The 60,948-nt window shown below is 42.1% G+C and overlaps 1 long non-coding RNA gene across 1 annotated transcript; it reads left to right on the top strand.

The window, feature by feature from the left end:
* Positions 1–15,577: 15,577 nt before the first annotated feature.
* On the top strand, positions 15,578–33,417 carry LOC123329798. The gene is made up of 3 exons (XR_006545366.1): positions 15,578–16,421; positions 18,385–18,470; positions 33,355–33,417. It is a non-coding gene; the product is annotated as an uncharacterized LOC123329798 (long non-coding RNA).
* Positions 33,418–60,948: the final 27,531 nt, after the last annotated feature.

Genomic DNA, 60,948 nt, shown 5'->3' with positions numbered 1-60,948 from the left:
CAATGCAATCCCTATCAAATTACCAATGGCATTTTTCACAGAACTAGAACAAAAATTTTAACAATTCACATGGAAACACAAAAGATCCCAAATAGCCAAAGCAGTCTTCAGAAGAATGGAGCAGGAGGAATCAACTTTCCTGACTTCAGATTATACTACAAAGCTACAGTCATCAAGACAGTATGGTATTGGCACGAAAACAGAAACATAGACCAATGGAACAAGATAGGCAGCCCAGAAATCAACCCATGCACCTATGGGTACCATATTTTTGACAAAGGAGGCAAGAATATACAATGGGGCAAAGACAGCCTCTTCAATAAATGGTGCTGGGAAGAGTTGACAGCTACATATAAAAGAATGAAATTAGCACACTTCCTAACAGCATACCCAAAGATAAACTCAAAATGGATGAAAGACCTAAATGTAAGACCAGAAACTATAAAACTCTTAGAGGAAAACATAGAACAATTGATAAGATAAATCAAAGCAAGAACCTCTATGACCCACCTCCTAGAGTAACAGAAATGAAAACAAAAGTAAACAAGTGAGACCCTGATTAAACTTACAAGCTTTTGCACAGCAAAGGAAACTATAAGCAAGGTGAAAAGACAACCCTAAGAATGGGAGAAAATAATAGCTAGGGAAACAACTGACAAAGGATTAATTTCCAAAATATACAAGCAGCTCATACAACCCAATGCCAGAAAAACAAACAACCCAACCCGAAAGTGGGAAAAAGACCTAAACAGATATTTCTCCAAAGAAGGTATGCTGCTGCTGCTAAGTCACTTCAGTCTTGTCCGACTCTGTGTGACCTCATAGACGGCAGCCCACCAGGCTCCCCCGTCCCTGGGATTCTCCAGGCAAGAACACTGGAGTGGATTGCCATTTCCTTCTCCAATGCATGAAAGTGAAAAGTGAAAGTGAAGTCGCTCAGTCGTGTCCAACTCTACAGGCTAACAAATACATGAAAATATGCTCAACATCGCTCATTATTAGAGAAATGCAAATCAAAACCACAATGAGATATCACCTCACACCAGTCAGAATGGCTATCATCAAAAAGTCTACAAACAATAAATGCTGGAGATGTTGTGGAGAAAAGAGAACACTCTTGCACTGTTGGTGGGAACATAAACTGATACAGTCACTATGGAAGACAGTATGGAGATTCCTTAAAATCTAGAAATAAAACCACCATATGACCCAGCAATCCCACTCCTAGGCCTATACCCTGTGCAAACCAAAATTGAAAAAGACACTTGTATCCCATTGTTCATTGCAGCACTATCTGCAATAGCTAGAACATGGAAGCAACCTAGATCTCCATTGACAGATGAATGGATAAAGAAGTTGTGGTACATATACACAATGGAATATTACTCAAGCATAAAAGGAACACATTTGAGTCAGTTCTGATGAGGTGGATGAACCTAGAACCTGTTATACAGAGTGAAGGGAGTCAGAAAGAGAAAGCTAAATATCATATTCTAATGCACATATACAGAATCTAGAAAAATGGTACTGAAGAATTTATTCACAGGGCAGCAATGGAGAAATGGGATCTTTCCAACCCAGGGATTGAACCCAGGTCTCCCACAATGCAGGCAGATGTTTTAACCTCTGAGCCACCAGGGAAGCCCTAATGGAGAAACAGACATAGAGAATAGACTTATGGACATAGGGAGAGGAGAGGAGAGGGTGAGATGGATGGAAAGAGTAACATGGAAACTTAGGATCACCATATGTAAAATAGATAGCCAATGGGAATTTGCTGTATGGCTCAGGAAACTCAAATAGGGGCTCTGTATCAACCTAGAGGGGTGCAATGGGGCAGAAGATGGAAGGAAGATTCAAAAGGGAGGGGATATATGTATACCTATGGCTGATTCATGTTGACATTTGACAGAAAACAACAAAATTCTGTAAAGCAATTATCCTTCAATAAAAAGATAAAAAGAAAAAAAAACTCACATGTGCATATAACATGTCAAATGGTGGTGGGTGTATGTTGGAGAAAATAGTCCAGTAAGGAATAAAAGAATGATGGTCTGATGTGTATTATTTGTATAAAGCAATCAGGGGGAACCTCTTTGACAAGTTGGCCTTTGGGGAGAGAAACCAGGGAGGGGGCAGGCCATACAGCTCTCTATGACCATGCAGGAAGTGAGAGCTGCAAATAGAATGGGTTTGAGGTTGGCATCGGCATGGTGTATTTGCAGAACAGCAAGGAGGGCATACATGTGGCCAGGAGATTGTAGTATAGGCAATGACCTTGAGATCAGAAACGTGTAGCAGGAACTTCTCTGGAGGTTATGTGGAAGCTAGTAGGTCATGGAAAGGACCTTGAATTTTGAGCTGAGGGGAAGCCATTGGAAGGTATGAACAGAAGAGTGTTATGATCTGACTTACATTGATGGCATCTTTCTGTCTGCTGTGGGGAAGATAAACTTTAGTGGGAGAAGCCGGGAATCTTGTTGGAAGTTATTATGCTAATGTGCAGATAGGAACACAGGATGGTGGCTTAGATTAGGGTGATAGTGACAGAACTGTTAAGAATTACCTTCTGAGTAATTTTTGAAAGTAGAACTGATGATTTGGGTTTTAGGTATAAGAGATGGAGAGATGTCAAGGTTATCTGTAAGATTTTTGGCTTGACAAACTGAAATGGAGATATTTCAGGGAAAAGCAGGCGTGTGTGTGTGTTGGAAGTTGTGTCTAAAGTGGATATATTAAATTTGAGACTAGTAAGAAAAAATATAAAGTAGGCAGTTGTGTGTGTGAATTTGTGAAGTTTTGAGATGCATTCTAACCTGCAAATGCAATTTTTGGAGTTTTTGGTATCTAGATAGCTTTTAAATCCACAAGGCTGGATGAGATTACCAGGAGAGTGAGAAGAGAAAAAGAACCATGTGTTCTAAGATTGGGAGGTTGAGAAGGTGATGAAGAACCAGCAAAGAAACCTGAGCAAGAATAGACAATGAACGGGAGAGATTTGAGGGAGATCCATGGTAGAGGCCAGATGAAAAAAGCGTTTCAAGAAAGAGCAATTAATTATGTCAAATGCCAGTCTTAAGTAATGTGAGGACTAGAAGTTGCCACTAGATTTGACCATTTGGAGGTCCTTGGTGACAAGAACAATTCTCTTGGATGATGGTAACCAAAAAGCCTAGTAGAAGTTGATTCTAGGAAAAAAAAATGAGAGAAGAGTAGAGACAACACAGATGCCAATTATTTTGAGAATGTCCATTAGGAAAGAGAGCAGAGGAATGGGCGTGATGTGGGGTCAAGGGAGTTTTTAATAGGAAGGGGATTTGTTGATAAGTTTATAGGTTAAGGGGATGACAACAGTCCATTTGAGAAGGAAATATTAAGGAGAGAGGACAGGATTGATGAAGGATGGGAACTGAAAGGGCTGTCCTGGGAGACAGGAGCAGGGATAATTCACTATGGTAAGAAGGATACCGTAGTCCCCTCCACCTCACCACCATCTGAAGGTTTGCTTTTCGTGGTTTCAGTTATCCATGGTCAACTATGGTCTAGAAATCTCAAATAGAAAAATTCCAGACATAAACAGTTCAGAAGTTTTAAGTTGCACACCATTCTGAGTAGGATGATGACATCTTAGGCCATCCCACTCTATCCTACCTGGGATCCCTGACATTGACACAGTCTGTTCTTGACATCTGACCTCAATATTGTCATGACTGATGATCCAGGTTCACCTAGAGCAGATGGTCCTCCTCCTGATGTAGCCTCAGGTCAAGAGCAGCCTGACGCTGCTTCACAACACCTACCTCATTCGTCTCACTTCATCTCATCATATAGATGTGTTTCTGTGTCATCACAGAAAAGGCGAGGACAGTCCAGGAAGATATTTTGAGAGAGAGAGAGACCACATCCACGTAACTTTTATTATAGTCTATTGTTGTATATTTTCTGTATTATTGTTATTCATCTCTTACTGTACCTAACTTGTAAATTACATTTTATCATAGGTATGTATGTATAGGAAAAACATAGCATGTACAGGGTTTGGTAGAATTCATGGTTTCAGGCATCCACTGTGGTCTTGGAATGTGTACCCCACAGATAATGGGGATGCTGCTGTTCCAGGCAATGATGTGATTGCGGGTACAACTGCTGCTGCTGCTGCTAAGTCGCTTCAGTTGTGTCCAACTCTGTGCGACCCCATGGACTGCAACCTACCAGGCTTCTCCTTCCATGGGATTCTCCAGGCAAGAACACTGGAGTGGGTTGCCATTTCCTTCTCCAATGCATGAAAGTGAAAAGTGAAAGTGAAGCCGCTCAGTCATGTCCGACTCTTAGCAACCCCATGGACTGCAGCCTACCAGGCTCCTCCGTCCATGGGATTTTCCAGGCAACAGTACTGGAGTGGGGTGCCATTGCCTTCTCCTGCGGGTACAACTAGGTTAGTAGATTTGGTGGTGGGACTTGTAGAAGTTCTCTTTTGATTGCTGCTACCTCAGTGAAATAAGGAGCAAGGTCATCAGTGGATAGTGAAGAGAGGAGGATATTTGGAGAGTTTGGAAGGAAGATGGTCAATATGTTTCTGCCCAAGTTGAATTTAATATGAGCTGATTGATCTCCCAGATGAAAACACCTAGCAGACAGTTCAAGCAATGTGGCTACAACTTCGGTGACTACAGTCAAGGAAAGAGTTGGGTGCCATGTGCAAAGATGTAGAGATTGAAGCCCAGCTATTAGATGACTTCTCTAATGGACAAACACAAGGTGGTAAGCCTCCACATTGTCCACAGATGGCTGGTAGCATAGGAATCAAGAATCAGTAAAGGACATAAAGTCAGGGAGATGAGTGTGATGGTCCGGCCCCTCTCCCTTGAGCCTTCCCTCTCCCCCTCTCTCTCAGCAAGTGGGAAGGCCATTCAAAATAATCACAAGGCTGCCATATGCCCGCCACTTTACCGTTGACCCTTTGCTGGCATTCTCACAGAAGTCCTATTTTATTCTTGTCCCGGTTTTACAAGTGAGAAACAGAAGCTCAGCAGACACAAATGAAATGGGTGAACCAGGCTGTGAGCCCCAGTCTGTATCTCCTTTCCATGACATCAAATGAGGAAAATGTTTCATCAGACCCTGAATGATGGCATCCTGAGAGGCGGCCATTTCTGACCGAGTACTCCCTGTATCATATAGGACAGTGAATTTTCACAACAGTAAAAAGACCTCCTGTCTGGGTAGACTCGCAGGCTCAGGCTCAATGGACAGATAGCATCTCCACTATCAAGATGGAGTAGTTTGAAGAATGGTGACCCTCTTTTCTGGCCCACACTGCCTTAAACCATGATACGTGGCCTGGTGATAAGAGTACCAGCTAGATTGGAGCCCTACCTTACCTCTGCAGACATAGGTACCAACTCCAACCATTATTATCATCCCCATTTTAATAATAGGGAAATGAAGCTCAGAAAGGTTTGCCACCTGCCCAAAGTCACACAGGCACCAAGCAGCTGAATCAGAACCTTGGCTCAAGCTCCCATCTAGCTTCAAAACACATATACTTTGGACCAACATGGCTACTCTTAACCTCCTTTGAACCACAGAGCCTCCCTGGATTTGCATTAGAAAGAAGCTGCTGGAATTCCCTAATGGTATAGTGGATAAGAATCCTCCTGCCAATGCAGGGGACATGGTTTTGATCCCACATGCCATAGAGCAACTAAGCCCATGCACCACAACTACTGAGACTGCTCTCTAGAGCTGGCAAGCTGCAAGACCACAAGCCCTAGAGCCTATGCTGTATGCAATGAGAAGCCCGTGTACCACAACTGGAAAATAGCCCTTGCTCTCTACACATAGAGAAAGCTCTCATGCAGCAACGAAGACCCAGCACAGCCAAACATAACAAAATTAGTAAAAAAAAATTTTTAAAGCTGCTGACTTTACTCTGTCCACCACCTGTCAAAGTAGACCTTTGTTAAACCTGTCTGTTGTGCCAGGAATTATTGATAGGGTGCTGTGGGAGACAGAGAGCTGGGTAAGCAATCAGAGCTTCAGAAGTCAGGAGGCTGTTGTGCACATCAGAGCAGGTCTTGGGTAAGTTGCCAGTTTACTTAGCGTGAGAGAAGAGAGACACATGGTGCTGGTGGTTTCTCGCCGTCTGAAAGCACTTGTTTGAAGAGCCTGTTGAAGCAGTACCGCCAGCTCCCAGATGCCTGCTGGAGTCGCAGGGGATGGACATGCAGCTGGTTGTATATCCATATATGAGCATCCAGAAGGCCTGCACCTGAGGCGCAGAGACTGTAACAATTCTTGCATACTGAGAGTTAATGCATTGCTACATTTTGTGTTGGTAGAAAATGTCCTTGGGCTTCCCTGGTAGTTCAGCTGGTAAAGAATCTGCCTGCAAAGCAGAAACCCTGATTCGATTCCTGGGTTGGGCAGATTCCCTGGAGAAGCGATAGACCACCCACTCCAGTATTCTTGCCTGGAGGATCCCACGGACAGAGAAGCCTGGTGGACTACAGTCCATGGGGTCATAAAGAGTCGGACATGACTGAGCAACTAAGCACAGCACAGAAAACGTCCTAGAAGTCCACCTGGATTCCTTTGTTGAGCAATATTACTGCTTGGGGAGGCCTCCTAGGGATTTGCAAGTGAGAGTGATGGGGACAAGGTAGTATTAAGATAGCCTCTGGCCAAGGAAAGATGAGACATTGGTGCTGAAACTACTGAAACCCTCTCTGCCCTTCACTAGCAAACGGAGTAACTGGGCTTGGTGTCCTGCTCTGTCATAGGGACAATTTCACTTGCTCTGTCTCATCACAGAGATGTAGGGGTTTACATAGTATGTGTGAAAATGCTTTCTTTGCAAAGTGTAATATATGAAAAAAATTACATGTGATCCGAAACATGAGGCAATTAAAATCACTGGGAGAATATTTTAATTTGTAATCCAAGGGAATGTTAGCTCAGGCTAACACTAAAAGAAAAACGTGGCATCTAACATGTATTCTCCTGATGCCCAGGCTTTCAAAGCTCTGTGTCAGCTACCACACTGTATGAAATGAGAGTCACATTTGCAACTTAAGATTTTCTAGCAGCCACATTAAAAGCATGAAAAGAAATAAATGAAATGTTTTTATTACCATATATTATTTTACCCTAGTGTATATAAAACATTCTTATTTTAACATTTAATCAATCTTAAAAATTATTCATGAATTATTTTACCTTCCTTTCTCACATGCAGTGTTTCAAATTCAGCATGTGTTTCATACTTACAGCACATCTCAATTTGGAAGCCGCATTTTCAAAGGTTAAAGTGAAATGTGGTCATACCAGAGAGTAAAGCAGAAAAATATTTCACCCTGTTTCAATTCCTTAGTCACACCAGCTGTCTCCAGTTATGAGTAGGCATGTTGGCTTGCGACTGCTATAATGAAGGCATAATTCTATCATCTGGACCCTCTTTCTTCTAGGGTATGCTCCATTATGTCACCAGGCACACCTGCCGCCTATAATCAGGCAGGTTTCTGTATTATCCCATGAACATAGCACAATGATGGAGGCTCAGTTTGCTTGTCTGGCCAATGGGGTTACTGAGAAAGACTTCCTCCCATGCTGTCTGTATGGAATCCACCAGATTACTTAGTGAAGTACCTACAACGGTGCCCTTTGGATTGTAGGTGTCAGCAAATATTAGTTTTCTTCCCTATTTCATTGTTTTTGCTCCTAGGACTCTCCCCTCTCCTTTCTATCTCATAGATAGATATGATCTATTTTTCAAGGTTTCGCTTAGTCCCAATTTTCCATAACATTGGCATGGGTCACCTTGGGTATTCATTTATCTCTAGAGTTTGTTCCCTGCAGCCTGGCTCTTTAGTCGTAGCCACAGTTTGGTCACTTGTACAATATTTTGTCACATATTAGTCTTATTTTCCTAACATTTTTGTGACAGGGCAGGACCAGAGCCCTTCATATTTCCCAAGTGTTTTCCACAATGCTGAGTTTACAGTTCCCAATATAAATATTACATACATTTACATTTTTTGATGAGTGCATTGATTAAGGCAACCACAGAGGGGTTCTTAGTGACCAGGGGGAGTCCCACTTGGATTTAAAAAATTGAGTATAGACAAAATATTCTGTGATTCACTGACACAGGATAATTAAGAATTGACTGCAATTTGCCCTCATGTGGAGTTCATCAATTTCAAGTTACTTTATGTTAAGTTTTACACTAAATTAAAATTTTTCTTTAGTATAATCAAATTTCAAAACTGTTGGAAAATAAAGGAGAAAAAAATCCATCTATAATCCTATCACAGCCCTTCTTATTTTTATATATGTATTTAAATTTTTGTTGAAGTATAGTTGATATACAGTGTTGTGTGTAATTTTTGCTGTACAGCAAAGATTGTGAGTTAGGATTAGTAGATGCAAATTATTCTCCATAGGATGGATAAACAAGATCCTATTGTATAGAACAGGGAGTTATGTTCAATAACCTGTGATAAACCATAATGGAAAGAATATGAAAAAGAATATATATATATGTCTAACACAGTCCTTATTATTCTGCTGTTTTTCCCTCCCAATTCAAGTTTTTCCAGTGTTGGATTATTGATACAGTTTGTTAGGCAGAAAATAAGCTGCTTTCTCCATTTTACAAATAGTGAAATGGAGGCTCAGAGATTCAAGAAAACCACTCAGTTTTATATCAGCAATCAGGGTGAAGACACAAGAGAAATGTGGGTGTCCTGACAGCCTCTCCCAGCCTGGTCTTGGCAGGTTATGTTAGCAGGTCCCTTCAGGAATCACTGTTTTGACCTCCCCTAACTGAAGTGAACTAGAGCATGAGGTATTGCTAAGAAATTACGTTGACTCTATTTTCATTGCATGTGTAGTTGCCTTCTAGGATATTGTCAAGGTTTCTTAGCATCAACAGAAAAGGGGGAGTTTGCAAAAACCAAATGATGATGATGGTGTACAGTTGCATCTTTGAGAGGAACCTGGATTCAGTTAGATCATTGAGGCTTTGTTTGACCCTAAACAGCTTTGACAGTTTAAATTTGAGATTTTAACCCCTCCATAAGGCTGTTAAACCAGCCAGAAAATCTGGAGCGTTTGAGAAATTCCACAGATCGAGGGGACACAAATGGACTGGAAGGAGCCCAGCACTGGCGCTCAAGACCCAGGTGCAAGTAGAAGCTGGGGGAGGGGGTGGGGGCGCAGCCGTACCTGAATCAGCGAAGGCTCCAGAGCTCTCTAAATGATGTGAGTGTGTGTGTGTGTGTGTGTTAGTCACTCAGTTGCGTCTGACTCTTTGTGACCCATGGACTGTCGCCCTCCAGGCTCCTCTGTCCATGGGATTCTCCAGGCAAGAATACTGGAGTGGGCTGCCATGGCCTTCTCCAGGGGATCTTCCTGACCCAGGGATTGAACCTAGGTATCCTGATTGCAGGCTGATTCTTTACCATCTGAGCCACCAGGGAAGCTAAATGATGGGGCTCCTTCTTTTCCACTCTGTGCTGCTCCAGCATGCGCCTGCCTCCCTGGTTCTTCCCATAGGATGGATCTCAGCACCTTGGCATTTTGAGCAAGCATCAGGACAAAGTGATCACTGAGTCCCCTTGCTGTCCTGCATGGAATGTGCTGATTTGTCCCTTTCGTGTCGGTTTAAGAGCCTGTGGCACAGACAGAATATACAGAGGACTCAGATTCAGAGGGCACTGGAGGCAGAGGGCATCTTAACTTGTGTTGTAGACACATACTGGGGTTCAGAGAGGTGCTGGGACTGCTCCAAACTGAGCAGGTTCATGCTATTTGAATAATCCCAAGTGCTCTGTTTCAAGACTGATGGGACTCCACTTTTGTCTGAGTTTGCAGTTTGTTGTTTGTAATCATCCAGCAGGTGCACAGGCTTCCTATCTACCCTGAAGACAGAGGTGGAGTAAACTGCAGCCCCAGAGACTATTTCTTATCCATTTGGCTTGCTGATGCCTCCCAAATCTATTTTCTCAGAAGATCCCAAGTTTTAGATTTTATATTAAAATTTTCATTTGCCAGTGGTTTCTCCCATGTCCCTCTGGTCTCCTTGCCAGGAATCAAGTCCCAAGAGTTCCAGTGTGACCACTGCAGGCCTTTTTATCCAAAGGTAGCTTGCATAGTATGGCAACAAATGATTTTTGCTACCAGAGAACTCACTGCCCTGAACAGATGTGGTCCCAGATGACCAGACATTATTTTATTTATCTTTTAAATCTTTATTTATTTGGCTGTGCTGGGTCTTAGTTGTGGCGTGTGGGATCCAGTTCCCTGACCGAGGACTGAACCTGTGCCTCCTGCATCGCGAGTGCGAATCTTAGCCATTGGACCACCAGGAAAGTTCCATGATCAGGCATTATGATGGGCACTTCCTAATAACTGAGAGGTCAGAGGGGGAACCAACCAGTTCAGGGACACCCATCAAGTTGAGATCAAAAGCACACACCAGTACTTGCTCTCAGACAGATGACCTAGACCTCCAGGGCTTGTGGCTTGGGCTGTCCGAGCTCTCACAGACTCTCTGTGTGCCTTCCCTCTCTTACCTTCCAGAAAGCTGAGCAGAAGCATCCAAAAAGCTCGAATTTCATGGTGGGGTTGGGGGAGGATGGGGTGAGAGCAGGCAGGGCCGGCTGCAGTAGTAATTTGTCTGGTTTACTAGGTCAGTTTCCTGTCAGGGCTCACTGTGGTTTAAAATTATTGTGGAGCTGGTTTCTCATTGATGGGGGTTTATAAGCCCCCCCCCCCCCGCCCCGTATGTCTGCTCCTGCTTCCCTCCTGGAGGGAGCACTTCTCCCTAACCTTTCCAGACCTTGCTTCTATTGTTGTTCAGTCGCTAAGTTGTTCCTGACTCTTTTGCGACCCCGCCAGGCTCCCCAGTCCATGGAATTTTCCAGGCAAAAATACTGGAGTGGGTTGCCATTTCCTCCTCGAGGAGATCTTCCTGAGCCAGGGATCAGGAAGTCACAAACCCACATCCTGTGTCTTCTGCGTTGGCAGGCAGGTTCTTTACAACTGAGCCACCAGGGAAGTCCTTGCCTCTATTACTTACGGCCAGATACTGTTTTTCTGGGTTTCCCGTGATGCTGGATTCCACATTTTGGGCTGATGCTGGCTTTCCTCAGCACCTTTTCTGGTGAAACACTTCCACAACCCAATTTCCCTTTTAAATGAATTCCACTGGATTTGCACTAGCACCTGTCCTCTTAGCTTTCTCCCTTTGGCTACATCTCTGAGCTGTCCTATATGGGAGTCATCAGCCACATGTGGTTATTACATACTTGAAATGGGGCTAGTCCAAATTCAGCCGTCTTCTAGTGATAAAACACACAATAGATTTCCAAGACTTAGTACAAAAGAGGCCAAAGTAGCGTGTTAAAATTTTTATATTGATTTCATGATGCAGTGATAATTTTAAAATGTTGGGTTACATCAAAAACATTAAAATTAATTTCACCTGTTTCTCTTTGTTATGTGGCTACTGGAAAATTTGTAACTTACATATGTGACTCATGTTCTATGTCTGGGCAGGGCTGATATATACCAATTTATTTATTTATACTTACTTACCTATACCTAGATTCAGATTCTTCGCCTCCTGCCAATAATACTGCCTGTGTTTCCTGTCTCTTACGAGATTTTATTGTGCAGATGGAAACACTTTGAAATGTGTGGCACTGCCGTAAGGAATTGTAATGATTATTAGGTGGTAGTGGCTGCCACCTGTACCAGTGAATCTAGAGTTATTTCTCATCCTCCACTCCGTGCAAGCAGAAAACGGTGAGAGCCTTTGTCTTCCTAAGGGTTAAGAAGAGGCAGTTTGAGAGAATCAGCTTCTTTTGGTTAAACAGTTCCCGAAATAGATCTGGGAGGTAAAAAAACAAGAAGGCCATCGAATCGAGTGAGGAGACTGAAAGCTGCTGGCACTTCACTTCTTTTGTTCTGGTTCTTGGCTGTCAGAACAGAAACTGATGGGCAGTTGGTGGCGTGGACAGCCTCTGCAAAGTGGCCTGATCAGATTCCTGAGCTTGTAGGTCACTGGGCAAGATGGCGACTGGCCAGAGCCAATGCCACGCCCTCCTGAACTTGAAAGGAGCCACAAGTGGACCTGAATTTGTTGCTCTGTGAGCCTCTGCTGTTATCTGTGATGTTCTGGGCATGGATCTTATCTTTATGAGAGTTTGGTGAGTTGGCAAAGGAGTAAGTAGAGGAAATAAGAAAAAATATATGTTTGACTTTGGTGAACAACAACCACAAAGAAACTAGAAACAGTAAAGAATGTCAAATACTCCTCCTTTCCTGTCCTTTCCATCCCATTTATCCTCAGATTGTAGCATCATCCTTGGCCCTTATGATTCTCTCTGAATGAATGAATGAGTTGTTTATATCAAAATAGACATATTCATTTGTGAAATAGAACCGTGCTGGGTATTGTGATTTATCATTTCAATCCCCAAATATGCTGCCAGAAGATGTCAGGCATTGTTGAGAACAAAGCAGGATTCTAAAGATACTCAATATATTGACAGTAAACCAGAAAAGCTGAACTCAGCCTAATTTACCTGATATCACAGGGTTTTCTGAGGGGCAGAGGAAATTATTTCTCTTCTAACCCTACAAACATAATTTTACATAAACACAAAATGAAATTATAATACACTTTGCTCTCCTGAGCATGTGTTTCTGTTTTTCTTGGCTCCTTCCTCCCCTTCACCAGTCCATTACCATCACCTTCTCCCATGTAACCCCCAAGAATACCCTAATATCTTCCTTTCTTTGCTTTTCTCCATGCTCATGTAATCACATACACATAATACACATACAACATTCCTTTGTCAAGGTGTATTTTAATTAAGTGAAATAAAATTGTATCACTTTCCCCATTCAGTGATTCTTCCAGGCAATCCCAGCAGGGCAGCTCTTAGAACTCTAAATCATCCTTTTTAATGACTATACAGTATTCCACATAAGTGTGGATAGATCGTTGCCTCCCAGCTTTCCTCTTGGCAATAGGTGTTCACTCTGTTTCTAGGTTTGTTTGTTCATTTTTGACCTTTTGAACAATACTTGCCAATCTTTCTTTTCTTTTGAGGGGTGTTTATATTAGTTAAGTTATCAGGAGTGACATTATAGCATGTATACGCATTTTGAAATTTTAAGAAATATTGGCACATTACTTTCTAAAAAGTCTGTTACAATTCTCAATTTTTTCCAACTACATAAGAAAGCATCCCCCTGCCACATCTTCCCCTGAAAACGATGTTTTTTTTTTTTTTAGAAAGAATATTTTGCCAGTAGGATAGATATAAATTGATAATTCATTAACTCTAGATTAGGAGTTGTTAACCATTTGAGGGGAGATAGACTCCTCAGAACACTGATTTTTGAAGGGCAAAATAAATTATGTAGGATTACAGAGAAAACAAATTGTGTTGAAATGTAGTTTTCAAATATAAAAAATATCCATAGATACTATATGTATCTCTACTCACATTTTAAATAACAAAGTTCAGTTGCAAATCCAAAAACTATCATAAATTCAAAGAAGTGAGGAATATAGCTGCTATCTCAACATTACTTGTTACAACTATAACATGCTAGGAAAATATCTGTGATTGCTCTTGGACACAGAATCATAGGTACCGCTAATATGACTGTAGCTGGTTGAATACACTTATCATTGAAACAAACACCATGTGTCAGTTGGAAATAAATAAAACTAAAAATTTTGTGCCTTTTCATCTATATTCGCTAATGGTTCAGCATCACCCGTAGATTCCTTAGTGCTCCTGTACCTGGGTTAAGTAGCCTTGTTTTAGACTTTCCGAGAAGAAGCCCTAAAGACCATCTTATTCTACTCTTTCATCTTAAAGATGAGGAAGACATTATTCTAGAGTTTGTGCTCTGAACAAGACACAAGTTCCGATGTTTCAGCTCCATGCCTGGTACTCTTTTCCCACAAATTTTATCCTCTCCAGGGAGGCCCACCCCAGTTGCAGAAATTTCTTTAGTGGCCTCTGTTTGACTCCAACTCTTGGTTAGACCAGGGGTTGAAAGACTATGGCTTGTGGGCCAAATCCAGCCTATTGCCTCTTCTTCTAATAGTGTTATTGAAACACAGTTGAAGAATCTGGAAAAATGGTACCTATTTCCAGGGCGTGAATAGAGACACAGATGCAGAGAACGGACAAGCGGACATCATGGGGACGGGGGCAGGGTGGGGATGGTGGGACAAATTGGGAAATTAGGAGTGACATAAATACACTAGCATGTGTAAAATAGATAGCTAGTGGGAAGCTCAGGGAGCACAGGGAGCTCAGTTCAGTGCTCTGTGATGACCTAGGTGAGTGGGATGGGGCAGAGAGGTGGGGACAACGGGAGAGAGGTCCAAGAGGGTGAGGACATATGTATACTTACAGCTGATTTGGGCTTCCCTGGTGGCTCAGATGGTAAAGAATCTGCCTGCAGTGCAGGAGACCTGGGTTTGATCCCTGTCTCGGGAAGATCCTCTGGAGAAGGGAATGGCTATCCACTCCAGTATTCTTGCCTGGATAATTCCATGGACATGGAGCCTGGTGGGCTACAGTCCATGGGATTGCAAAAGAGTCGGACATGACTGAGTGACTTTCGCTTTCACAAAGTTGATTCACTTCATCATGCATCAGAAACTCCCAATATTGTAAAGTAATTATATTCCAATAAAAAAATGTTTAAAGAAAGGAACCCAGTTGCATCCATTTGTTTCCACATTGCCTGTGGCAAGTTCCTGTTGCAGTGGCAGAGTTGAGTAGTTTTAATCGACCACGTGGGCCACAAGCCTACAATATTTACTATCTGGCCGACTTTAGCCAACTTCTGGCTTAGACCCACAGGGGAACCTGCAGTCTCATCTTACCTATACTTTGACGTTCCACGTTGCAGCGGTGGATCTGGGAGCTGAGCGGTCCTCTGTAGGGACTTTGCATAAGCAATCCCTTTGTCAGGAATGCTGAAGCCCCACCCTCACTCCTGTGCTTTTACTCCCTTCAAGAACCTTCCATTGCTCCATCCCTTTCTCCAAGTTTGGTGTTTTTTTTTAAAAAAAAATTTATTTATTTATTTGTCTTCACTGGGTCTTAGTTGCAGCACATGAGATCTTGAGTAGTGGCATGTGGGATCTGGTTCCTGGACCAAGAATTGCACCCTGGCCCCCTGCATTGGAAGTGTGGAGTCTTAGCCACTGGGCCACCAGGGAAGGCCCTCTAAGTCTGCTTTGTGTGCCCTTTTAGTGCCCTGTGTCTACCCTGACTAGTACTAGTCAAATATTACTGTGATTGTCTTACCCGTTACCAACGTGTCTCCCAAACTAGATATAAGCTCCTTCAGGACAGGGGCCGTGTCTGTCTTATTTAATGATTGACCCTCAGTATCTGGCTCTGAAGTGCTTAAAATCTATTTGTGGAATGGATGGATGAATGAATGAAATTTATTCTCAGTGGCTCTTGTTCCACTGCATTTCATCCTTTGTGCCCTTACGTTCAGGGACAGCCCATCTCAATCCTGCCTCCCTTCAGGTGGTCTCAGTTTCCTTCTATTGAAATGTGCTCTCAGGAAATGATTAAGCTCATTCTTAAAGGACTGATAGAGATTAATTTAAGTGCCACGAGAGCAGAAAACTTGTCTGTTATTTTCCCCATTTATCTAATGCCAGTAAAGGGCATGGCAACAAAGAAGGTATTCAGTAGATATTTGCTGAATAAATTAATGTTTATGGTAGCTTAATGTTGGGTTAAACCAAAGGAATACATTTCAGATTGTGGAATTTCTGGCGTCAGAAGAGCCAAGTTGGGAATATTTTTGGAAATGGAATGTCTTCATTTGTGCTTCTGAAATGTAACTAATTCAGACTTCCTCTTCCCCTTAACTATAACTAAGAGGTTAGTCCATGGGGACAGTTTTGGCATCTTGGGTGTCAGTGTAGGTGATAGGAAATGTTGGTATACCATGAATTAGCAGAGGTATGAAAAGCCAAGGCTTCCCTGGTAGCTCAGATGGTAAAGACTTACATACTTAAGAAAAGCCAGGGGAGGTGGGTTATTTTGCGAGTCTGCTATCTTTGTAGCTCCCATATCGCAAAGTTCTTTAACCCCTTAATCACAGGAATTGTTGTTTTTTTTTTACCCCAGGGTTTGAGTGGCCTTGACAGCCAAGCTTCTGAACTCCTGTTCTAGCTCTGCTCTTCCTGCCAGCAGTGGTTATGAAGCTGCTCTCAGTTCCAGGTGCTGGAAGAAGCTTCCCTCTCCAGGCCAGTGCCCTGTATCCTGTCAGCTCTCACTTTCTTTCACCAGTGCCTCTCGAGACTCTCTGTGCCAGGGATTTGGGCTGCTTCTGGCCACGGATGCTCCTGGGAGGTACCACCTATTACCGGCCAGTATCTTATTTTTCCCAGGCTAGGCTCCTGTCTTTCTCTAGGGCCCTGAGTCTGAACTGGTTTAAAAAAAAAAAAAAAAAAAAGTTGGAAATCTCTCAGCAAATCCTCAACATCTTTTGCATCCTTCTAGACTGCTGGAGAGTTGATGAAGTTCCCCCTTGGAGACTTTTTCCCAGTTAGCAGCTTAGATAGGGCCCAGAGGAGAGGGGAGGGACAGGTAGGGAGAGTGAGAGAAAGGACAGAAATCTTCTTCCATATCTTTGCTGTTTTCCTGGGGCTGAGGCTGGCAAAGACAGGCTAGATTAGCTAATAGTGACCTTCTCCCCACTATCACTGATCCTCAGGTCTCTTTTCGTGGGTGGAGGGGATACAAGAGATTCAATTTAGATCTAAAGCTTTGGGCTCCCTGGGTCCCTAGTCAGAGGACACGCCTTCCAGGTCCCCTCCTTCTCAGCCTGCTTGAGAAAATACTCTATTCTTTCTTTTTTAAGATTTTTTTTGATGCAGACCATTTTTTTAAAAGTCTTTATTGAATTTGTTACAATACTGCAGACCATTTTTTAAAAAGTATTGAATTTGTTACAATATTGCTTCTGTTTTTTTTTTTTTCTCTTCTTTTAAATTATGGAAGTATGATGTACAGGAGACTTGGAAAATACAGAATAAAGTTACATATATAGTTCCACTTATAGTTCTCGGTTTTTTTTTTGTTTTTTTTTTTTTAATGTTTTGGTTTTTTGGCCACACGGCATGTGGGATCTTAGCCCCCGACCAGCGATGGAATCTGCATCCCCTGCATTGGGAGGTAAAGTGTCGACCCCTGGACCACCAGGGAAGCCCCCTAGCTACTCTGTTCTTGACTCCCCACAGTTCTAGTTGTGCCCTTGCCTAAGGATATGCACAAATTCTCTGAGGGCATTTGGTCTTGACCTTCCGATGCCTTCTTTGTCTGGGCGGCCGGCTCACCTGGGTGGGTGTCCATGAGGTCTTCCTAGAATCTCCAGGCTCTCTAGCTGGCTGGGTAGCCCGTGTGCAGAAAGACAGTGCCTTGGTCCACGTGATGCCTGTAGCAAGTGAGAGCAGGAAAACCATGTGAGAGAGACCAACTTCTTGGTCCATCGGGCGGCTACAGATCCCTTCTTTTCTGGAATGTACCACCAGCCCAGGGATGAACTGTGACAAATATTTGGCCTCAGGCAACCCTGGCACCCAGGGAATTCTCTCGATGCATGTGTGTTTTCTCACAGAATCATAAAGCCCAGCGGCTCTCGGTGCCAGAGGCTGCGGAGACTTTCTGTGTTTTTCGACCATTCATTCGTGATTACATACCCCCCTGAACACCTGCAAGACCAATTTATAAAGCGAGCATTCATGGACTTTGGCAAGGCCTTCATGGGAACGGCAGAGCATGGGCCACGGTCATTGTATCTCCAGATAAAAACATTCTCTTACCAAGGAGGCATCTGAAAATAGAAGCAGGCTGCAATTTCAGTTCCACACCGCGGGGTATTAAAAAGAAAAGTGTTACTTCACCTCGTCTCTTTATAAAGTCAGCAGGCTGTGGGGCTGTGGCGATCCTGGACAAATCCTCTTTCAGGACCCTTTGGGGAGCAAGAACAGAGGAGGGGTGGGCACAGCGTTGATTGTGACAGAGGACGGGCCGGCCATCGGTGTGGCGCGGCATGCTCCCTTGCAAGTTACACTGATTTACAGCCGGATAACAGGAAACACGGAGCTTGGGTGGCCTTCTGTGTAATTCTGGGTGACAGATTGCTCCTGCCACTTACAAAAGCGGTGCCATAATTAATCCAAAAAGGCCAATGATCATAAATAACCACTAAAAAAATAACATCTTTATATAAAATATGGAGTCGACTTTTAATGTGATTCTCTTTCACCTTGATTTTTTTTTTCTTTTAAATGCTCGCTATTAAATGACAAAGTGGCTGTGGCTGGTACAGGAAGGCTCTGAGAATCCGTGTGGGGTTGCGGTGGCCCAGCCCATCTGAGCTGAGGGACAGAGCCAGAGGTACGTTCAGAAGAACTGAGAGGGCCATTGCAACAGAATAAGCTGGGACTTACCTGGGTACCTGAAAGCCCAGGCACCTGAAAAATAGAAAAATACTTTGTCTGTAGAGGCAAAATGAAGTTGATGTTGATGCATCATCAGATGAAATTGGCTTTCCTGGATGATTTAGCAGGGTTTTGCTTGTGTATGTGTGTGAGGGGGGTGGCTGGGGGCTGGGGAGGGCCCCAGATCTCCACTCCGCTCTGCCTGTGTAGACAGCCTCCAGTACTTAATTAGCCTCCTGAAGTGTCTCATTCTCAGATAACAGCTTATACGCTAGGAGAAGGGATGCTCACAGTATGTTTTATCCTCACACGTATAAACACACATCGTCACAAACTCATTTAGGTTCGAAAGGACTTTTAATGGGACATCTGGCTCTCTTCCATGCCTTCTTGTCAAGGCAAAGTAAGTTCCCTTGTGAATATCCCATTGCAACCCCACGGATGGCTAGAATCTATGGCTACGTAGAAAAATTTTTTTTGTCTCTTGTTACTGATTCAGCTAGCACAAGGAAACAAACAGAAAACGGTTGAACCTAAGAAATTACAGTCAGGATTTCCATATATATCATTGCCCTCAAAGATGGGGGAAGCTTAAGAACTGAGCAAACAAGAGAAACAATGGCTAGGACTCTGAACTGAGAGAGGACAGTGGTCATGGTGATGAGATGACTCGGAACTGTAGTAAAAATCCTGCTCTTCTTCAGTTATGGGAAGAAATAGAATGTGCTGCTGCTGCTGCTGCTGCTAAGTCACTTCAGTCGTGTCCGACTCTGTGCGACCCCATAGACGGCAGCCCACCAGGCTCCCCTGTCCCTGGGATTCTCCAGGCAAGAACACTGGAGTGGGTTGCCATTTCCTTCTCTAATGCATGGAAGTGAAAAGTGAAAGTGAAATCGCTCAGTCGTGTCCGACTTAGTGAGCCCATGGACTGCAGCCTACCAGGCTCCTCCGTCCATGGGATTTTCCAGGCAAGAGTACTGGAGTGGCTTGCCGTTGCCTTCTCCGAAATAGAATGTAGTAACCAGAATTATGGACTCTGGAGCTAGACTCCTTGGATTTGAATGCAGCTCTGTTATATATAGAGAAGGGGGACGTAGGTTTGATTTCCTGCCAGGGGACTAAGATCCTACATGCTGGGCAGCATGGCCAAAAATAAATAAATAAAAAATCCAAGTTGTTAAAAACCCTGTAACTGTTGTTAACCTTGGAGGGTTATTGCAAGTATGAAACAAATTAACATATACAAAACACTTTAAACAGTGCCCAGTGACATCAATGGGAATTGTCACTAAGTTATGCAGATCATTGGTTATTGATAAATAATTGCATTTCTAGAAATGATTGTTCACCTCCATGTTTAACAATAACATTAAGTGCTTACTGTGTACCAGACAATGCCCATGCCTCAATCTTTTTAAATTTTATTTATTATTAAAGTATAGTTGATATACAGTATTTTATTAGTTTCAGGTGTACAACATATAATTCAATATTTTAGTTTTAATATTTTTATTGAAGTATTTACAATGTTGTGTTAATTTCTGCTGTATAGCAAAATGACTCAGTTATGCATATGCATACATTCTTTTTAAAATATTCTTTTCCATTATGGTTTATCATTGGATATTGAATATAGTTCTCTGTGCTATACAGTGGGACCTTGTTTATCCACTCTATGGAAAAGCTTGTATCTGCTAACCCCAACTTCCCACTCTATTCCTCCTGCAACTCCCTTCCTCTTGGCAACCACCAAATCTGTTCTCTATGTCCAAGACGCTGTTTCTGCTTCATAAGTAGGCTCATTTGTGTCATATTTTAAGTTCCACATATAAGTGATACATATGGTATTTGTCATTCTCTTCTGACTTGATATGGTAATCTCTAGTTGCATCCATGTTACTATAACCAGCATTATTTTGCTCTTTTTATAAACCTCATCTCTTTAATACCTACACCAGCCTTCCATTTTATGAAAGAGAGCACTTAAGATTAGAAAGAGTAGGGACTTCCCCGGTGGTCCAGGGGCTAAGACTCTGCACCACCAAGGCAGGGGGCCCGGGTTCAATCCCTGGTCAGTGAGCTCGATTCCACATACCACAACTAAGACCCTGTGCAGCCAAATTAAAATAAATAAATTACTTTAAAAGGTTAGAGTAATTTGTTGAAGATCACATGGCCAATAAGCCGTAGATCTAGAATTAAATCCACATCGACTCTAACAAGGGTGGTTTTAATTAACAAGCTTTCCCACCTATTATTTCCCTTGGAAAAGTTGAAAGCTGTGACAAATTTTGTTTTCCAACCTTTTCATAGTTGTTCTCACTGTCCTGGTGTCGATATTTTTGAAAGTGCGGCACAGCCAGACTGAGAGTAGTAAAGATTCATGTTCCCATAGCAGTCCTCTTTCTGAGGAGACCCAGGACCAAGTACAGAGGGTATCCAGTCTGCAATTAATCCAGGCTGAGTACACCGCCTGCCACCACCCACGCCCCCCCCAAACCACAGTGTCCTCATTAGTAAAATAGGGATAATAAACACCTACCTTGCTGCCAGGAGAAGATAAGTACATGGAATGATAAGGAATGATGAGGAGAACTGCTTGAATGGACCAGAGAATATTTATGGGGTGGGAAGCTGATGTAGAAAAATGGAGAAAATGCTGAGCTAAGGAAAAAGCAACCTGGATTTCAAAGCACCATAACCTCAGTTTCCTCAATGAATCAATTATGATTGTGGTGATGGCTACATAAAATCTACACAGGTTATAGATATGTACACATCAATATGAAATACATATATGATATATATGATTCTTAATGAGACGAAATAGCAGACCACCTTACCTGTCTCCTGAGAAACCTGTATTCAGGTCAAGAAGCAACAGTTAGAACCATTCATGGAACAACAGACTGGTTCAAAATTGGGAAAGGAGTATGTCAGGGCTGTATATTGTCACCCTACTTACTTAACTTACACGCAGAGTACATGTAAATGCTGGGATGGATGAATCACAAGCTGGAATCAAGATTGCCAGGAGAAATAGCAACAACCTCAGTTATGCAGATGATACCATGCTAATGGCAGAGAGTAAAGAGGAACTAAAGAGCCTCTTGATGAGGGTGGAAGAGGAGAGTGAAAAAGCTGGCTTGAAACTCAACATTCAAAAAACGAAGATCTGGCATTTGGTCCCATTACTTCATGGCAAATAGAAGAGGAAAAACTAGAACCAGTGACAGATTTTATTTTCTTGGGCTCCAAAATCACTGCAGATGGTGACTGCAGCCATGAAATTAAAAGACGCTTCCCCCTTAAAGGAAAGCTATGACAAACCTAGATAGTATATTAAAAATAAAGACATCACTTTGCCAATTGTATAGTCAAAGCTGTGGCTTTTCCAGTAGTCATGTATGGATGTGAGAGCTGGACCATAAAGAAGGTTGAGCACCAAAGAACTGATGCTTTTGAACTGTGGTGTTAGAGAAAACTGTTGAGAGTCCCTTGGAGAGCAAGGAGACCAAACCGGTCAATCCTAAAGGAAATCAATCCTTAATATTCATTGGAAGGACTGATGCTGAAGCTCTAATACTTTGGCCACCTGATTTGAAGAGCCGACTCATTGGAAAAGACCCTGATGCTGGGAAAGATTGAAGGCAAAAGGAGAATGGGGTGGCAGAGGATGAGATGGTTAGATAGCATCACCAACTCAATGGACATGAACTTAAGCAAACTCCAGGAGATAGTGAAGGACAGGGAACCCTGGCATGCTGCAGTCCATGGGGTGGAAAAGTTGGACACAACTGAGTGACTGAAAAACATCAATGTATATACTTGTAAATGTATCTATGTGTGCATCTAAGTATGAGTAAATAAATATATATATATACACACCCCAAGACCATTTCACTTTATGTAAATAAGAAACTTTAATTTCAAAAACAAAATGAGCCTACCTTGAAGGGCCTTTTCTATGTTTAAATGAAATAATGAAGCCTGACAACCAGGCATGTGTTTGGTATTCAGTAAATATGTCATTAGTATCAGCAATGGCCACCTCAAAGATCTCAATGCATTGTTCTGGGGAAGAAAGGGTGATGAATAAATTTAGAAAATTCCATCGGTTGCATAACCAGAATGCTACATCGACTTGTATCTCCTAACATAAATACATAGCAAAGTAATATGAAGCAAGCAATTATTTAAGTAATCCGATCTGTGCAAAAAAGTCAATAAAACTAGGTCTCAACCATGTCTGGATTGTCCTCATGGTAGGACTTTTGTTTTGTTTTGTTACAGATACTTCCCTAAGCCTCACATTGTACTTTGTATGGAAGTAGGCAGGATCTATAACACTTGAAAAAGGCAACACGATTTTGTAAGAATGATTTCTTGTTATCCTGTTCTTGTCACCTCTTAACCTGATGCTTGATTTAGCTCCATCCACGGGTGTAGACTCAACATAGCAGGAAGTAGAGGTTGTCAGTTACTTAATAATGATGAAACTCCGGATAATTTAGGCAGGATAAAAAACCTTGCTCTTTTCTGGATGGTCTGGTTAATTATCTGATTAAATTAGGTTAAAACCTTTTTGTCAGGGGTGGTCTCTAATTATCTGGAAAACCAGGTAACTGTGTCCTTTTAAGAGCCTGTAGGCTTGAATTATTCATCGACATAACCCAGAATCCCAGGAAGACACCCAGTTCTTCATCTGCTTTTTTGTGCATGGTTTTGGATTGAGGCTCTTGAGCTGCTCTATTCGCAGCTTCTTATAGATGCAAAATCCTCAAACCATCTCCATTATTTTTTTTTCTTTTTCTTTTACAAACGAGAGCTCCACCTTTGAGCTGTGAGCACACTGGTGCTCAACTTGGAAGATCGGTAGCAAATTTTCCCAAGAGACACAAACAAACACATACATAACTGGAATATCAATGAGGTCTTTTTAGAAGCGACACATTAAAATTCAAGGCAGGAGATAATGAGATAAGCAGCAAGTTACAGGTTTCTTAATTCTAGCATGAAAGGAGAGGGGGAAAAAAAGGGAAGAACAGAAAACTCCTGTAAAATAGCTTAGCACAAGGATCTCCTGGGCTTGCTAGTAAGCTTGCTTGGGGAGGGAGTAAGGGGGTGTTTTCACCAGTTACCTCAGTGACATAAGTGAAAGGGGAAAAACTGTTTTCAAGGTGACAAGAGAGTATTAAAACCATGTGAAACCTTCTTTTTTTTTTTTTTTTCTGAACCTAGTTTATGTCTGTGTCCTGCCCCATGACCACATTCCTGAGTCAAATATACGCCGTCTCTTCTGGTGATGGCTTGACCCTTTCATGACTATTCTGGGGAAAAACTGGTGCCATTTCTTGAGAACAGACTGTGTACCAGGCACAGTAGTGGGGACTCTGATCTCATTTACTGCAGGCAGCTTGAGAGCAAGCCTGCACCGTGAGGCTGTGACTGATGGGGACATTGAGGCTCCAGGGTTCTTGTCCAAGGCTGGGACTCAGACCCAGGTTGCTTGGACTTCAAAGCCAGGCTCCGCCTCAGCTGCCTTGTGAGCCACTTAAGTGATGCCCAGGCAAATTGTCTGCCAGGCTGCAGTCTGCCATAGGAAAGAAGTAGAATGAGTCTACTTAGTGGAGTGCTGTTGGTAGAGCACTTGACTTGGAGCAAGAAAATCTGGGCACGAGGCCAGCCTTTAGCTGTGTGGCATTGGGAGAGTTACTTAACCTCTCTGAGTCAGTTTCCTCTTTGGTAAAAGTGAGATACTGATGCCTGTATTTCAGGGGGTGTGGTGAGGCTTGATATAAGTGAAAGCATGGGAGTACTCAATTCATGTTTAAGAAATATAATTCAAACTAACCAGCCAACCAACCAAACAAAAATCAAGATTCAAAGACCAGGAAGAAATCTGGATAAATAACCAAATAATTCAAAGTTTACTTCCTCTCTAGTCCCACTGTTCTCACCTGAAGTTAGGTCTCATCTTCTCACCCGGACTTTTGTACAATCTCTATTAGATTCACTTGTCTCCAAGGTGTGTCTCTTTCAAGGCATCCTCCAGCCTGCTATCAAAGGCAGCCTTCAAAGACTAAAGGATAGTCATGTGAGAGCCCTGCTTAATATCCTTCATCAACTATGAGATGAAATCCAAATTCCTCACTGCAATGTGGACCTGTAGTTTTTCTTGCTTTCGTTTTTTAGTTAAACTTTTATGATAAAAATTTTCAAGCATTTCAGAAAATCGAAAGAATAGGGAATAATCTATATACCCACCACCCAGATTCAATAATTATTAACATTTAGCCCTATTGGTCTTCTCTGCCTTTTTCTATTGAATCATATGAAGTTCATTTGCAGACATCATGACACAACATGCCCTATGTACATAAGGGGCTTCCCAGGTGGTGCTAGTGGTAAAGAACCCACCTGCCAATGCCGGAGATGTAAGAGATGTGGGTTTGATCCCTGGGTCAAAAAGATCTCCTGGAAGACGGCACAGCAGTCCATGGGAACCCACTCCAGTATTCTTGCTGGGAAATCCCATGGACAGAGTTGCTACAGTCCATGGGGCTTCAAAAGAGTCACACATGACTTAGCGACTACACAACAACAACAAGCCCTTTACACATTTTGATCAATCTAATAGCACTGGGAGAATGGTGGAGGGAATCTACTTAAAGGCTATATTTCACCAACTTCCATATTCAGTTTGCAGATGAGCAAATGAAGCTCCAGCATTTAAACAGACTCTTTCCCAGTAGCAGTTGTGCTAGAAACACACGATCCTGTTCCTAACTTTTCTGTTCTTGTTCATTTTTCATTGTTCTTTGTTAAGCTTGGAACTTTACAACCAAATGCTTCAAGGATCAGAAAGCTGACACTCCAGCAGTTATGGTTATTGTTGTTCAGTTGCTAAGTTGTGTCCAACTCTTTGCGACCCCATGGACTGCAGCACACCAGGCTTTCCTGTCCTTCACAAACTTCCAGGAGTTTGCTTGAACTTGTGTCAATTGAGTCCAGGATGCCATCCAACCATCTCATCCTCTGTTGCCCCCTTCTCCTCTTGCTCTCAATCTTTCCCAGCATCAGGGCCTCTTCCAGTGAGTTGGCTTTTTGCATCAGGTGGCCAAAAAATCGGAGCTTCAGCATCAGTCCTTCCAATGAATATTCAGGATTAATTTCCTTTAGGATTGACTGGTTTGATCTCCTTGCAGTCCAAGAGACTCTCAAGGGTATTCTCCAGCAGCATAGTTCAAAAGCATTAATTCTGTGGCACTCAGCCTTCTTTATAGTCCAGCTCTTACATCTTTAAAAGACTCCTGGAAAAACCATAGCTTGGACTATACAGACTTTTGTCGGCAAAGCGAAGTTATGGAAGTAGGGTAAATTTTTTGCAGTTTTAGCTATGCACCTTGGTTTAGAAGACAAGCCTTGGTCTTTGGACTTGAAGATTCCACACAAGTCAGCTTTATGAAGGAAGTCTTTTGTATCCATACTTACTACATATTGTTTGGGGATGGGGAGAAAAGCTCCTGTGGTTTGGGACAGAATTGATTTTTAAATAGTGGTTTCAATGTTGACTGTATACTGGAATCACTTCAGTGCTTAAAAAAATACCAACGCCTCAGTCCCATACCCTGTTTCCAATTTTTTGGTCTGAGGTGCAGTGTGGAGAGTGGGATTTTTGAAAGATCCTCATATGTTCCCGGTGTACAAACAGGGCTGAGAACAGCTCTTTTGGCTCCCTTAGTTCTAAAATATTCCCAAGAGCTCTTAGCATCACCTTGTCTCCATGGCTGTTGGAGGCCTTGGAGGAAATTAGAATGAGAACAAAGAGAAAGGAAGTTAAGGCACAAGAAAGTATTCAGAATAAAGGTTCATTATTAACCAACCCAGTAATGGAGGGAAAAGATATTTTCATTTCTGCCAAAGGCCATATGTGAGTGCCTGTGGGGGAAAGCGTATCCATAGCTTTGTGACTGAACCAATAATTCATATCTGATTCAGAAGCTGACTTTGTTGGATTATAGCTCTACAGCTGTTCTCATTCTAAGGCCAGCCTCTCCCAATGGGACTTATTGTAGCAACACGTCTCATTTATAGAACTCATATGCAGGGGCCTGGAGACCCCAAACTGTAAATTAAAACCTTGTGTATATTACTTTGGTGAATTCAATTCAAAAGCATTTTGGCTTCTCCAAACAGGCCATTTTCACTACAGAGGGGAGGAGGAAACACAATGGAAAGGAAATAGGTCTTTCATATTCACCCTTCCTATTTCTGGTAGGAGGTCTTGACACAAAGCTAATCATGGAAATAAATTCTAGTAAAATGTTGAGGCTTTGGTCAGACATGGTACTGGCATGTGTGGAAGGGGGAAAGGGGAGAAGCAAGCAAGCAGAAAAAGTGTTAGAGCTGGAAAATTCCTCAGCGAGCAACTTCTTGTAGGAGACCACTGCACAGGGTACTTGGTTTTGAGAACTTTTTTTTCCACGTTGACACTTAGAGAAGGAAGCTGAGGACAAGAGAGGGAAAGTGTGTTGACTAAAGTCACACAGTGAATTAGCAGATGCTGCTACTGCTAAGTCACTTCAGTCGTGTCCAACTCTGTGCGACCCTGTAGACGGCAGCCCACCAGGCTCCCCTGTCTCTGGGATTCTCCAGGCAAGAATACTGGAGTGGGTTGCCATTTCCTTCTCCAATGCATGAAAATGAAAAGTGAAAGTGAACTCACTCAGTAGTCTCCGACTCCTAGCGACCCCATGGACTGCAGCCTACCAGGCTCCTCCGTCCATGGGATTTGCCAGGCAAGAGTACTGGAGTGGGTTGCCATTGCCTTCTCCCAAATTAGCAGATGAGGTGGAACTAAAAGCTGCTTGTCTGGTTGCATAATCGGTGTCCTCTCTCTTATCCTGATGGCTTTGAAGGTACCATGAAGCCCTTAAAGGAGAACTAAGAGTCAAGAAAGCATTCTAGGTGTTTGGTTAGCTGCTAAGTCATAGCCAACTCTTTGCAACCCCATGGACTGTAGCCCGCCAGGCTCCTCTGTCCATGGGATTTCCCAGGCAAGAATACTGGAGTGGGTTTCCATTGTCTTCTCAAGGGAAGAAAGTATTCTAGGTACTGTTTCTAAAGCAAAGGAAGACTATGAATCAGAAAACACTTCCAGGAGTTTCAGTTTACAAGAATTCTCCTGGTTTGTCCCAGGTAAGATATGGCTAGGGCTTGAGAATAATCTAAGATGTGGGAGATGTTTTAGAGGGAGAGCCAATGAGATCTGGGTCTTACTGGACACTGGAGAAGAGAAAAAAGGACAGTGAATGAGGACACACAGATGTGATCTAGAAACGCTTTGTTCGATTGCAAAAAAAAAAAAAAAAAGATTGCTAGTGACCTGGTACTCTCTGTTCATCCCTACTGTTTCACTTTCCTTCATCTTTTGTTCCTTGTTAATACATCACAGTGAAATATGGGGAAGGTAAAGATTACAATTGTTGGGACAAGGCAGAACAGAATGTGGATTTGATAGGGGTGGACAGCCCACCTGGGTTAATCTATTCCACACACAACAGACAGTTTTATGACTACCCTGTGTGTACTGGGCACTCAGGATGTAGAGAGAAATAAAACCCAGCCCCATCCCAGCAAGAACTCAGTTTGATGGGATTGTATAGTGAGCAGACAATGGTGATAGTCATCTCTGAGGAAGCTGAGGAAAGAGTTGGGGGCAGGATGGAGCCATGGTCAGAGAAGTATCCAGGAAGAAGTAACATACATGCACGCATGCATATGTATATTTCACTGTGCTGGGTCTTAGTTGCAGCATGCGGGATTTAGTTCCCTGACCAGGGATTGAACCCAGACCCCCTGCACTGGGAGCACTTGAGTCTTAGCCAGTGGACCACCAGGCAAATCCCAAGAAGTAACTTTTAAGCTGGTCTTTATGGGATGCATGGGAGTTTGTTGGGGGAAGTGGTAAAGCAGAGAAAGCACCATGTACAAAGTCATGGGGATGTAAAAAAACAAAAAACAAAAAAACCCTATGGTTGAAGCTTAGTAACCAGTTGGGTAGGTCTAGAGAATAGGATGTGAGGGACCATTGGGAGAAATAAAACTGGAAGGGTGGTTTGGGGCCAAATTAGGAAGCTGTGCTAAGGCATAAAGCCTGTACCCTTAAGGGATTGGGGTGGGCAAGCATTCATGGCTTAGCAGCACAGGAGTGATGTGTTCAGACAGGAGAGTTATAAAGTCATTGTCAGTCTTGAAATGATGTATTAATCAAAGGGGAGCAGATAGTCGGATAGAGCCCAGGCAAGAGTGTCTGGAACAGTCCAGAGAAGGTAGAATAAGGGCTTGAGGATGATTTAAAGTGGGGATAGGTGTGGGGGACATTTTAGAGGGAGAATCAACAAAACCTGTGACTAACTGGATTTTGGAGAAGAGGAAAAGAAGTGAGAGGAAATGATGATTCTCTCATTTTTATGCCTCAAAGATCTGTATTTCCCTGTCCAGTTTGTTTATTCAGATGTCTTAGGCAATGGCTTCAGCTGCTTAGCTGGTTTTCCTTCTATCTGCTGATAGAGCTGGGTGTTTTTCACCTGCCTAAAATTATTAAGACACCAAGGGCCCAGGTGGCACTAGTAGTAAAGAACCCACTTGTCTTTTTAAAAAATTTAATTAATTAATTTTAATTGAAGGATAATCACTTTACAATACTGTGATGGTTTTTGCCATACATTGACATGAATCAGCTATGGTGCACACGTCATCCCCTATCATGAACCCCGTCCCACCTTCCTCCCTACCCCCATCCCTCTGGGTCTTCCCAGAGCACCTGCTTTGAGTGCCCTGCTTTATGCATCGAATTTGCACTGGCCATCTATTTTACATATGGCAATATACATGTTTCAGCGCTGTTCTCTCAAATCATCCCACCCTCACCTTCTCCCACAGAGTCCGTAAGTCTGTTATTTACATGTGTCTCTCTTCTGCCTTGCATATAGAATCATTGTTACCATCTTTCTAAATTCCATATATATGCGTTAACATACAGAATTAGTATTTCTCTTTCTGACTTACTTCACTCTGTAAAGTAATAATAGGCTCCAGTTTCATCCACCTCATTAGAACTGACTCAAATGCATTCTTTTTTAATAGCTGAGTAATATTCCATTGTGTATATGTACCACAACTTCCTTATACCTTAGTCTGCTGATGGACATCTAGGTGGCTTCCATGTCCTAGCTGTTGTAAACAGCGCTGCAGTGAACACTGGGGTACATGTGTCTCTTTCAATTGTGGTTTCCTCAGTGCGTATGCCTAGTACTGGGATTGCTGGGTCATATGGCAGTTCTATTCCCAGTCTTCGGAGAAGGCAGTGGCACCCCACTCCAGTACTCTTGCCTGGAAAATCCCATGGACAGAGGAGCCTGGTAGGCTGCAGTCCATGGGGTCGCCAAGAGTCGGACACGACTGAGCGACTTCACTTTCACTTTTCACTTTCATGCATCGGAGAAGGAAACGGCAACCCACTCCAGTATTCTTGCCTGGAGAATCCCAGGGACAGGGGAGCCTGGTAGGCTGCCGTCTACGGGGTTGCACAGAGTTGGACACGACTGAAGCGACTCAGCAGCAGCAGTAGCAGCATTCCCAGTCTTATAAGGAATCTCCAAACTGTTCTCCATGGTGGCTTTACCAGTTTGTATTCCCACCAACAGTGTAAGAGGATTCCCTTTTCTCCACACCCTCTCCAGCATATATTGTTTGTAGACTTTTGAATGATGGCAATTCTGACCGGCATGAGATGATACCTCATTGTGGTTTTGATTTGCATTTCTCTAATATTGAGCAATGTTGAGCATCTTTTCATGTGTTTATTAGCCATCTGTATATCTTATTTGGAGAAACGTCTGTTTAGTTCTTTTGCCCACTTTTTGACTGGGGTGTTCGTGTTTCTGGTATTGAGTTTCTTGAGCTGCTTGTATATTTTGCAGATTAATTCTTTGTCAGTTGTTTCATCTGCTACTATTTTCTCCCATTCTGAAGGCTGCCTTTTCACCTTGCTTATAGTTTCCTTCATTGCGCAAAGCTTTTAAGTTTAATAAGGTCCCATTTGTTTATTTTTGTTTTTATTTCCATTACTCTGGGAGGTGTGTCATAGACGATCTTGCTGTGATTTATGTCAGAAGAATCTGCTTGTCAATGCAAGAGACATAAGAGATGCAGGTTTGATCCCTGGGTTGGGAAGATCCCCTGGAGGAGAGTATGGCAACGCACTCCAGTATTCTTTCCTGGAGGGTCCCATTGACAGAGGAGCCTGGGAGGCTATGGTCCATAGAGTCACAAAGAGTCGGACGCAACTGAAGCATCGTATAATGCATGCAAGGGCTAATATGCTGTTACTCTGCCACCTCCTACTGTTACCGCTATCATTACTGATGCTGCTATTGATGTACTGTTTGGGGAGGTAAGGCATTTACAGCCCAAACAGATAAGCCCAAAACAAAGTTTCCTTCTGCTCTCTCTAGCCACCCCCTACTCCTACCATTTGTAATCAGAATTTATTTCTTAAACATTTGAAAAGAGCTTACTCTGTACAAAGCACTGTGCAAACTCAAGAGAGTAATCCCAGGGCCCAAATGAAAGGCAGCATGAGTGTGTAGGGAGTTCAGACAGTGGGACAGCACGAGCCCTGGAACATCAGGACAGCCCTGCGGAGGAGGCAGGCATTAAAATTTAAGTACTGAAGAAAGGAGCAGGTTTGGATCAATGCTGTGCATCAGAGAGATGGAGGGGCAGCAGAGAAGGAGGCAGAGCTCAAGGGAAGACGTGGATTGGACATGTCTTTGACATATCAAGTGACAGTGACTGGACCAGTGGGGAAAAGCAACCAGGAGGGAGGAGGAAGGGATTGACTTGCGCTCTGGTCTCTGACTTGCTTTCCAGGCCTCTAGGCACAGCCATGTGCTGGACGAAGCCATTTGCACCTTGTTCTGAACTATGTCATGACCCACACTTTGCACCAGTGGGATGATCGGATGGGCTTCTACTGACAATGTCCAGCAAACGGTGACATTTAACTGCTTTTTGGTTTGTGAAATGAATGGGCAAGAGACTGAGCCTCTGAACTTGGCTGCATTAGCACCTTGCTCTGAGCAACTCACAGACACACTTCCCAGCCTCCTGACTTGCCTCACAAATAAGCTGACTTCTCTGCCACAGCCGTCGCTAAGTGAATGGTTTTGAACGGAGACATAGCTTTTGTTTGCTCATCTTTGCTTCTGCATTTCTTGGAATTGAGTTGGCTAACCACGGTAGAACATGCTGCAATTGTCTCATATAGGGAATGCAATGCTGTGCTGTGCTGTGCTTAGTTGCTCAGTTGTGTCTGACTCTTTGTGACCCCATGGACTGAAGTCCACCAAGCTCCTCTGTCTAAGGGGATTCTCCAGGCAAGAATGCAATGCTAGGTGACTACATTCACTTCCAGGAAGACACCCTGCAGTTTAATAGGGTGATGTGAATGTACATAAGGGTGCGTGCAGTGAAGAGGAGCTGGTGGGTGGTTTTTGGTCCATAGGGCAGCCAAATAATTCCAAGCTGAACCACAATGGCAATGCCCAGGGGCTTCTTTTAAAGCCCACCCTGGATCTTGATGATGGTGGAGCCTCACTGGGTTGACCTCAGAGAGTTACAGACCACCTGCTGGAGTGGTTTGTGAATTCCATCCCAGTGTGTCTTTACCTGGATCTGGGGACGGAGCTCAGGTTCACTGTAGGTCTGTTATCCTATGCTTCTTGCTCAACCTTGCCACCCTCCAAGGCCAGAGTTGCTTCTCCCACAAAGCCTGTCCACATCACTACTTCTTGCTGTGATTGTTACCTGCTTTACATTTATAAATCTCATTGTCTGTACTTCTCCCTCACAAATAATTACATATTATATTACTAAACCACTTGTCATGTTGTCTTTTCTATTGTTTAATCCATATGCTGTTACTTGTATATGTTATGTTTATGCTTTGTTCCTCTAAATTACTTGTGAGCTTCTTGTGAGCAAGGGTCAGACCGCACGCTTCATTGTATAATCACTTGACTTTGCATCTCCCTGGCACTTTCGAGTGTATAAATCCCTTCCACGTCTATTACCTTATTTGAGCTTCACAGTAACGCCGTCTATTTGGAAGGGCTGGTGTTATTAGCATCATAATTTCTCAGATGAGGAAGCTTGATATAGGAAATACTAAATGGCTTTCCCAAAGTTACATGGAACCATGCTTTTCACAGAGCAGGGACACTGGAGATGTGTAGTAGGTATCATTGATTTGTCTGTTCATTAAATCCTAGCTCAATGCCACAGTCAGCCTGATGCTTTGAGCAATAGGATTTGTATTGAGGGGAGATGTTTGGTTGTAAACACATCCTGAACTCACTGGCTTAATAATACAACCTTCTGCTTCTCTCTCCCTGGTGGAAATGCATTTGGTAAATCAGGTTAATACAGAAGATAAATCTGATTTTTAACATGTACTCTTCCCCGATATTTTCCTCCAAAGTTTCAGAGAATCCCTTTGCTACCTCACCTCTCATTTTCACGCTGCCTGTAAAGGCACAGGTGGGGTAATGAACAGTGGGTTTGAAAATCCTCCTTTCCAGATGTCATCTATTTAGTTCTTGCGATATTAGTTGGCAGCCATATTCGATTTTAGAAGTGTGAGGATTACTTGAAACCATATGACAGAACTGTTTTTCTTATGGAGCCAAATGTTGAAAAAGACTTCAGTAATAAAAGTGGTGCAACAGAAATGGAACTCATAAAAAGGGATTTTATACCTCTTATATTTCCAGGAGTCTGTCAACTTGGGAAGGACAGAAGTACAAGTGCGTTTTAACATCCTCAGTGGGGGTAAGACCTTTTTCTTCCCAAGTCTGTGTAGCGCAAAGCAAACCAAAAGTTGAGTAGAAGTTGCTCCCTCCTGCTGCCTCTTCTCCCTCCCCATTCCTCCCCTCTCTGCGTCCCATTCTGTCGTTAGTGTATTTAGACTAAAGTTTTCAATTTGTCTGAATTACCTGAAAAGTTGTAAGGATAAATGAGGTGTGAAAGCACTTTGAAAATAGAGAATTGCTTTGAAGAATCCAAACCCAGTCTAAACAGAACCCTCTGTACTCTATAATCCAAGAAGAAAGAAGATGATGACAATGATTAACATGAAATTCCGATATGAGGTAAGAGAGAACTGGTCTTCTAGGGTGTGTCTCTGGTTCAAAGGCGGCTGCACTACAGAAAGCAGTGCAGTGGAGTTGGAAGGTCTGAAACCACCCCGTCGCTTAGTCCTGGTGTCATGAGGGATGACCCATCAGATCTCTTTGAGTGTTTCCTTATCGGTAAAGTGGTCTTAGTAATGCTTGTCTCTTTGGGTGGCTGTGAAGAGCAAAGGAGATAAACCATAGGGAAAAGCTTTGTCAATGGAAAGGTGCTCTGCAAAGGGAAGGGGTTACAGTTATTATTTGGAACAGTATCTTACGCCTCTGACTATGTGTGCATTTATGGAAGCGTATTGTGGTTTTTAAATCTTCCCATGGATGGTTGAGGCACCAAAATACCTACAACAATTGAGCAAGGGCTCAGTTGTGTCCATTAGTTACTGATTTAGAAGATGAATCAGATGCCCCTGAGAAACCGTGCCCCTCCATTCCCCAAGACACCCCTGGCTCTTCCGGCAAAGCCCTTTCCTTGAGCCCAGACCTGCCCCCTCATTCCCTTCAGCCTCTGTGCTTTTGTCCATCTTGGTTCTCCAGCCTTGGGAGGGGTGGAGGTGGTTCTTTAATTTCCTGTTGGAATCCTGCCCATCCTGCAGGGCTCCCTTTTGTCCTGTGAAGTCATTTCTTGAACTCTCAGCGAAAGTTACTTCTACAATTATTCTTCAGAAACTCATTCCCCCTTTTTAAACATTTGTACCTCTATTTTGGAGTGAATTTTCATAGACTTCTTCTAGAATTGTAGCCCTGCCAGGCAAGGTACCTAGTGTATTTCACCAGCTTTCCCCATTGGCTAGCACGGAGGCTGCCTGATACATTTGTACTCACTCATGGACTATGAGTGGTTTGGAATCTCTGCAAGGTGCCTGGGCTGAAGTGGGCAAGTACAGCCTACAGAGCCCTGAAGGAAGTGTGTAATAGGTATTTGGAAAATAATTGTTGGCTGAGTACTTGGTTTTCAGCGGAAATATTCAAAAAGGGTTCCTAATTAATCTCTAGTCTGTCACAATGTTAAATCCACTGTAACATTTCATCCCTCTGAGCATTTTGGCTCCTCAAGTTCTCACCATACAAGCTGTTTTTAATTTTAGTTTTTTATTTCTATGGGTATATATTTTTCTTATTTGAAAAACAGCAAGAACCCAGTGTGTAAAATTTGGAAACTGCAAAACAAACTCAAAGGAGAAAATATTAATAATAATAATATAATATTGAGACACTTTGTTCTATTTTTATTGGGCATGTAATTTTGAGATTAAGGTTTAACATATAATTTTATGACATTTTTCATTTAATGGAGCGTCAGAAGTGCTTTTCCATGTCATCAGAAATTCTGACAAAATATATTTTTCATGACTACAAAATATTCCATCATATGGATACATCCTAATTTACTAAATCATTACCTTGTACTTGTCACTTAGATTGGATCCAATTTTCCCTCATTATAAAAGATTCACATAAGAAGTTCTTTAAAAAATATTTGTGTTTCAGATTTTTCCTTAGACTATATTAATAAAAGAGGAATCACTAACGTACAAATATTTTTAAGGGTCTGGGGGCATTTTCCCAAATTTATTTGTGGAATACCAATTATATGTACATTTATTAATGAGTACTATGAGTATTGTGAGTATTAATGAGTATTGGGTGCCCATTTCATTGTATTAACCCTATATTTTAGAACTTAAATTGTTTGGCCAATTGTGCTTTTTTTTCCAAACGAGGCATTTTTAGATCAACTAGATTTTAACACATGATACTTATTTAATATTTGTAACTGATTTCTAGAGGTTTTGGAGTGATGAAATCATAGATGCTATATTCTGAAAGGATGATCTAGTGCCACTATTATAATCCTGATGTGAATGACATTAACTTTAAATGATACAAAGTGGTATACAAGTGTGAGCTGTTGTTGTTACTTCTTCCCAAGGAACAATAGAATTTAGGCATCTGATATATCTAAGGTGTCTACTATAGGAATTTAAGAAGGAAAGAGTCTTCTATAGACTACAGGAATGTAAGGAAGTATATTAAAATTGAATAATAAGCATATATTAAAAATAGAAAAATAAATCTAGGTCCATTGTGTTACTATATTACCAATGCCCCCTCCCCCCACCCCCCAAGTTGAATTAGAAACTTAAAACTAAGTTAAAGGTGTGTGTGTGTGTGTGTGTATTGTTATCTGACTTTCTTCTAAAGCTTTTAAATCATTCTTTTCTTTTTTAAGGTAGTGAGAGGACACATACTTTCAGAATGAGTGTTTTCTTGGAAGAATATATCTTGAAAGGAAAAGTGACTAAATCACAGAACTCATCAAAAGTGATCAGACCAGCAAAGTGGAATCAGTCATTAAGAGTTCAAAGGGACTGGAGTTGTTACAGTTGAATCTTTCTTGTTACAGATGAGGAAACTGAGGTCCCTTGAAATTAAAATAATTCTAAGGAGAGAGAGCAGGGTAGAGCCAGACATTGGTCTCCAATTCACCTCTTGTTTCTGGTGTAGTGCATTTTCTAATAAACCATTCTGTGTCTCAAAAAGTAATTTTGATAGCATGGTATTGCACAGAGATTGTAAACTCTATATCTGTTGGCTCAAGATTTTGTGCTGGGTGTGTGAATTGGATCACCCTTTATTCTGTTACTTACGGAGATATCACAGAGCAGCCAGTTGCAGTTGACAAACAATATACGGGGGGAATACTCCACTGGTCCCCAAGAACTTGACAGTGTACCCCAAGACATTTTTCTACCTATGTGTTTTCATCTGAGACTAATCAGAGCGAAATCATGGTGAACCACTGAGCTTTGTCATATCTAATACAACCAATGTCTTTCCAACTCCAAATACATCCTTTTTGAATGTTATAAGTAAGGACAAAGGTTTTGGATAAAAGGTTATGAATTTATAATAAAATAACACTAGGCATCAGTTGACTTGAATGCCCAGGGGCCTGGGTCTTGGCTTCCTGAAGCAAAATAAAGAAGAGAATGAGAACAAAAGTTCCTATAATTTGGGGATGAGGGTGGAGGGTACTTTAAAAAGCATCCTGGATTCGAGGGTCTTTTTTTTTTTTTTTTTTTTTTTGCTTTAAATAACCAACATTTGTCAATTTCACCACATTATTGCTCAGGTTTGATTTCAAATACCTATATCAGAATTTTCCTTGATAAAGTTAAGTAGACAAAGGCAGACTTGCAATATTTCCCAGTCCCCATTCTTGCTCTCAGATCCATTCCCTGGTTTATCTGGATAAGTAAATCTCTCAAGTCTTCCTAGTGGAGACCTGGCTTTTGTTGATTTTCCATCAAAGGAAGGAAGGGCAAAAGAGGCCATAAAAAGCTAATATTTTCATTTTGTATAACTTGTTGACTTTAGTTCCTGATTGCCACCCTCACTTCCCTCTCCATTTTTAGGCTAACCAATCAGAAGACCACCTCTCCTTTAGCTACCTCCTTATCCAGACTCTGGAAGAAGGACTCTGGATAAGGACTCATATCCTACCTTTCTTTTTATTACACACTTCTTGGGAGTACCAGGCAATAAATCAACTGGGCAAGGACAGATATGGAAAAGCAATATTTAAAATGAGTTATGATGTAAAAGAGATGACTTGCTATTATGTTTTATCAAAGGCAGCCTCTAACAAGCATAATGTAATTCACAATGTTTAAGCAGGGTGACTTTAATTGCAATAGTCATTAAGCTCACAGGATCATTAAATGCATTAAAAGAGGGAACCAATGAGTTATTGTGAATGAAACAAGCTCCCCCCGACTCACCCCACTTCACCTCTTTAACTGAAATTGAACTTAGCCTGGGTCTCTGATCTGTCACAACTCTTGACTTTCTCTCCTCCTTCTATACCAAGTCACTATTTTAGAACAGGTCAAATACAGAAGTAGGTAAGAGGAAAGACAGAGAGAGGTGTTGTCAAACTACAGGTTAAATTTACTAGCAGATTAAATTTTGTTTTCATAACATTTGAAAGTTTGAAGCCTAGCCATTTACCTAATTTTTATAAGTTTGTGATCTTCAGATGCCTACAGAAAAAGAACTACCCACATACAAGAAGTTCCATTTCCCCAGTAATTGCAGAAATGTAAATGGAAACTTATCAAGTTCGTAAAAATAGAAACAAAATGATTTTTCCTATTGATGGAGAGCATATAGGGAAATAGGTACTCTCTTACATTTCTGGTGGGATTTTAAACATTAATACATTTCTGGAAAATGAGTTGGCACTATGTATCAAAAACCTTAAAAAGTATTCATATATGTTGAACCAGAAATTTGGTATCTAAGAAGTTATCACTGAAATCGTTAAGATTTAGCGATGAAGATAAATATAAAAAGAAATTGGAAGTACTCTACATATCCTGCAATAAGAGATTGGTTACATAAGGTTACATGAAAGTGAAAGTTGCTCAGTTGTGTCCAACTCTTTGCGACCCCCTGGACTGTACAATCCATGGAATTCTCCAGGCCAGAATACTGGAGTGGGTAGCCGTTCCCTTCACCAGGAGATCTTCCCTACCCAGGGGTCGAACCCAGGTCTCCTGCATTGCAGTCAGATTCTTTACCATCTGAGCCACAAGGGAAGCCCAAGAATACTGGAGTGGGTAGCCTATCCCTTCACCAGTGGATCTTCCTGACCCAGGAATTGAACCAGTGTCTCCTGCCTGCATTACAGGTGGATTCTTCACCAACTTAGCTATGCTGCTGCTGCTGCTAAGTCATTTCAGTCGTGTCTGACTCTGTGCAACCCCATAGACGGCAGCTCACCTGGCTCCCCTGTCCCTGGGATTCTCCAGGCAAGAACACTGGAGTGGGTTGCCATTTCCTTCTCCAATGCATGCAAGTGAAAAGTGAAAGTGAAGTCACTCAGTCGTGTCCAACTCTTCACGACCTCATGGACTGCAGCCTACCAGGCTCCCCCACCCATGGGATTTTCCAGGCAAGAGTACTGGAGTGGGGTGCCATTGCCTTCTCTGAACTTAGCTATGAGAGAAGCCCAAATAAGGGAACATAGAACTAATAAGTGACTATTATACATTTATTTAAAGTGATATTTTAGAAGTGTATTTATTGAGAAGGAACAGATGTTAACATAAAATGATAAAATGTGGACCACAAAAGCTTGTGAATGGCATGAACCCATTTTTGTACTATATATATATTAAATGCACATTTACCTTTTCATAGAAAATGGTGGGGATTTATGTTCTGGTCTCTTCGACATCATCTTTCAACATTCATACCCTTTCACCCTACTGTTTGGACATATTGGAATTGTTTCAGTTTTTTGGATGCAAATGCTCCTTCTCTCTCTTTTTCTCCTGGGCTTTGCAGAATAGCATTCCCAACTTTTAGAACACTGTGTCTGCTGTTCATCTATTCACACAATCCCCTCAAGTTTGGCTCAGAGCTCACGTTCAGTGGTTTCTACTTCAGGAATCCTCTCTTGACCTCCCAAGTCTGGGTTGGGTTCTCTTTCCACAGCTTACGTCTGTATCCCTGTGATGACCTGTTGATGTGTGTGTGTGTGTGTGTGTGTGTGTGTGACCTATTCTTTCTATGGGAAGAGACTGTCTGTAGGTTCTTACAGCACCAGGTGTGAGAGCCCTTCTCTAAGATGGCCACCATTGAGTCTTCACTTCCCTCTTCTGCTTGCCAAGCCCCATGGAGAGGTGGAGTCTATTCTTTCCCTCACCCTGAATCCAGATTGCTTTTAATGACTCACTCGGACCAATAAAATGTAGCAGAAGTTCTTCAGGGAATTCTAAGACTTTCACTTGGGTTTCTTAGAACACTTCCTGTGGGGAAGTTCGTCATCGGCTAATTTGTATGACTGCTGTGAGATGGCCATGCTGTGAGAAATTCATACTCCACTGGGACTGAGTGGAGTAGCCTAGAGAATGGGAAATTATGGAGAGGGAGAGGGAGAGGGAAGGGGAGAGAGAGACACGATGGCCAAGGAGCACTGAGGTTCTCAGTTCAGTTCAGTTCAGTCGCTTAGTCGTGTCTGACTCTTTGCGACCCCATGAATCGCAGCACGCCAGGCCTCCCTGTCCATCACCAACTCCCGGAGTTCACTCAGACTCACGTCCATAGAGTCAGTGATGCCATCCAGCCATCTCATCCTCTGCCGTCCCCTTCTCCTCCTGCCCCCAATCCCTCCCAGCATCAGAGTCTTTTCCAATGAGTCAACTCTTCACATGAGGTGGCCAAAGTACTGGAGTTTCAGCTTCAGCATCACTCCTTCCAAAGAAATCCCAGGGCTGATCTCCTTCAGAAATAGATGGGGAAACAGTGGAAACAGTGGCTGACTTTGTTTTTTTTGGGCTACAAAATCACTGCAGATGGCAACTGCAGCCATGAAATTAAAAGACGCTTGCTCCTTGGAAGGAAAGTTATGGCCAACCTAGATAGCATATTCAAAAGCAGAGACATTACTTTGCCAACAAAGGTCCGTCTAGTCAAGGCTATGGTTTTTCCTGTGGTCATGTATGGATGTGAGAGTTGGACTGTGAAGAAGGCTGAGCGCTGAAGAATTGATGCTTTTGAACTGTGGTGTTGGAGAAGACTCTTGAGAGTCCCTTGGACTGCAAGGAGATCCAACCAGTCCACTGAGGTTCTAGCCATCTTAAAAGTCGCCTCTTCAGCCTACCAGCCCAGCAAACACCAAGTGTATTCAGCTGAGTCATCCTCCAATTCTTGATCCACAAATTTCTGGATGAGATTAAATGGTTGTTTAAGCAGCTAAGTTTTGACGTATTTTGTTATGGTGATAGATAACTGTAATATCAGCTTGGCATGTAGTGAGCCTTCAGTAAATATCTAATAAAAGAATGGGGATGTTTGCTTTCTTTTTTTCCAGTTTACTTTATTTCTCTGTAATGTAATGTGTATAAACAATAAACTCCCCCACTCCCAATTTTTTTTAAAAAGAAAGAAGTCCCAGGAGAGCTAAAAATGAGAAAGACGTGAAAGATAACAGACTATGGCCAATTCACCACAGAGTATGTCCAACTTAACCCAATTCTGTAGAAATGTCTGATTCATTCTGGAAGGCTGGCTTCTCCATGACAGCCTTTGTTTCACTGGAGACATGAATATTTATCTAAAAGCCTAATGCCCTGACAGAGTGAAATAGGACCATAGCCTTGACTTTTTAATCTGTTTCTAGAACTTCCAGTGATCACAGACAACTTCACCAGGTCAGCTTAGTCTTCTGTGAGCTTGTCATTCCCTGTTATTTAGGGAAGAGAAACATTAGGCTTCCTTCTTCTGCTTACAGAACAGTCTCAGGTTCTTAAGGTTAAGAGCACGGAAGTCTTCATTTTTCTTCTAACAGTGTTTACGCCTATTGGCTCATCATGATGTGGCAGTGGGTGGGGGCATTGTACCGGCTTCCTTCCCGTGAGAATTTCTTTCCAGTCTGGGCTGCACCTAAGTTTTGCTTATGAAGCCTAGGGAGGGCAATTACTGTCAGCGGCACTTCTAAACCAGTTGAGCATCTGTGTCTAGGATGAATTAGGTGTCCTGGATGGATGGAGTGAAATGCTCTTTAGTGACAAGTGGAGGATTAACTAGATGATCTATGCTAACACTCTGAGCCCAGAAATTCTATGGCATCATGGATTTCCGCTTGGAGAGCTGAGTGCATTGAGCTCTTTCCAACTCTAGCATTTTGGATCCCATTATTCCATAGATATGTCTGTACATTCTAGATTTCCTGAGACTAAAGTAAAATAAACGAGTTCATGAATAGATGAATAAGATGCATAGCTTTATTAAACATTTTTTATTGTGGCAAAATATGCATAAGACTTAATAATTCACAATTAAATTTTTTAAAGTGCACAGTTTAGTAGCATTAAGCATATTCATAATGTGTAACCATGACTAGTTCTTATTTCCAGAACTTTTTCATCATCCCTATAACTTGATTTTTAAAATACCTCTACTGCCTATTCAAAGGCTATTTTTTCCTATCTCTAGATTCTAAGTGGTTGATGTGGACAAATAACTGACCTTGAGATAAGTGCCTTATGACCCAAATCCTCCATGGATGAAATCTTCCAGAAACATGTTCACCAGAGTGGTAATACTAAGACAGATTTCTCAATGTAAGGGTTGTGTGAGTGATTTTAAATCCTCTGAGAGGAGTGAACATCTAAAAGCGTTAACAGCTACAATTAGTGAATCACTCAGAACATTTTCAGGTTTGGGGGTGAGCCTTGCTCTGTGGGTTCAGTGTCTATTCTTGTCTCCTCCTGCTAATAGATTTCACTCCCCAGGTTCAGAGATGATTGTGTGATCTAGGATCCCTATTTGGGCATAGGGCCTCTTTCCTGGGCCATAGTAATGGTCCAAGGGATGAGCATAGGATCCAAACCATGTTCAGAATTTTCATTTTGGTTTCTCTCAAATTTCGGTTGAGAGAAGAGGGCCTTCATTTTCATCTCTGATTTTGGAACATTTGGAGTATACATCTGGAATAACTGGCAGCCATGTTAGGTAAGCTAGTTTGGGAGAATAAATCTAATATTTAGAGAGATGCAGAGATAAGAGATGAAGAGACTTCTTAGAACATTTGGTCCTTGGTTTAGTTGTCCCTAAGGCCATATGCATTGCTTTCTGCTGTTGATTTTATTCATCCTCCTCTTTTGCTTGAATCGTTTTCAGGTGTGTTTATGTCCCTGGTAACCAACAGTCTTGACCAATACAGTGTGATTTATAATGGTAGCCAAACTACAGATGTTTATCAGTAATATAGATGCCAGCCAGTGTGGCTACCCTGTGACTCTATGGGGTAAACATATGGAGACAGGAAGATAGTGTTTCCTGTATCCATTCATCCACAAGTCCAACCATCTGTCCATCCATACTCCAGCCCCCTGGATATTACATACACATGAATATAAAGCAACACTTTCAATTGCTAGAATTTTTCCGTCTCGAGAAATCCTACTCATTGTTCAAAATGATTAGCATACAATCGCAGGGATCATAGCACTCTGTCCATTTCAAGAAACATGAGACTTAACGTAAGGAATTAGGTTGGGCTTCTTCCCAGATGCCACTAATGGTAAAGAATCTGCCTGCCCATGAGACTCAGGTTTGATCCCTAGGTCGGGAAGATCCCCTGAAGGAGGAAAATGGCAACCCACTCCAATATTCTTGCCTAAAAATTTTCATGGACAAAAGGAGCCTGGCAGGCTACAGTCCATGGGGTTGCAAAGAGTAGGACACGACTGAGTGACCCGAGCACATTTAGGTAATTACACAATTGTTGCATGTCCTGGAGGAGCAAACTCTAGGTCGGGCCTCTGGGAATGACTCTTAGACCAATACAGCGGAATTGCTCTGCCAAGGGAGCTTCTATTTCTGCCATGATCAGGAGGAAGAGGAATTGGGAGGCCACCCTGGAACTACTGACTTCAAAACAGGAGTCAAGAAGCCACTTCAGATGTTTTTAATTGCCCATAAAGCCAGTGATTAGGAAACTTTCATCTGCTGCAGAAAATCCTCAGATCTCCACAACTGTATTAATACTTACCAGGGGCAGTACTGTTTCAAGGAAATGGACCTCACCTTGCTTCCACCTTCCACACTTGGGTGTATCTAAATGCATACAATGTTAATTGGGTGAAAGAAACAGTGTTCAGGGACTTCCCTGGTAGTCCAGTGGCTCAGACTCCATGTTCCCAAAGCAGGGGGGGCTGGGTTAGGGAACTAGTTCCCTCATGCCACAGCCAACTAAGACCAACTAAATATTTTTTAAAAAGAAACAGTGCTTAGAACAGAGGTGGGGATAAGCTTGTTCTCTGTGCTGCTTAAACCTCATATTTGCATTTAGTTTTGGGTACTCCCCTACCTTAAAAGGGAAAAATGATAAGTAATGTATTTGGAGAATGGTGGGGACATGATGAAGAAGAAACCAAAAACAAAAAACAAAAAACAAACCCATATCACATAAGGAATAACTGAAGAATCTGGGGATATGTAACTGGGAGAGAGAAAACTCAAGAACTTTTTGCCAGGTTCTGCTAGAAATCTGAAAGGCTAGTTCTTTATGATCCTTAGGGGTAGGATGAAAGCAATAGGAGTTAGAGTTGAATGGCTTTAGGAAGAAGCTTCTCCTAATCAAGGCTTTGGAATGATTGGACTACTCGAGTCCTCCATCTCTTGAAGGACCCAACCATTGTTTACACAACCAGGTGATGTTGTGGATGTTGTGGAAAATACTGTATTTTTACTCCCCCACCCAGTTTTGTATTTTTGATGTTATATTTTATATATCCGTGTTTACCCATAACTTTTTATAGTAGCTATAATAGATTTTATACAATTTTTGTCTTTTAATTAAATGGAGTGGCCATCATGGTCAACAAAAGAGTCCAAAATGCAGTACTTAGATGCAATCTCAAAAACGACAGAATAATCTCTGTTCATTTCCAAGGCAAACCATTCAATATCACAGTAATCCAAGTCTATGCCCCAACCAGTAATGCTGAAGAAGCTGAAGTTGAACAGTTCTATGAAGACCTACAAGACCTTTTAGAACTAACACCCAAAAAAGATGTCCTTTTCATTATAGGGGACTGGAATGCAAAAGTAGGAAGTCAAGAAACACCTGGAATAACAGGCAAATTTGGCCTTGGAATACGGAATGAAGCAGGGAAAAGACTAATAGAGTTTTGCCAAGAAAATGCACTGGTCATAACAAACACCCTCTTCCAACAACACAAGAGAAGACTCTATACATGGACATCACCAGATGGTCAACACCGAAATCAGATTGATTATATTCTTTGCAGCCAAAGATGGAGAAGCTCTATACAGTCAGCAAAAACAAGACCAGGAGCTGACTGTGGCTCAGACCATGAACTCCTTATTGCCAAATTCAGACTTAGATTGAAGAAAGTGGAGAAAACCACTAGACCATTCAGGTATGACCTAAATCAAATCCCTTATGATTATACAGTGGAAGTGAGAAATAGATTTAAGGGCCTAGATCTGATAGATAGAGTGCCTGATGAACTATGGAATGAGGTTCGTGACATTGTACAGGAGACAGGGATCAAGACCATTCCCATAGAAAAGAAATGCAAAAAAGCAAAATGGCTGTCTGGGGAGGCCTTACAAATAGCTGTGAAAAGAAGAGAAGCGAAAAGCAAAGGAGCAAAGGAAAGATATAAGCATCTGAATGCAGAGTTCCAAAGAATAGCAAGAAGAGATAAGAAAGTCTTCTTCAGCGATCAATGCAAAGAAATAGAGGAAAACAACAGAATGGGAAAGACTAGGGATCTCTTCAAGAAAATTAGAGATACCAAAGGAACATTTCATGCAAAGATGAGCTCGATAAAGGACAGAAATGGTAAGGACCTAACAGAAGCAGAAGATATTAAGAAGAGATGGCAAGAATATACAGAAGAACTGTACAAAAAAGATCTTCACGACCCAGATAATCACAATGGTGTGATCACTGACCTACAGCCGGACATCCTGGAATGTGAAGTCACGTAGGCCTTAGAAAGCATCACTACGAACAAAGCTAGTAGAGGTGATGGAATTCCAGTGGAGCTATTTCAAATCCTGAAAGATGATGCTGTGAAAGTGCTGCACTCAATATGCCAGCAAATTTGGAAAACTCAGCAGTGCCCACAGGACTGGAAAAGGTCAGTTTTCATTCCAATCCCAAAGAAAGGCAATGCCAAAGAATGCTCAAACTACCGCACAATTGCACTTATCTCACACGCTAGTAAAGTAATGCTCAGAATTCTCCAAGCCAGGCTTCAGCAATATGTGAACTGTGAACTTCCTGATGTTCAAGCTGGTTTTAGAAAAGGCAGAGGAACCAGAGATCAAATTGCCAACATCCGCTGGATCATAGAAAAAGCAAGAGAGTTCCAGAAAAACATCTATTTCTGCTTTATTGACTATGCCAAAGCCTTTGACTGTGTGGATCACAATAAACTGTGGAAAATTCTGAAAGAGATGGGAATACCAGACCACCTGACCTGCCTCTTGAGAAATCTGTATGCAGGTCAGGAAGCAACAGTTAGAACTGGACATGGAACAATAGACTGGTTTCAAATAGGAAAAGGAGTTTGTCAAGGCTGTATATTGTCACCCTGTTTATTTAACTTATATGCAGAGTACATCATGAGAAACGATGGACTGGAAGAAACACAAGCTGGAATCAAGATTGCCAGGAGAAATACCAATAACCTCAGATATGCAAATGACACCACCCTTATGACAGAAAGTGAAGAGGAACTCAAAAGCCTCTTGATGAAAGTGAAAGTGGAGAGTGAAAAAGTTGGCTTAAGCTCAACATTGAGAAAACGAAGATCATGGCATCCGGTCCCACCACTTCATGGGAAATAGATGGGGAAACAGTGGAAACAGTGTCAGACTTTATTTTTCTGGGCTCCAAAATCACTACAGATGGTGGCTGCAGCCATGAAATTAAAAGACGCTTACTCCTTGGAAGGAAAGTTATGACCAACCTAGATAGCATATTCAAAAGCAGAGACATTACTTTGCCAACAAAGGTTCATCTAGTCAAGGCTATGGTTTTTCCTGTGGTCATGTATGGATGTGAGAGTTGGACTGTGAAAAAGGCTGAGCACCGAAGAATTGATGCTTTTGAACTGTGGTGTTGGAGAAGACTCTTGAGAGTCCCTTGGACTGCAAGGAGATCCAACCAGTCCATTCTGAAGGAGATCAGCCCTGGGATTTCTTTGGAAGGAATGATGCTAAAGCTGAAACTCCAGTACTTTGGCCACCTCATGCGAAGAGTTGACTGATTGGAAAAGACTCTGATGCTGGGAGGGATTGGGGGCAGGAGGAGAAGGGGATGACAGAGGATGAGATGGCTGGATGGCATCACTGACTCGATGGACGTGAGTCTGAGTGAACTCCGGGAGTTGGTGATGGACAGGGAGGCCTGGCATGCTGCGATTCATGGGGTCGCAAAGAGTCGGACATGACCGAGCGACTGATCTGATCTGATCTGATCTGTTTGGGACTTCCCAGGTGGTACTAGTTGTAAAGAATCCACCTGCCAATACAGAAAATGCAAGAGATGCAGGTTTGATTCCTGGGTCAGGAAGATCCCCTGGAGAAGGACATGGCAACCAGCTCCAGTATTCTTGCCTGGAGAATCCCGTGGACAGAGGAGCCTGGCGAGCTACAGTCCAAAGGGTCACAAAGAGTCCAACACAACTGAATCGACTTTGCATGCATACACGTACTAGCTTATTTAAGTGATTGATCTACAGCCTTTACTATATATTTGCCTTTACTAATGGGATTTTTCCTTTCCTGTAAATTCCTGCTTCCCATAGTAGCCTTTCCTTTTCCACTTAGAGAAGACCTTTTCACACTTCTTTTAGGGTCAGTTTAGTATTGATGAACTCTTTTAGTTTTTACTTGCCTGAAAAGTTCTTTCTCTCTCCTTAAATTCTGAATGATAAATTTGCTGGGTAGAGTATCCTAGGTTGTAGGTTTTTCCCTTTCAGCACTTTAAATATATCATGCCACTCCCTTCTGACTTGCAAAGTTTCTGTAGAAAAATTAGCTGATAGCATTATGGGGGTTCCCTTGTACATGACTGATTTTCTGTTGCTATCTTTAGAGTTCTCTCTTTAACTTTTGCCATTTTAATTATGGTATGTCTTGGTGTGTTTCTGTTTGGGTTCATTGTCTTTGGGATTCTCTGTGGTTTCTATACCTGGATATCTGTTTGCTTCTTCAGGTTTAAGAAGTTTTCAGACATAATTTCATCAAATATATTTTTGACTCCTTTGTCTCACTCGTCTCCTTCTAGGACCCCTCTAAGTACTATTGATGTTGTTGCAGAGTTTCCTTAAACTCTCCTCATTTTTTAAAATTCGCTCTTCTTTTTGCTATTCTGATTGGGTGATTTCCATTATTCTGTCTTCCAGGTCATGTATGCATTCTTCTGTATCAGCTAGTCTGCTGTTAATTACTTCTAGTGTGTTTCTCAGTTCAGTTATTATATTCTTCAGCTTTCTGTTTCCTTTTTCATATTTTCTAGCTCCTTGTTAAAATTTCCCACGGTCACCAATTCTTTTGCCAAGTTCAGCTAGCATTCTTTTTATTTTTTTATGAGGCATAATTGATAAACAATATTATATAAGTTTCAGGTGTACAACATAGTGATTTAAAAATTTGAAGGTTATATTCCATTTATAGTTGTTATAAAATATTAGCTATATTCTCTGCATTGTACAATACATCCTTGTAGTTTATTTTATATACAGTAGCTTGTACCTTTTAATTCCCTATCTCTATCTCACCCCTCTCACCATCCTCCTTCCTACTGGTGATCTCTGTGTCTGTGAGCCTGTTTCTTTAGCATTCTTATTATTAATGCTTTGAACTCTTTGTCTGGTAAACTGTTTATCTCTCTTTCACTAGTTGTTTCTTCCATGTTCTTTCATTTAAATTCCCGTGTCTTCTCATTTTGTTTAAAAATATTATATTTTTAGATACTAAAGATTTGACTATGTATTCCTTATGAAGCTGTTAATTTTGCCAAAGCTCTTCACTTCTTCATCAATCTTCCTGGATAACTGTGCCCATATTAATGATGGCTTTAGAAAAAATTTATTAGTCTGAATGTTGCGTTACTCTCAGGATCCAAAATCATATCTTATGAAGGGGTGGTGGCTCTGTGGAACTCAGGAGAGGGGCAGATATGGCCAAGATAACCCCTCCAGGGGTTGAATAAAAATAAGAAATAATAGTAGTACCCCTCAAAAAAAGGATTTTAGAAATGTATGTTACAGGAGATTTGGGGTGGAACTGAGATTTGAATGAGGGCTGTAATGGAGTTTGGTAAAAATAATAATAGCTACTGAGCATTGAGCATACCATGTTTGTAACACATATCACGTAATACAACATACTTTTCAGAGCTCCTTGATTTACACATGAGGAAGATGAAGCTCAGAAAGGCTAAATAATTTGTCCAAGGCAACAGTTACTAAGGGCAGGGCCAGGGTTTGAACCCCAGAGTTCATGTGGATGCATACACATCCCACTACATTGCACTTCATGACCAAGCTGGGACACAATAAATACCCAGCTGGTAGTGGAGCCTGACCTGTTAACAACCTGATCTACACCGCAGGCCAGGAAGGTAAGATAAAGCAAATGTCAGAACTATTTGTGTAATGAACCATTTTTCTTTCTATAGTTGGGATAACACAGTCAAATCTATACATAGCTGAGGAATGCTATTTTTGAGACATCTGTAATAACTTATTTCACTACCACTTATTCCAGTCACAGTTTCTTATCCATAAAGTAGAAATAAAAGTAATTGCCTCAAAAGGGTTATGTGAGGATTCATTGAGATAATGTATGTAAAAGTGCTTGCCTAGAGTGTGGTTATCAAGTAAAACGGAGTTGACTCTAAATTCCCAAATCAGGGGTTGTTTTGCCTTTACGGACATGGTTGCAGTCTTAGACCGTCTAGTCAATTAGAAAAACAGAGGAACACAGATGAAGAGAACAGACTTGTGGGTATAGCGGAGGAGGAAGAGGGGAGGAGGAATGGAGACAATGGCATTAACACATATACATTACAGTGTGTAAAACAGACAGCTAGTGGGAAGCTGCTGTATGACACAGGGAGCTCAGCCTGGTGCTCTGTGATGACCTAGAGGGCTGGGAGAGGGGAGGTGGGAAGGAGACTCAGGAAGGTATACTTATCGCTGATTTGCGCTGATGTATGGCAGAAACCAACACAACATTGTAAAGCAATTATCCTCCAATCAAAAATTATTATTTTTTTAAATAAAAAAAGAACAATGGAAAAGAGGTATTTTTGAATTCTGGGGAGATCTTTTTTTTTTTTTTTTAAAGGAATTTCATCTGTGAAAGCTTATTCAGGTCTACCTGTGGTTCTATCCAAATGGGCAGGGAAAGTAGGGAGTTCAGCTTAAATTCAGTGAATCCAATGTATGTTCAGGTACAGCCACTATTTCTGTAAAAGACTAGGCAGCTGTTTATGTGACAGGATCTGAAAGGCCCAGAAAGGCCTCCTGTCCTCAAAACTTTCCTCTTTCAATCAGACATAGAATCTAAAATTCCATTTTGAGAAATCTCCTCTTGGGTAAGCCACTGATTCTCAGACTTTGTATTAGAATTGCCTGAAGAACTTATTAATATTTGAAATAGTGACCCTGGAAGACTTTCCTGGTGGTCCAGTGATTATGAATCCACCTTCCAGTGCAGGGGGTGCAGGTTTGATCCCTGATTGGGGAGCTAAGATCTCACATGCCCCTCCAAAAACATAAAACAAGCAATACTGTAACAAATTCAATAAAGACTTTGGGGAACACGTGTATACCTGTGGCGGATTCATGTTGATGTATGGCAAAACCAATACGATACTGTAAAGTAATTAACTTCCAATTAAAATAAATAAATTTATATTAAAAAAAATGGCCCACACTAAAAAATAAAAAGTCTTAAAAAAATATTGACCCTAGGACTACTGAGTCAGTCTTTGGGATTGGGGCTCTGGCCACTATAATTTTAACTAGACGAGTCTAATGCACAACAAAGCTTGAAAATACCAGATCAAGGCATTATATCTACAAAAGTCCCTGTTAAATTTCAAGTTTTCTCTTGGGAAGTTGCCATGGTTCTCAAATTATGGCTTCTACTTCCTCCTCCTCCTAAAACTGTTGTGGTCCATAGCATCAGTAATCTCTTTGTTGCCAGGTCTAATGGATTATTTTTGGTCTTCATATATTATGGCATCTCCCCATCTCTCCTCAGCATCTGATGCTGTTTCCTTTTTCTCTTCTCTTAATCTCTGAGATATCAATCTCTCCTACTTTTCTGCCTTATGTCCTTGACTATTTCTCAATTTCTTTAGCTGGCTTACCTTTCTCCTTTGAACTCCAAATATGGACGTTTTCATAAGGAAATCAGGCTTGCACCAGGCCCCCAGTTCTTTTCGGTACACACTTTTCCTGGATTTAAATAGCTAGTCGCCAGCCATTTCCAAAATTTTACCTCCTACCCAGTCTTCTCCAAGAGCTCCAGTGTAGTGGTCTCTCTGCTCAGTCCTGTCTGACTCTTTGCAACCCCATGGACTGTAGACCGCCAGGCTCCTCTGTCCATGGGATTTTTCAGGCAAGAATACTAGAGCGGGTTGCTATTTCCTTCTCCAGGGGGTCTTCCCAACCCAGTGATTGAACCTGCATCTCATGTGTCTCCTGCATTGCGCACAGATTCTTTACTGCTGAGCCACTGGGGAAGCCCCAGTTTTGTGCTACCAACTATTAATACTTACTTGGATATCTTATGATTATCTTGAACTCAGTGGGTTGAATAGGATACTTAGACTCTCCCCTCCCCCACATCCTCTCTAATTTACCCTTCTCAGGAAATGATAGCACAGACCACCCAGTTCCTCAAACTAGAACTTAGACATCATGTGGAATCCTACTTCTCTCTCATCACCCTCATCCACTCCATCAGCAAATGATGTCAGTGCCCTTCCCAAATGAATCTTGAATCTTTCCATCTCTCTGTCAGATTCCTTCTTAGTATCCCATTACCTTTTTTATATCATTCTCAAGGAACCCAGGTCATTCTTTTAAATAACTCAAAACATAAAAACATAAATTAGATCATTAGTTTCTTCCCTTAAACATTCAGTGGCTTCACACTGCATTTAGAGTAAAACTGATATCTTACTGTTTCTGTAAGGCAGTTCCCAACCTCTTTCTCATCTTGGTCTACAAGGCTCTTTATTTTCTGATTCACTGCATTCCTCACCATATTCCAGTGACAGTGGCCTCCTTCAGGTTTCTCAAATACTCCAAATTATTCTCCTCCTCAGGGCCTTTGTATATATTGTTCCTTCTGCCCGGAATGTTATCTCTATGACTGGTTATTTCTCATCTCTTAAAGCTTTTAGTTTATATCTCACCATCTGTAATCATTATCCCAAAGTAGTACTCTCCATTATTTTCCATTAATTCTTCAGAGTACTTTGAATTGTAGTTACTTATTCACTCATTTGTTGGTTTGTTTATTGTCTATCTCCCACAATGGAAAATAAGCTCCATGAATTCAGGAGCTATGTCTACACATCCAGCTTCTAAAATAGTGTCTGGTATGTGATACCTGCTCAGCAAATATCTACATCATCATCATCATAAATAAGAAAATGTAGCAGAATATTTAGATTTGGGATGTTTTAAAAAGTTTTTCTAAGCTTGATAAGAAACCAAGAAATCATAAAAACTGACAGATTTAGCTACATTAAGCATTTAACATTTTTGTATTACAGAGGTAAAAAGGTAGAAAACTGAGAAACATCTTTTATAAATTATTCAAAGGAATTTCTTCAAATCAGTATGAAAAGATAAGTAAACCAATGGAAAATGGGTAAAAGATACAGCTTATAGAAGAAAAATAACAAGTAGTCAGTAAAAATAAAATATCATAATATGCTCAACCTCACTCTTAAAAACATCAGATTTTCATTCTGTTGAATTAGCAAGAATTCAAAGACTTTTAAATACCCAGGTCAGGTGTGTGTGGAAACAGTTAACTTTTATACATTAACCATCATACACTAACAGTTAACTTTCTTACATGTGTTGTAGATTAGTGTAACATTTTTTTTGAACAATTTAGCCATGCCTATTGAAATTTAAAATGTGCTTTACCTTTGACCCAACTCTGCTTTGGATTAGCAATTTTAGGAATTTATCCTAAAATAATACTTTCACAATGTGCAGTGTATATTCATATAAGGATATATAGTATATTCATTTATGAATATATGAGATATATTCATGTATATGTTTAGTGTGGCATTGTTTTAATAAACAAAACTGGAAACGATCTGCTCATGCAATTAAATAATGGTACACTCACACAAAGAAATAGTATGCAGCTATTAAAAAGGACAGTGGGGTAGATTTGTATATTCTGTTTCAGAAAGATATCCTCTGATACATTGCTAAATTGAACACATTTAACTGAGTGGTATATGTAGTAAGATGACTTACCGACTGAACAACAAAATGTAGTAAGATTTCCCCCTTAAAAAAATTAAAATGTAAGTATTTATAACTTGTATAAATATGTTCAGGTAGACATGAAAAAAGAAAAGGACTGAAATTCTTAACCATGGCTATATTTGGGAACCTGGATTTTGGAAAACATTTCCTTTCTGCATCCTCATATTTCATTCATTTCTTGTCTTATTTGGCTTAAAAAAAAAAAAAAACAGCCAAAAAACCACAAGTGTGTATTGTTCTTGTAAGTTTAAAAAATGGGATAGAGAGCTGGGGAGAGAGGGAGGGGAAGAAAGGGAAGGAGGAAGGGTTAGGGGGAATGAGAGGGAAAGAGAAAAGAGAGAGACTAGCTGTTTGTTTCACGCATTTTGCCGTCAGCTGTGTTTGGAGTTGCCCTACTGGGCCTCGTGGAAGGTCAGACCCTTCGGTCAAGGGTTCAGGGGCATCAGCCTTTCCCCTCTCCCTCTTTATTCTCCAGAAGGAGAGGCACTTTGGCATCATATGTTTTTGTAAGGATTAAATGAGATAAAAGTTGAGAGAAAGCTTTATCAGCTAGAAAGCTCTTTCAAATACAAGAGATTATTATCATCATCAGAGTCCACTTCGACCTCTCGCAGTCCCTTTTTTCCCATAAGAGCCTTTCGCCCCTCCACCCCCATGTCTTTCCCTGGGAGTGAGTCGGGCCTGCCTCCTGCCTCACCAGTTCACCCCGGCCTCGGCCCAGCCGCTTCCCAGCAGAGCTTGGCTGTTCCTTGAACTTTCAGTGTTGGTTCGATTTCCTCCAGTGGTACCACATGCTGCTGTGCAAACAGAGCACGTGGTCCGGCCAAACAAAGGAACATGTGTGTGTGTTGCAAACCACCCCCCTATCACGGGAGCGCGAGCTCCGCCAGGAGAGGGCCCGGCCTGCGCGCGCGCTATAATTTTTCACTGCAGTTGAAACACCCCGTAAGCTCTCAGGAAGCAGCGGGGGTGGGGGGGAGCGGCCGAGAGTAGGGGCTTGTGTCTCTGGCTCTTTCCATCACCGCCCTGGAAATAGCAGCGGTCGTGCACGGCCCGACCGGAGCTTCCCCCAAGCTGCTAAGATTTCATTTCACCTCCAGCAGGCTGCTTGGGGACTCGCTGGGAAAAGATCACTCTCCCGGGATGCTGTCAGGGGGAGGGGGCCCGGGACTGTATACAGCTGTCAAAATGTCTCAGACGGGAGGCTCCGGCACATCTGCTCGAGCCTGTCTCCGGCTGTGGGGCACGCGGGGAGCGCCTCAAACCTATCTCTGTACTGGCGAGCGGTAATTGCATTAGGATTAGTTATCTCCTGCGCTCTGCTCATTAGCCCTGAGGATGGCTCGCATCCAGCGAGAGGGTGGCGCAGGGCAAGGGAGAAGACGTGTGCCTAACAGGTCGTGATAATGAAAGACTTGCTCTCCTAGAGCTTGCTTCCCTCCTCCTCTCCCCCCCGCCCCCCACTGTCCTCCAACGTCTTCCTCTAAACCTCATTTCCTGACTTTTTTTCCTAAAGGTCTTATGAAATGCGCAATTTAGGAAGATTAAAAAGAAAAAAATATCTAGACTGGAATGGAGGTGGGGGAGGGATGCTGCGGAGAGCACGGTGGGGGTGGGGGGTGGGGGTGCTGGGCTGATGGCCTGAGTCAGAGGATGCGAAGAAAGCGGTTGGTTGGCATGTTCTGACGCCAAGGCCAATGGCCCGATAGCACCTAGGTGCTTTTTCTGGCGGGGCTGGCTCCTGATAAGTTTCAGTTTCCTTCCCTGAGTGATGCCCAAGACGAGGAAGAAAGGGAGAGGTGGCGATTTCCAGGGGATTCGGGTCCCGAGGAGCCCCACCTTGGATTGTGTGAACTCTGGAGCCCGCACCCACCAGGCTGAGCTGGGTGGGTCCTTACTCTCCGCCCCCAGCGCTCTGGCCGGCTTGATCCCAGAAACAGGATGGAGCGGTTGTTTGTTTGCTCCAGGAGTGGGGACCGAGTCAGTTCATTTTTCACTGCGCTTAGCACACTGTCTTGGTATACAGAGGTGCTCAAAAGTGTGTGATGGGTAACAATTAGAAAAAAAAATCAGGGGATTTACCCTTGAGGGTACCATGATCCCAACCTCGATTTTCAGGATAGTCGGACTTACTAAGTCAGGTGACTTCAACAGGTAATCTAACTTTTCCAAATGTGTTTTCTTATTGGCAAAACAGGGTTAATAATTTACCCATAGACTTATTCACATGAGTAAGTCACGCCCAATAGAGTGCAACACGTAGTAGGTGCTCAATAGATATTATTAGTTCCTCTCCATATCTTGCTTTATTCATTCCTAAGATGGGAGTTTTTTAAAAAAAACCTCTTTGATGTCTCAGGAGGAGGTAATTAACGTTCTCTTAACCCATCTGAAAGGGCCAATAGAGTACAAAGTTGTTTTATAATTAAGAAATGTATCAAACCCTGTGCAGGACTAATTGCTGTGCAAATTTGATTGAGGCCTGTAAGGACAAGATTGCCTTTAATGGGTTGCAAGGAAGGGGACTACTTAATATTCTTCAGGGAAGTTCCAATACTCAAGTCTCACCGTTGGAGACTGCATCACCAACCATTAGGAGCCCTGCTCAATGGTTTAGAGTGAATACACCAGGGCTTTGCTTAAATAATTATTTTGAAACTGGAAGGTTTATTGAGAGTTCAGGGTTCAGATTTAGAAATGTCAGAAATAGAGTTTTGTTTCCATTGCACATAATGAATTTCCCTGTAAATAATGAAGCCATGAAAATGCCATTGTACCACATACTCCAGTGGATTGCCAAATGTTGCATTAGGTCCCTGTGAGACTAAGTCTTCAAAGCTACATCCATCAGAGAATGGGGCATTTACAGTTTTCACAGGAATCATTGATCCAAAGGGTGCTCAGTGGAGGCATACCCCTCAGCAAGTCTACAGTCTCCACTTTTCAACATCTACTGGGGGTTTAAGAGACTATTTGGCAATCCTTTTTATAGGCATCTGGAGCAATACTTTGGAGAGGAGACGGTGGAGGAAAGTTGCTAGAACAGCCTGTGTGGGTTCCGTGTAATAGTACGGCGACAAAGATGTTCTGCCTTAGACAGGAAGACAATGTGTATGTATTCAAGTTGGGGTCCACTGGGAATGAGGAGTGTGGTTGGCTTGTTTCTGTCTGGCCTGAAGCCACCCATTGTGCTTATCACAAGTGAATCCAAAGGACTGGCATGGTTTGCCCCTGGGGTCAAATCTTCCTCTACCATCCACAGAGCCCCAGGGTACCAAAGTCTTTTTTCTTCTTCTTACACCTCCTTCTCTCTTTGTGTCTCTTCTCTGTCTTCCCCAAGTAAGCGATTTCCCTTTTCACCGCTGAGGCTAATTCACGCATGTCTCTCTTATTTATTTATTTAGTAACAGGTTTTAAAACATTTACTTGGCGGTACCACGTCTTAATTGCAGCATGTAGGATCTTTAGTTGTGGCATGTGAGATCTTAGTTCCTTGACCAGGGATCAAACCCAGGCCGTTTGAATAGGGAGTGTGGAGTCTTAGCCATTGGACCACCAGAGAAATCCCCATCCATGTCTCTTCTTAACTGCACTATTCTCTGCTTCTATCTGGAGTTTTGTCCCTTAATTATCATTTGTTCTTAAGTATATTATATATAAGTATATACACTTATATAATATTAAGTGTATTCCCACTGGAAATTTTCTTGGTTTACTTACACTCTCACCCATAGTCCGCTCTTCCTGATATTGTCAATACATCTTCACTTGAGTTGCTCTTTTTCTAGTATCTTTCCTTCTGCTGCTGCTGCTGCTGCTAAGTCGCTTCAGTTGTGTCCGACTCTGTGTGACCCCATAGACGGCAGCCCACCAGGCCCCGCCGTCCCTGGGATTCTCCAGGCAAGAACACTGGAGTGGGTTGCCATTTCCTCCTCCAATGCATGAAAGTGAAAAGTGAAAGTGAAGTCGCTCAGTCGTGTCCGACTCTTAGCGACCCCATGGACTGCAGCCTACCAGGCTCCTCCATCCATGGGATCCTCCAGGCAAGAGTACTGGAGTGGGTTGCCATTGCCTTCTCCGATCTTTCCTTCTAATGCCCTTATTCTTCTACAACTGCTGTCTCCATTGTGACATTTTTCAATGACCCTTGAATCCCCTGAAGCCTGACTTTTGCCTCCTTTAGTCTCCTGATTGCCAGTGTCAATGGTCCATTATGACTCCACCCTCCCTTGTTTATCAATCTCTCAAGACCCCCTGGGCATATGTCACAGGGCACTGTTTTCCAAATTTTTCTGAGTTTTCCAGGCTTCCTTTCCTCTTCTCTCTCCCCAAATAAATGCATGCCTCCAGAACTACAGCTGACATTTGTGGAGCACTTATTATACATTTTTAATCCTCCCATCAACCCCATGAAACAGGTACATTAATTGTTTCATTTTTATGGGAAGAACTGAGGCTAAGAGAGCTGGTAGATGTCAAATCCTGGTCTGCTCTGTCTGACTCGAGTCTAAGCACTTGATCAGGTGGCTCCGATGCCTATAGTTTGGTTTTCTGATTCCAGTCCCCCCTTGGTCTACCATTGACACACAGATCTCACCTTGTCTGCCTGCCCCATCAGATCTCAAACCCTAAATATAATGTCTTGATGAGCTGACCACTCCCCTCTCCTTCCAGCTCTCTTTCCTGACTTCTGTAACAGAAATGACTTTCCCAGGACCAAACCTTGACCCTGAGAACCCTCTTCTCTTTTCCAAGCTCATTTTGCTCAGCTCTTCATCCTATTAGACACCACTCTGAGCATATTTCTTTTTTGATGTCTCTTGAATACTTTTTTATTCTTTTGTTACTGTTGCTTAATATAGATCTTGAAATGGTCCCTTGTTTGAACTAGCACAGTATTCTAATATCGTCTTACCTGTTTTTCCTGCTATTGGTCCTGCCTAGCTTGCCCCATTTATTAGGACCAGAATCATCTTATTAAAACATTTCTTGCACATTCACATGATTTTTCTCCAAGAACTTAAATAATTTCTCTGTATTACAGTAAAATGGATACTTCTAAACTTGTTACTCAAGGTTTTCTATGTTCCAGACCCCCAACTTTTCATTCTATAGCACCTCAGTATGTCCAAATAACCACTTAGCTCTTTTTTTTATATAATTTATTTTTATTGAAATATAATTGCTTTACAATGTTGTATTATTTTCTGCTGTACAACATTGTGAATCGATCATGGGTATACACGTAATCCTCTCCCCCTTGAGGTTCCCTCCCACCTCCAACCCCATCCCATCCCTCTTGTCATTACAGAGCATGGAGCTGAGCTCTCTGTCCTCTTAGCTCTGTTTTAATTAAATAGTTAATTAATTGATAGCCTTCCTTTTGCTAAAAAGGCATGAAGACCTCTGTTGCAGTCTCAGCTCCATTGACCTTGGCAATGGGGTTAGGTGTAGTTTGCTCATACATGAGTTATGAACTTGAACTTGGATTCAAAGTCTAGCTCTGCATTTGTGAGCTAGGAGAGCTTGAGGAAGTTCCCTGGTTTCCCTCTGTCTTCCTCTTCTTATCTGTATAATGGGAAGCTGTCCCAAAGTTTACAGAAGGAGATAAGTGCTTACATCTATTGGTGACAAAGCAAAAACATTCAACAGATAATAGTTATCATTCATCCTTTTTATTTCCCCGACATGCTTGATGCTTTTCTGATTCTGAGCCTTTGGTTGTGATCCCCTTTAGGAAATTGCCTTCCTTTGTGTCTTCGCTGATTACAATTCTCCCATTTCTACACACATCTCATTGCCTCAATGAAACTGTCCCCTAGTTCTTCTTGGAGAGATTTTTTTTCCCTTCTCATTTTGACACTTAAAACCAGCACCATGTAAATCAATCCTCAGTTACATACTGTTTTGTGTACCATCCTCCACTTGCCCCAGGGCTTTCTCCCCACTAAGCCAACCACCCCAGGGCCACCCAGGAGAGCATCAGGCGCCTGGGATGGAACAAGAGGTGAATGGCTCAAGATACCGAATGGCTACAACAATGGAGTTGAGGGGGACGGAAATAAGTTTATTAAACAGGAAAAGTCAGAGAGGGTGTCAGACATCTCTTTTCTTCCTTCCTTTCTGCTTTTCTTGGACAAAATAAGTAGTGTGTTTAGCTGATATCTTCAACAAGCACAATCGAAGGATGTGATCAAAACAGAACTGGACTTTGCTTCCCACCGCCCATTCATAATTTATTCAGTGGGGATAAAGTTTTCCTGCCCCTGAATATGGGTGAGCCTGACAATTTTTAAAGACCTGTTTGTTTATTAAGACATAATTTACATACAATAGTATGCGCCAATCTTACAGGTTCAGTTTGAGTTCAGTCATTGTGTACACCTGTGAAACCACCGACCCCAAACCAGATACAAAAAATCTCCATGATCTCAGAAAATGCCTCCATGTCTCCTTCTAGCTATTTACTTTCCCACTATCTCTAATCCCACCCCCACTGCCATTCACACCCCTGTTCTGACTTTTCTGACAGTAGATTAATTTTGCCTGTTCCCAACTTCGTGTAAATGGAATGGGACAGTATGTACTCTTTTGTGTCTGGTTTCTTGGGCTCCACATACTGCTTTAGGATCTATTTATGTGGTTACCTATATCACTAGTTCGTGTATTCCTTTTTTGCGTGTGTTGTATTATTTTGTTATTGAGTTGCTAAGTCGTGTCTGACTCTTGCGATTCTATGGACTGTAGCCCACCAGGCTCCTCTGTCCATGGGATTTCCCAGGCAAGAATACTGGTGTGGGTTGCCATTCCCTTCTCCAGGGGTATCTTCCCGACCCAGGGATTGAACCCGTGTCTCCTGAATTACAGGCTTCTGAGGTGGCATTAGTGGTAAAGGAACCCACTTGCCAGTGCAGGAGACATAAGAGATGTGGGTTCAATCCCTGTGTTAGGGAAGATCCCTTGGAGGAGTGCATGGCAACCCACTCCAGTATTCTTGTCTGGAGAGTCCCATGGACAGAGTAGCCTGGCAGGCTACAGTCCATGGGGTTGCAAAGAGTTGGACACAACTGAAGCGGCTTAGCATGCGGGCACGCTCCTGCATTGCAGGCGAATTCTTTACCACTGAGCTACCAGGGAAGCCTGGTAGTTCTGTTATTGCGTAGTTCTGTTATATTTCTACGAATTCTTGCTGTTGTATGAATATACCACAATCTGTTTAATTCATTCACCTGTTAATTGACATTTAGGTTGTTTCTAGAGTTTGGGTACTACGAGTAAGGCTGCTAACATATTTGTGAAATTTTTATTTTTGGACACATGTTTTTATTTATTTTGGGTGAATGCCAGGAGTGGAATTGCTGGGCCATAGAGTAGATGAGTGTGTGTTGGAAAATATGCTATTGGGAATTGTTTTGTAGCCTAGTGGAACTGAATGGCCAAAATAGAATCGTTTTATCAGGTGTTCCATCTGAGTCTTGGTTTTCTATGAGTTCTTTTCTTTTAGCACTCTGTTGCAAGCCGAATCCTCATAAGTTGCCAACCACTTGTCTACTTTTATTAAATATTTACAGAGAGTCTCGTAAGGATCTGGGTGATTAATGAACTAGAAATTGTTTCTTACGCAATGGCCTTTGATTTATTTATACAGTTTTCTGGTAAGGAGCTGAAGCACTGTAGAGACATCACTACACTTCTTAATACATCTATGAACCAAAGACAAACCAAAGATGCCCATTTTATAGTTGAAGAAGTTGAGGCACAGAATGGTGGCAGGGAGGGTGGCAATTTTCTGCAGAATAGGTCCGTTTAAAATGTCCCAGGATTGGTCTGCAACACCGAGGCTGAGTTGTTCATTACCAAACAAGTGGGCAAACAACTGGCATGACAGCTCACAAGGTCCTTGTGTGTGTGTGTGTGTGCGTGTGTGTGTGTGCGTGTGTGTGTGTGTGCGTGTGTGTGTGGGCAACCCCACCGTGACTTCCTGCAACTCCACATCACTCATACATCACAAAACTAACGCCCCATTCCCTGTGTGGTATTTCACCCTCCCTGGTACTACCACTTGGTAATAATTCTCTTGAGA

The sequence above is a fragment of the Bubalus bubalis genome, chromosome 16, assembly GCF_019923935.1.
Source record: "Bubalus bubalis isolate 160015118507 breed Murrah chromosome 16, NDDB_SH_1, whole genome shotgun sequence".
Taxonomy (NCBI): domain Eukaryota; kingdom Metazoa; phylum Chordata; class Mammalia; order Artiodactyla; family Bovidae; genus Bubalus; species Bubalus bubalis.
The sequence above is the reverse complement of the archived record's forward strand: the minus strand, read 5'-3'. Positions and strand labels throughout refer to the sequence as shown.